General features: G+C 43.0%; 3 protein-coding genes and 1 gene segment (V, D, J or C); 3 read left to right on the forward strand and 1 right to left on the reverse strand.

Annotated features, from left to right (window-relative positions):
• Positions 1-2,398: 2,398 nt before the first annotated feature.
• Positions 2,399-3,385, forward strand: LOC122919873 (olfactory receptor 8D4-like). Its single transcript, XM_044269057.1, has one exon. It carries the CDS (start codon positions 2,399-2,401, stop codon positions 3,383-3,385), a length of 987 nt encoding a protein of 328 aa, XP_044124992.1.
• Positions 3,386-29,537: 26,152 nt separating this feature from the next.
• LOC122919403 (lysozyme C-1-like) lies at positions 29,538-45,528 on the reverse strand. 2 transcript variants are annotated; one of them, XM_044268409.1, is made up of 5 exons: positions 45,502-45,528; positions 31,852-32,081; positions 31,035-31,193; positions 29,944-30,022; positions 29,538-29,693 (listed from the first exon to the last, which is right to left on the reverse strand). In XM_044268409.1, exons 2-5 carry the CDS (start codon positions 31,985-31,987, stop codon positions 29,627-29,629), a joined length of 441 nt encoding a protein of 146 aa, XP_044124344.1. In that variant the 5' UTR covers positions 31,988-32,081; positions 45,502-45,528; the 3' UTR covers positions 29,538-29,626. The 2 variants fall into 2 exon arrangements, with proteins under 2 accessions (XP_044124344.1, XP_044124345.1); XM_044268410.1 differs by lacking the exon at positions 45,502-45,528 and having other exon boundaries at positions 31,852-32,222.
• A 1,215-nt stretch (positions 45,529-46,743) lies between these two features.
• On the forward strand, positions 46,744-50,734 carry LOC122945982. The segment is given in 2 exon segments: positions 46,744-46,955; positions 49,933-50,734. Coding segments are annotated over 2 exon segments (537 nt in total).
• A 2,519-nt stretch (positions 50,735-53,253) lies between these two features.
• Positions 53,254-56,247, forward strand: LOC122919874 (endonuclease domain-containing 1 protein-like). Its single transcript, XM_044269058.1, has 2 exons — positions 53,254-53,547; positions 55,684-56,247. Exons 1-2 carry the CDS (start codon positions 53,254-53,256, stop codon positions 56,245-56,247), a joined length of 858 nt encoding a protein of 285 aa, XP_044124993.1.
• Positions 56,248-65,580: the final 9,333 nt, after the last annotated feature.

A 65,580-nucleotide genomic window follows, 5' to 3' on the forward strand; every position in this document is an offset into this window, starting at 1 on the left:
GATAATTGTCATTGTATCCTAATTATAAAACCACTGAACGGTTATTCAGTCAATCACACTCCGTGTGTGAGTGTAATCCTCCGTTCTGGACCTCCAGGACTGCACGGCATTAGGGCTCATGCCCACGTGCTCAGTGCCAGTGCCCGTGCAAGGGCACGACCGCGGGGCAGCCGTATGCTGATCGTGGACCTGTTCACTTAAATGGGGTCCGCGATCCGCATCCGACGGGCAAAAAAGTAGCGCATGCACTACTTTTTTCTGGAACGGAAGCACGGGACTGAACCCCACGGAAGCACTCCGGATTTGCCAACCTATTCAAGTGAAATATATACATATATTGTTGCCCATATAGGCAAAACACATATATATAGGTTAAACACATTGATATAGTAATACTTACACTTTGTGAAATATTGGGATGTGTAGAGTTACTGAATTGTATTTGGTTTCTGTACATCAGGGACATTGTAGTCTATGGGGAGCCTGTTCCTTGCATTATGTGTGATGGTACTGTGTATATAAGGAGGCTCTACAGGCTTATTGAGGGCCTGCTGTGAATGGGGCTTACAGGTAAGACGCTGAACACCCTACTATTGCATTAATTCATATAATATCCTTCCTGACAAGTCAATAAGGTTGTGTGCTGATGAAATCTTGTCCTGCAGGGTCTATGAAGAGCACTGATTCCATACTCACAGCCTGACACATAAATAAGCAGAGGAAATAGGATATACTGGTAATTGTTGTACATTATTGCAAAATGACATTAGAAACATTTATTAACCCCTTGCCGAGCAGTCTCTGACTGTGTAGGTCCAGGTGGTTGGCACATATCTCTGCACGGATGTTTTAAATTTTCTGTGCAGATACCGCAGCTGCAGGAACGGGAAGCCCAGAGTCTGTGACAGCAGAGTTTCCCATAGAGAAGACAAGGATGGTTTTTCACTGTCCATTCATTCCTGATCACAGTGTACACAGTGCTGAACGTGCAATGTTGCGTCCTCCTCTAGTCCCAGTGGTCATGTTATTACCAGGGCCCTGAAGTTTACACGAGCTGCTGGGTCTTAGCAGACCCAAATTAGCTCTGCAGTGAGGTTTCACAGCCCTGTACAACTTCCTCCCTGTACCTGGGTCTACTATGTCTTCCCCAGTTAAGGGAGAAATCAACGCAATGTTAAATGTTAAAGTTCTTGTGTGACCTTATGGGGGGCACAACGAGTAAATTAAAAAAATAAGAAAATAAAACAAAAAAGCCACCACATGCTGCCCCGCAGTTTGTAGCCCCGTCTCTGGCAACCATAAACATAATTGCAGTTCTCTCAGACATGGTGGGTGGAGATTAGCTGCCATACACCGCACACACAGAAAGTAGAGGAGATTCTGCTCCATAACCTTCTCTAATGCACTCAGAAGCGGTCCTTGGATGATGGAGGACAATTAGACATTTTTAATTGACAAGACATATTACAAAGCTTCTTTTGGTCACCTGCACTGTTGATTTATGCAAACTTGGGTGAAAAGTGAGTCACCATTTAAAGGGAACCTGTCACCAGGATTTTGTGTATAGAGCTGAGGACATGGGCTGCTAGATGGTCGCTAGCACATCCACAATATCCAGTCCCCATAGCTCTGTGTGCTTTTATTGTGTAAAAAAAAACGATTTAATACATATGCAAATTCACCTGAGATGAGTCAGTGCTTGAAAATATGACTCTTCTCTGGTCACACAAGTGAGATATGACTCTTTTATGTTAATTTGCATAAAAGGCGGGAAGTACAAAAATGCATAATACTTATTGAATCCGTCTGCAAATAAAATTAAAAGTGTAATTTATATGTTTAGGGTAACACAATGAATATTTAGAAACGCTCAGTGAGGGTAGCATAGTAGAGGTGACAGGTTTCCTTTAAGCAAAAGTTTCAAAGGATATATTCCAACCAAAATTAACAAATGCTCCTAAATTTTGAAAAAGAAAAGGGCCTGCCTCAGACTGGTCTTACAGTTTATTGAACAAGTGCAGAATTTTTGCCATATATTATTGTAGCATGTACTCTAGTCATTCATTGGTGAAGGTATATTTAAGATGGACTGAGGAAGAAAAGCCTAGAGGGGGGAAGGAAATTGTAGTAGTTGTCGAGTTTAGCATAAAAAGATGCAAGAGGAAAAGTCTCAAAGGACAACTTCAATGTATTGTGATAGAAGCTTCCAACAAGATGTGCTTTCAAGAAGAAGAACATTCCAGAGTTGAGGTGCAGCACAGGAGAAGGCTTAGGAACATCAGTGGGATATTTTGGTGTGATAGAATGAGCAAGCCACAGGTTCTCTACATAAACTAATTTTAAAGCTATGACATGGTGTCAAATCTACCCTCTAACATGTCCACTTTATCGCCTCAGCATGGTCCACATCCAACATGGTAAGTCTATGAATGTGAAAAATGAATCCCAGGTTATGGAATTTACCCTCAGTGGGATTGCCTATTCCTCTCATTGGAAGTCGCTCATTTTCACAGTCTTTCTGACCATCTTCGTCATGACTATCCTAGGAAACAGTCTCATTGTTTTGGTGGTTAGACAGAATATTTCTCTTCATACCCCCATGTATTTTTTCCTATCGAACCTATCCTTTGTGGAACTTTGCTATACATCCATTACAATACCAAACATCTTGTCCGGGATCATAAGGGGAAGTGGTAGTATATCGTTCTCAGGTTGCATTGTTCAAGTTTATCTGTTTACTTTATGTGCCACCGCCGAATGCATCCTTCTAGTGGCCATGGCTTTTGACCGCTACGTGGCAATCTGTCGACCTTTACGCTATACAGTAATAATAAATAGGATGGTGTGTGCATATTTTGCCATATTTGCCTGGTTGAGTGGGGTGCTGAACTCAACCATCAATACGGTGGTCATCTCTAATCTAAATTTTTGTGGGTCGAAATTTATAGACCGTCTCTACTGTGAAGGCCAGCCTCTTGTACGTCTCTCCTGCTCCGATACCCACCTCAGCGATATACTTGCCACACTTTCGGCAGCAGTATTTGGAGTCATTTGTCTCCTCTTCATCCTCATGTCCTATTTCTTTATCTTACTGACCATTGTGAAGATGCCAAGTAGAAGCAGCAGACATAAAACCTTCTCCACCTGCACCTCACACATCACTGTTGTCGTCCTCTACTTCGGGGCACTCATTTTCATGTACCTTTTGCCCAGTGATAGTTCGTCTCAACAGCTGGACTTGGCTGTTTCTATGATCTACTCTACGGTGACTCCTATGCTGAACCCTATCATTTACAGTCTGAGGAACCATCAGGTTATAGGAGCTCTGAATAACATGATGAGATGCAATTCTTCACTAAAGCCATCCTGTGTACAAAGGGTTTAGGATCTAATTTCTTCTTCAGACTGGCCACCGATAATAATGTATCCAGAATTTTTGGCCAAAATTCTAATTATTTAGGGTTAGTTATGCACTGAAAATTCTATTTTTATTAGATTTGATGACAGTTTTTTAACCCCTTAAGGACCCTGCGTTTTCCTTTTTCACTCCCCGCCTTTCCATAGTCCTAACTTTTTTATATTTCCATTCACATAGCCTTATGAGGGCATATTTTTTGCGGGACAAGTTGTATTTTCTAATGGCACTATTTACGGTTGCATACCATGTAGTAGGAAGCATGTAGTACTCCAAATGGAGTAGAATTGGAAAAATTCTGATAAAGTTTTTTTTTTTTTTTTATACTGTACACTATGCGGTACAATTGACCTGTTATCTTCATTATCCAGGTAAGGGTCCATTCACACGTCCGTTGTTTCTTTCCTGATCTGTTCCGTTTTTTGCTGAACAGATCTGGACCAGATCTGGACCCATTCATTTTCAATGGGTCCTGAAAAAAAATCTGACATTGTGCTGTCCGTTTTTTTTCAGGACCCATTGAAAATGAATGGGTCCAGATCTGGTCCAGATCTGTTCAGCAAAAAACGGAACAGATCAGGAAAGAAACAACGGACGTGTGAATGGACCCTAAGTCTGATTCCAATGATACCACACTTGTATAATTTTTCTTGCATTTTAATACTGACATTTTTTTTTTAAACCTTTGAGGATTTTTTTTTTTCATAACCATATTCTGATCCCTATAACTTTTTTGTAGCTATGTGTACAGGGCTGTGTGAGGGCTCATTTCTTGCGAGACGATCTGTTCTTTTCAGTGATACTAATTTTAAGTGTGTGCGACTTTTGATCACTTTTTATAAAAAAATGATTGGGTAGTTGAAGTGACAAAAAATTGCAAATTGGCTGTTTTTATTTATTTTTTCCACTATGCCATTTGCAGTATGCCATTAATATTGGTATATTTTAATAGTATGGGCATTTTTGCACGCAGCGATCCCCATGATGTTAAATTTTTTATTGGTTAAGTATTTTTATTTTAAGGAAAGGGGGGGTGATTTGAAATTTTAGGCTTATTTTATATTTGTAAAAACTTTTTTAAACTTTTTTTTTAAACTTTTTTACTGTTTTACTGTGACAATAACTGCCAATCATTCAATTGCCCATAGTATTTAGTGATGGCTAAAGAGCCATCATTGAAGACTTCATTTGCACTATAGCTATACAAGGCTGCCACCTAATGGTCTATATTGATATATACATCTAATTGACTCGGAAGCCTGCTTGAGGCTTCGGTCAATTAGCGCAAGGTAACAGGCTCCCCGATCTCAGCCGGGGAACGCTGTTACCGGACCGGAGGTGCGCAACTTCCGGCTCCAATCTGCACAGATGCCGTGGTCACATTTGACCACGGCATCTGAAGGGTAAGATGTATGCGATCAGCCTTATGTGCCGCGAGTCTCTGCTATTTAAAATAGCAGAAACCCCACGGCTAAGGCGCCCGCTGCACGTGCGAGCGGGCGCAATGTAGCGGGCGCAATGTTTAGGGATCAGACCCATGACATACAGCTACATCATGGGTCCTTAAAGGGTTAAATTAGAATTTATTCATTTTTTATCTCATGTCAAATAATAGAAAAAGGTTATTGAACTTTTTGTCAAGCTTTAATTCTAAATATGAACCTAAATATTCTATTATATATCAATTTATTATTATTTGTAATATTATGACTTTATTAATAACAGCAGCAACAATTTAAAAAATAATTCCCCAAATTTACAAATAATAATAATGATTATTATTATAAATACATTAATTAAATAATTTTTATTTATTATATAATTTTATTATGTTTATAAAAATAATATATTATTAATAAATAGTATTTATATTATTTATGTATTACAAATATTATAAATAATATTTATTTTACTATATATACACATATATATATATATATATATATAGTAAGATATATATATATATAGTTGGAGAAAACTCCTGATAGGGACTCCTGACTTTACATTGAAAGTCAATGGGGGACGGATGATAAATAATGAGATATTTTTTGTTTTCTATCTCCAGTTTCCTCTTCCAACCCTTGTGTGGTCTTTTGATCACGGTTCACTACCTGCAGAAAACTGTAATCCTGTATGTGGCCGTTTCCAGCTGCCAGAGTGTCTCCCCTCCCCCTCTCCAGAGATTATAAACTACAGCTTCAAACTTCCCCAAAATTAACTTATGTCTCATTCTCTCACTTTCTTGTTTTTTATATACTGACATGTTTTCTGTTTTTCAAATTAGAACAATAAATAAATAAAAAAAACATAAAATATATATCAATAATACGTGTGTATGTTAAAGTTTAGATGCAATTCACTATCAACCCAGTGTGTGCCACTATTATCTTATGGAAAATACACTAATAAAGTGATATATTTTATTGCATTTGAATATTGATGTATTTTACATACATTTTGTGTACAATCATGGCCAAACGTTTTGAGACAGACACAAATTATTGGTTTTCATAAAGTTTTCTGCTTCACTGTTTTTGAATCCTTTGTCAGATGTTTCTATGGTAATTAAGGTACAATTATAAGATTTTCAGAAGTTTTTTTTTAACTTTTATTGAGAAATCCATGAGTTTTATGTAAAGATTCAATATTTCTATTGTGGACTCTTCTTTTTCGGGACATTTGTAGTTCGCGCTGGCAAGCTGGATATCACCCTCTGGATCAAATCCTGACTGACCCAATCCAACCCATTCTTGCCTAGCCAGTATTTAGAATTCATCACAGTTTCTTTGTTTTTATTTGTCCTCTTAGTTTTTGAGGCTTGACCACCAGTTCTTAATGGGACTGAGATCTGGGGAGTTTCCTGGCTACAGACCCAAAATGTCAATGTTTTGTTCATCAAGCCACTTACCTCTGACTTTTGCTTTGTAATACGGTGTCCATCATGCTGGAAAACGCACTGTTTATCACCAAATTGCTCCTGGATGGTCAGAAGAAGTTGCTCTTGGAAGGTTGGGAGAAGTTGCTCCTGGATGGCTGGGAAAAGTTGCTCCTGGATGGTTGGGAGAAGTTGTTCTTGGAGGATGTGTTGATCCTGTTCTTTATTCATGGCAGTGTTCTTAGGGAAAATTGTGAGTGAGCCCACTAGCTTGAATAAAAAGTAACCCCATACATAAATGGTCTCAGGATGCTTTACTGCTGGCATGACACAGGACTCATGGTAGCGTTCACCTTTTCTTCTCTGGATGATCATTTTTCCAGATGTTCCCAACAGTCTGAAGGGGGCTTCATCTGATAAAATAACATTCCCCCCAGTCCTTTGCAGTCCAATCCCTGTACTTCCTGCAAAAGGTCAGTCTGTGCTTGATGTTTTTCTTGGAGAGAAGTGGCTTCTTTACTGCCCTTCTTGACACCAGGCCATCCTCCAAAAGTCTTTGCCTCACTGTACGTGCAGATTCCTCATACCTGCCTGCTGCCATTCCTGAGAAAGCTTCTCATCCAAGGGAGTGGGCTCACTCACAATTTTGCCTCTAATGGTGTACCATGCCACCAGCCAAAAGGGATAGCTAAATTGCTTGGTGAACAAAATACCCTGGGGACCTCCTCATGTCAGGGATGTGGTGTACCTATGTAATATCCATGAACAAAAGCAATATGCAGTCTGCATAGGCCGCCCAAAACCTAAAATTGTCCATAAATTGGTAAATTGGAGGTAGACCATGCAGCAACTATTTAGGTCTTGGAGAAAGGCAGCCAAGGCATGGTGGATCCCACTTCACTGTTGGGCGGCAAGAACCTGTGCAAGACTCCCCTGTACAGAGGAAATGTTATCTCACAATTGGTGGGGAATTGGCCCAAGGGTCATGGTTGGGACCTGGAGGGGAAAACAATTACCAGCCTTTCTGTTCTGGGCCACCTGTAGTGGAGGCTCATCTTAAGCTTTGCCATGTAGTCCCCCAGCATTGAATCAGAAGTAAGTTTACTGTTTTGACTGTTAACCACTTAAGGACCACAGGTTTATACCCCCCTAGTGACCAGGCCCTTTTTTACAAATCGGCACTTCACAACTTTAACGGTTTATTGCTCGGTCATGCAACTTGGCACCCAAATGAATTTTACCTCCTTTTCTTCTCACAAATACAGCTTTCTTTTGGTGGTATCTGATTGCTGCTGAGAGTTTTCGTTTTTCTGATATTAATCAAAATAGACCGCAATTTTCTCAAAAAAAGTGTATTTTTAACTTTCTCTGGTTAAATTGTTCAAATATAATTACATTTCTATACAAGTTTGTGTCAGAATTTATTGTTCTACATGTCTTTGATAAAAAAAATCTAATAAGTGTATATTTATTGGTTTGCGCAAAAGTTATAGCGTTTACAAACTATGGTACAAAAATGTGAATTTCCGCATTTTGAAGCAGCTCTGACTTTCTGAGCACCTGTCATGTTTCTTGAGGTGCTAGAATGCCAGGATAGTATAAATACCCCCCAAATGACCCCATTTTAGAAAGAAGCCACCCCAAAGTATTCGCGGAGGGGCAAGGTGAGTTCATGTATGATTTAATATTTTTTTCACAAGTTAGCGGAAAATGACACTTTCTGAGGAAAAAAATAAAATAATAAAGTTTCCATTTCTGGTAACTTCTGGCAAAAAAATAAAAAATCTCCCACAGACTCACTATGCCCCTCAGTGAATACCTTGGGGTGTCTACTTTCCGAAATTGGGTCATTTGTGGGGTGTGTTTACTGTTCTGGCATTTTGGGCGGGGCTAAATTGTGAGCAACCCTGTAAAGCCTAAAGGTACTCATTGGACTTGCGGCCCCTTTTTACGCACCTAGGCTGCAAAAAAGTGTCACACATCTGGTATCGCCGTACTCAGGAGAAGTAGGGCAATGTGTTTTGGGGTGTATTTTTACATATACCCATGCTGGGTGAGAGAAATATCTCTGTAAATTGACAACTTAAAATATATATTTTTTAAAGTTGTCATTTTACAGAGATATTTCTCTCACCCAGCATGGGAATATGTAAAAATACACCCCAAAACACATTGCCCAACTTCTCCTGAGTACTGGCGATACCACATGTGTGACACTTTTTTGCAGCCTAGGTGCACAAAGGGGCCCAAATTCTAATGAGCACCTTTCGGATTTCACAGGGCATTTTTAGGCATTTGGATTCCAAACTACTTCTCACACTTTAGGGCCCCTAAAATGCCAGGGCAGTATAAATACCCCACAAGTGACCCCATTTTGGAAAGTAGACACCCCAAGGTATTCCGTGAGGAGCATGGGGAGTTCATAGAAGGAATTTTTTTTTGGGCACAAGTTAGCGGAAATTGTTTTTTTTGTTTGTTTGTGTTTTCTTACCAAGTCTCATATTCCACTAACTTGTGACAAAAATTTTAATTTTACATGAACTCACCATACCCCTCACGGAATACCTTGGGGTGTCTTCTTTCTAAAATGGGGTCACTTGTGGGGTATTTATACTGCCCTGGCATTTTAGGGGCCCTAAAGCGTGAGAAGTAGTTTGGAATCCAAATGCGTAAAAACGCCCTGTGAAATCCTAAAGGTACTCATTGGAAAATGCGGTAGGAAATGCGGCCAATCAAGGTGTTTATGCCGTGAGACCATCTGCCTAAAAAACACGTTAAGGAACAAAAGAGATGAAGAATCCTTCCAAATTCAGAGCAATCTAGACTGTAACTCCACCCATGAGATCTACATTCTGGAATGCCCGTGCGGTTTACAATATGTGGGACGGACCCCACAGACACTAAATAAACACAGGTCCAATGTAAAGAAGCAATTCCAAAAACACAGCGTATCCAGACATGCGGCTAATTTTCATGGGGGGGACTATTTCCTCAGGGTTCAAAATAACACTGACTGAGCAAATTTCAATCCACCAGCGAAACAACCCACAATGCATAAAACGCTGCGAAATGTATTGGATATACAAATTGAATACATTCAATCCATACGACCTAAATGAGGCCTTCGAAATCAATCTATAAATTATCCTGTTTGAAATCCAAAACCCCGACTTGACTATGTATACGGACCTTATCACGTATATTTTGGTACCCTTATTACACATCCATCAATCTGGTCAAAAAGATGAAATACCTCCACGTAGCACCATTAATTAGTAAACCTCCTTTTTTTACTATAATGTAGTATATCCCAATGTGTTCATGCAGTACGCAGCCCTGAAGGGTGAGCGATGGTGAGGTCACATGGGTACTAACCGAGGGTGTCTTTGGTACTCACAGTTTTTCATATACCCTGGGCAGGCGTACAGCAGTGATGGAGAGGCTGGCACATGGATCCTCTGGGGCACTCTCTGTGTATAGGGACCAGGCCGGGTGGTAGGTGAGGTGCCCTGGATGTTGCAGGTTTTTAATGTGCCGGTGGCAAGATCCCTTTAAGTTTGTGACTGCCAGTGCCGGTAATGGTGGCACACCGATTAATTGCTGTAATAATTGAGGAACACAAGTTGCAGTAAACCAGAACTTCCTTTTACTGAAACAGTTCAACTATTTACAGTCTGTAGTTGGTTCCATATGTCAAAAGGTGGAATACAGGCAGGCTCGATACAAAACGGCAGGCAAAGTCTTTGCAAGATACTCAGAGGGCATAAACACTTACAGATCAGGCTGCACTTTTCCTCAGGTCCTGTCTGGGTTACTCCAAGGTCCGTATGCCCTATTGCTGGCTTTATCCTTGGGTTGGGAAAACCTTCCTCTGGTATATGTCTCCTTGCTATAGAATATCCTTCTGCCCTTCAGCTCTCTGTTTGGCTGGAATAAACCTTGTCTCTGCACTGAACCTTTATAGAACTTGGTTTCTCAGGATGCAAACTCTTCCCTTGGTGGCAAGCTAGGAGCCTGGGCTATCTAGCTGCATGTCAGAAGCTGCTCCTCAGCTCTCCTCTGGCTAAAGTGCTAGCTTAACTCCCTTGTCGACTCTCCCTTTCCTGTCCTGGCCTAACTATATATACTAGGGGTTCCCTAGCTCCCTCTACTGTCTAGGAGGAGGAACTACCCCTAACAGGCCTGATACAGGAGATACACAGGAAAAATCACATAAAACATCATGTAAAATACAATGACCCTGTTCCACAAAAGGTGGGAAACAATGTGGCCCAATTGACCCTTGTGTAGTGCCCGCATTTACCTAGTGGGACACTACATTCATCCATGTAATGGAACCATTCTCCTACATAATCCCACGCCTTCACATCTCGATATACTTTACCAGGCATTGAGAATACATTTTATAAATTCGTAATCTCATATGTTCCTACGCTAATTTTATTTCTTTTTATCTCCTTTTCAAATCTCCATGACTCTCTATATAGTCACAAGTGATTAGTAACCCTTTGCGTTCTACCCATACACCGTCATAGTGTAGAGTATTTATCCAGGCAATGGAATTCTCCTCCTATATAACCCCATGTGTAGCCTTACCAGCCATTATAATAAAATGTTATTTACCCATAATAATATTTTTATCCTCTTTTATGTATGGGTATTCTTATCTATATATTTATATATCCATCACCATGAGGGTCTTATTATTATCTCCATTTTTTAATTCATGCCATTGTATGCTATTTTCTATTAGTTTTCACCCAGGCGGTCCTTTTGTTTTGCATTAATGTCCATAAGGTCAAATGAGGAAACACCTGTGGACAGTAGCTCTCCCATTGGGCTGTCCAGAGGTGCCAGTTTTGGCGTTTTTTTATTATGTTAAATACCTGTGTACATTCCATACTTACTATTAAGCCATCTTAACCTGATGAAGGTGACCTGAGCATCCCCGAAACGCGTAGTTTTACTTGGCTAAAAGATTATTCAAATAAAGAAGAAGATTATTCATCCTACATCCAAGTGTCCTGGGCGGTGTGTTTGCGCCATCTTGCGGTCCTGCTACATTCACATTGCAACTCCTTTGGAGAGAATTGGGCCCCATCTCTTGAAGTTCCTGGACGCTACGGCTGCACACCCAACTGCCGGACATAGAATTCCTACAAGCCTACAGTAGAGTTGTGCCTATCTATAGCACAAGGTGAGCCTCCATTTTTCGCTTTTCCAACCAGTTCCGAAAATCTGGAACGTACTATACTATGGTGCGCTCTTTTTTGCTTTTCTAGCAAGCACACGCCTAAATACACGGATCGCTATACAGTGTACGGCGCTGTGCTTGGAAAGCTGAGAGAAGGCCACGGCGCTACCACGGGCACTGCTGCCTTCTCAAACAGCTGATTGGTGGGTGTCCCGGGCGTCAGACCCCAACCGATCAGATACTGATGACCTATCCAGAGGGTTGTTGTTCGGTCATCAGTTCAAAAATCTCAGAAAAGCGTTAGAAATTGTAGTTTTTGAATTGTTGGAATTATTAATACTATTGTATAACAAACTCAACGACACTCAATGAATTTAAAATCTTTTAATTTGCATTTGGGACCATTAGTAAATGAGAAAGTAAAATCTGAACAATATTATATTGTAATAAAATATTTAATTAGGTTTAAATAGTTAATTTGTAATTTTAATGTACTAATATGAATAAATATATAAAACATTCTGTTATAAAAATGATGATATAAATATTTAGAAATCATGCTAAGTCTTAAAATGAATTATTACAATTCCCAATCGATTTTCAAATGTTTTTTTCAGTATTATCTACGGTTGTGCTATTTTACGTTAATTATAATGTTGATAAAACATTCTTTTTATTCACAAGATCCCTGTTTTATTTTCTTTTAGCTGATTTTTCATCCCCGATTTAAGAGGAAACAAACACAGCAGTAGGTTCTAGAAAAGTTAAGATTCAATGCCAACTTTCCAGCGTGAAAAATGCAAATGGACATTTTCTCATGGCAGAACACACGGTATTATACACCTATAACCAAACACACTGCTGGGAGCCATCTGGGGGCAATCTGAATGTAATCTGTCTATAAAGCAGAAGGGATATTCATAAATAATATATTGTTTTTAAAAATATTTTTGAAATATTTTACAAAATTTAAATTAAATTTTTTATAATTGTCCACGTTGATTGTTAAGAAAAAATAAAAATGTCTTTCCTTAACAAAGTCAAGAAGACCAAGTGTCCTAAGGTGCAGTAGAAAATGAAAAATGAGCCTCCTCTACAGTCCAGGAGGATTTGCCTAGCTATGTTATGATAATCACATAGTTGACACAGAGGAAAACGAATTGGACATGCCAGGACAATAAGCCCCTAAACAAAAGAGAAGTGGCAAGAACCAAGACCATGGCCATTCTTGGTCTGGTGTATTTGAAAGCAATAGTCGCCAGGTTTGGCCAAGACACAGGAGATGCATAGAAAGTATGAAATTTAAATTCTGCCATGGAATCTGAGGAGCGTCAAGTAGCAGAGGACGCACAGTATCAAGGACAGAAGGTTATGAATTTTGGCTGTCAAAAACTTGCTAAGTACACAAAGAACCATCATAGGGGTGAGAGAGAAGATGATGGAAGATGAGGCTAGCGTCTCATCCGAGAGTTCCTTATAGGAGAGGAACTCAGTCATCTTAGGAAGACATTTGATAAAAAACATACACTGATTAAAACATTGGAGAAATCCACAGTAGGTAATCAGAATTCATGTAAAGGAACACACTCAGGGCAGACATACATATGAGATCAAACAGATTTAAAGGGGTATTCCCATCTCAGACAATGGGGGCAATACGCTAGGCTATTTTCAGAATCCCCATAGAAATTAATAGGAATGACCCACGCTTGAGCGACCACCGCTCGTATTCATTTCTGTTGTTCCGACGGAAATAGCCAAGCCTTTCGACGGCCCCATAGAAATTAACAGAGGTCACAGGTGCATGCGCAGTGCGCCTTCTGGGACTTTGCAGGCTCCGTTTACGAGAGGTGGGACCTGCACCTATCAGACAATGGGGGCATATCCTAGCAATATGCCCCGATTGTCTAAAATGACACAACCCTTTAATGTCCCACAAAAGGTTACACAGGACACTGGTATCAATAGGTCAAACAAAGCAACCCAGAAGATTGTAAACAATAAAAGTGCTAAGTGCATACAAAAGGACCCAGAAAATGAGTAAGACGTGAATATGTCTACCAAACAGATATATCAGTAGATCTCCTAGAGAAAAAAGACCAAAAATGGATCAACAATGGAAGGAAGAAGTCTGAGTGAGATGCCCTCACTCGCCCAACGCGTTTCGCAAACGTGCTTCATCAGGGGAATGATAATTCTAGACAAAGAGAACAAACTGAAGAACCTAGAAATAAATTAAAAGAATCATAAGGATAGACTTAATCTAGGAAGGAACCAAAAAGTCCACCGCCAGTGGTGTCGGTGTATGTGTAGATGACCTTTTGGATAATTGTCATTGTATCCTACATATAAAACCACTGAACGGTCATTGTTTAGGGCTGCTTCACACATGAGAGTCAATTGTGAGAATCACGCTCCGTGTGCGAGTGTAATCCTCCGTTCAGGACTTGCAGAACTGCACGGCATTAGGGCTCATGCCCACGAGCGAAAGTTCTCAGTGCCCGTGCTGCGGACCGCAAATTGCGGTCCGCAATGCACGGGCTTGACCGCGGGGCAGCCGCATGGGGTTCACGGACCTGTTCACTTGAATGGGGTCCGCGATCTGCATCCGACGGTCCGCACCGAACGGAAGCACGGAACGGAACCCCACGGAAGCACTCCGTAGTGCTTCCGTTCCGTGGTTCCGTTCCGTTCTGCACCACATCTCCAGATTTTCGGACCCATTCAAGTGAAATATATTTATATATATATATAGTTGCCCATATAGGCAGTAATATAATAGTTAAACACATTGATATAGTAATACTTACACTTGTGAAATATTGGGATGTGTAGAGTTACTGAAATGTATTTGGTTTCTGTACATCAGGGACATTGTAGTCTATGGGGAGCCTGTTCCTTGCATTATGTGTGATGGTACTGTGTATATAAGGAAGCTCTACAAGCTTATTGAGGGTCTGCTTGTGAATGGGGCTTACAGGTAAGACGCTGAACACCCTACTATTGCATTAATTCATATAATATCCTACCTGACAAGTCAATAAGGTTGTGTGCTGATCTTGTCCTGCAGGGTCTATGAAGAGCATTGAGTCCATACTCACAGCCTGACACATAAATAAGCAGAGGAAATGGGATATACTGGTAATTGTTGTACATTATTGCAAAATTACATTAGAAACATTTATTAACCCCTTGCCGACCAGTCTCTGACTGTGTAGGTCCAGGTGGTTGGCACATATCTCTGCACGGACGTTTTACATTTTCTGTGCAGATACCGCAGCTGCAGGAACGGGAAGCCCAGTGTCTGTGACAGCAGAGTTTCCCATAGAGAAGACAAGGATGGTTTTTCACTTTCCATTCATTCCTGATCACAGTGTACACAGTGCTGAACGTGCAATGTTGCGTCCTCCTCTAGTCCCAGTGGTCATGTTATTATCAGGGCCCTGGAGTTTCCACGAGCTGCTGGGTCTTAGCAGACCCAAATTTGCTCTACAGCCCTGTACAACTTCTCTGAGTGCTGTATTCCTCCCTGTAACTGGGTCTACAATGTCTGCCCTAGTTAGAAACATAGAACCATAAAATGTGTCGGCAGATAAGAACCATTTGGCCCATCTACTCTGCCCAATATACTAAATACTATGCATAGTCCCTGGCCCTATCTTATATGAAGGATGGCCTTATGCCTATCCCATGCATGCTTAAACTCCTCCACTGTATTTGCAGCTACCACTTCTGCAGGAAGGCTATTCCATGCATCCACCACTCTCTCAGTAAAGTAATACTTCCTGATATTACTGTTAAACCTTTGCCCCTCTAATTTAGGCCTCTTTCACACTTGCGTTGTCCGGATCCGGCGTGTACTCCACTTGCCGGAATTACACGCCGGATCCGGAAAAACGCAAGTGTACTGAAAGCATTTGAAGACGGATCCGTCTTCAAAATGCTTTCAGTGTTACTATGGCACCCAGGACGCTATTAAAGTCCTGGTTGCCATAGTAGTAGTGGGGAGCGGGGGAGCGGTATACTTACAGTCCGTGCGGCTCCCGGGGCGCTCCAGAATGACGTCAGAGCGCCCCATGCGCATGGATCATGTGATCCATGCGATCACGTCATCCATGCGCCTGGGGCGCCCTGACGTCACTCTGGAGCGCCCCGGGAGCCGCACGGATGGTAAGTATGCTGCTCCCCGCTCCCCACTACAGTTTACCATGGCTGCCAGGACTTTAGCGTCCCGGCAGCCATGGTAACCATTGAGAAAAAGCTAAACGTCGCATCCGGCAATGCGCCGAAACGACGTTTAGCTTAAGGCCGGATCCGGATCAATGCCTTTCAATGGGCATTCATTCCGGATCCGGCCTTGCGGCAAGTGTTCCGGATTTTTGGCCGGAGCAAAAAGCGCAGCATGCTGCGCTATTTGCTGCGGCCAAAAAACGTTCCGTTCCGGAACGGAAGACATCCTGATGCATCCTGAAGGACGGACTGTCCATTCAGAATGCATTAGGATAATCCTGATCAGTATTCTTCCGGCATAGAGCCCCGACGACGGAACTCTATGCCGGAAGACTATAACGCAGGTGTGAAAGAGCCCTTAGAACTATGTCCTCTTGTAGCAGTTTTTCTTCTTGTAAATATTCTTTCCTCTTTTACCTTGTTGATTCCCTTTATGTATTTAGCAGTTTCTCTCATATCCCCTCTGTCTCGTCTTTCTTCCAAGCTATACATGTTAAGGTCCTTTAATCTTTCCTGGTAAGTTTTATCCTGCAATCCATGGACCAGTTTAGTAGCTCTTCTCTGAACTCTCTCCAAAGTATCAATATCCTTCTGGAGATAAGGTCTCCAGTACTGCGCACAATACTCCAAATGAGGTCTCACTAGTGCTCTGTAGAGCGGCATGAGCGCCCCCCTCTGTCTACTGGTAATGCCTCTCCCTATACACCCCAGCATTCTGCTAGCATTTCCTGCTGCTCTATGACATTGTCTGCCTACCTTTAAGTCTTCTGAAATAATGATCCCTAAATCCCTTTCCTCAGATACTGAGGTTAGGACTGTATCACTGATTTTATATTCTGCTCTTGGGCTTTTTACGCCCCAGGTGCATTATCTTGCACTTATCAACATTAAATTTTAGTTCCCAGATTTTTGAATATACTCCATTGACTACAACCCTCTGTTGTCTGTCCCTCAGCCACTGCCTAATCCATTCAACAATATGGGAGTCCAAGCACAAGGACTGTAATTTATTTATAAGCCTTCTATGTGGGACAGTATCGAAAGCCTTACTGAAGTCTAGATAAGTGATGTCTACTGCACCTCCGCCATATATTATTTTAGTCACCCAATCAAAAAAATCAATAAGATTAGTTTGACATGATCTCCCTGAAGTAAACCCATGCTGTTTTTCATCTTTCAATCAATGGGATTTTAGATGTTCCACAATCCTCTCCTTAAGTATGGTTTCCATTAATTTCCCCACTATTGATGTCAGGCTTACTGGCCTATAGTTGCCCGATTCCTCCTTACTACCTTTCTTGTGAATGGGCACATTTGCTAATTTCCAATCTTCTGGGACGACTCCTGTTGCCAGTGATTGGTTAAATAAATCTGTTAATGGTTTTGCTAGTTCACCGCTGAGCTCTTTTAATAGCTTTGGGTGTATCCCATCAGGCCCCTGTGACTTATTTGTATTAATTTTAGACAGCTGACTTAGAACCTCTGTAAAGACACATGCATCAAAAGATTCATTAGTCTTCTTTCCTAACTGAGGTCCTTTTCCTTCATTTTCCTTTGCAAAAACTGAACAGAAGTATTCATTGAGGCAGTCAGCTAGTTCTTTATCTTCTTCCATATACCTTCCTTCTTTTGTTTTTAATTTGTTAATTCCTTGTTTTAGTTTCCTTTTTTCATTTATGTATCTGAAGAATGCCTTATTACCTTTTTTCACTGACTGGGCTAATTTCTCTTCTGCCTGTGCTTTAGAAGCTCTTATAAATTGTTTGGCCTCTCTCTGCCTAATCTTATAAATTTGCCTGTGATCCTCGTTTTTTTTTATAATGACTAAATGCTATCTTTTTGGTTTTAATGATTTTGGCCACTTCTGCTGAGTACCACAGTGGTCTCTTCCTTTTTTTGCTTTTACTGACAAGCCTAATGCAAGTATCAGTTGCCTTCAATAGTGCCTCTTTTAAGTTGTCCCATTTCTCCTGAACTCCATTAAAACTGTTCCAATCTGATAGGGACTCGTATACCACTAATCTAATTTTAGAAAAGTCAGTTTTTCTAAAATCTAAAACTTTTGTTTTTGTGTGGTGTGACTACATTGACTGGTGATTACTAGATCCCAAGCTTTCCCCTACAGTAATATCAGATACCAAATTCCCATTTGTGAATACTAAATCTAAAATGGCCTCCTTCCGGGTTGGCTCCTCCACTACTTGCTGTAGAGATAATCCCAGTAGGGAGTTTAGAATATCTGTACTCCTGGCAGAACTAGCTATTTTGGTTTTGCAGTTTACATTAAGAAGATTAAAGTCTCCCATAATGATAACTTCCCCCTTCAATGTCATTTTAGCTATTTCCTCAACTAGTAGATCATCTAATTCTTTGACTTGGCTAGGTGGTCTATATATCACACCTACACGAGTTACCTTATGATTATCAAGCTGCAACTTAACCCAAACTGACTCTAAATTGTTCTTGCTAACTTGTATTAAATTACATTTTATGCTATCTTTCACATACAGGGCCATTCCTCCCCCTTTCTTGCCTTCTCTGTCTTTCCTATATAGAGAGAACCCTGGTATTGTTATATCCCAGTCATTACTCCCATTGAACCATGTCTCAGTAACAGCCACTAAATCTATATTCTCAGATGCCATTATAGACTCAAGTTCATTGATCTTTTTCCCTAAACTGCAAGCATTTGTAGACAAGACTCTGAGCTTGTCATTTCTTAACCTATGTGCTACTGGCATCTTCTGGCATTGTTCCGGGGGGCATTTGGACTGCTAGATTATCACTCTTTTGCCCCCCTTTCCTAGTTTAAATGCTCTTTAGCAAATACTTTGAACTGTTCACCGAGGACATTCGTTCCCTTGAGAGAAAGATGCAAACCATCTTTCTTGTACAGTTTTTTTCCATTCCAACGAGAGCTAACATGAGACACAAAGCCAAACCCTTGGTTCAAACACCATTCATCAAGCCATACATTGAATTTCTTAATGCGCATCTTCCTGTCATGCTGAAGGTTATGCACAGGCAAAACTGCAGAGAATGAAACAGTCGATGCAACCTCCCGTATATCATTACCAAGTGCGTAAAAAGCTTCCTTCACCTTTGAAACCTCATTACAAGCCAGATCATTTGTCCCAAGATGGACAATAACATCCACCTCCCTTTCCTGCTTTGCTTGCCTAACAATATTAAGGATGTGTCATCTGTCCCTGCTAGCGGTAGCACCAGGGAGACATCTCACAAAACCATTTTCCTCAAAAGTTACAGGAGAAATCAGCGCAATGGTAAATGTTAAAGGTCTTGTGTGGCCTTATGGGGGGCACAATGAGTAAAACAAAAAAGTAAGAAAATAAAACAAAAAGGCCACCACATGCTACCCCGCAGTTTGTAGCTCCGTCTCTGGCAACCATAACCCATACATTCCATTTATTAAAACGACCATTATGAGAAGGAAACGGAAAAAAAAAAATAATGTTGTTGCACGTTGTGCTATTAAAAAAAAGAAATAAAAATTGTGACAAAAAACAATACCAAAAATAAAAACAACCTTAAAATAAAGCCCAATATATCACCGAAAAATGTGCAAAAATTATTCTGAATAGCATAACTGAATGGAAAAAAATATTTTTGGTCTTCAAAGACGTACAAAAAAATTGTCCTAGTCAGGAAAGGGTTTGAACTGGTGAAAGTGTCACTAACCTTTCAACAAACTTTGCATTAATTGATAGTGCAGTGTGTAAATATGAGGAATTCATATAACACTGTATGTATTTTTTATCAGTTTTCCTCAGTGTGTAGTAAATGTAAATGTCCAAATTGCAGTTCTCTCAGACATAGTGGGTGGAGATTAGCTGCCATACACCGCACACACAGAAAGTAGAGGAGATTCTGCTTCATAACCTTCTCTAATGCACTCAGAAGAAGTCCCGGGATGATGGAGAATATAACAGAGAGGTATTGACCTGTATGGTTGTGAATAAACCATGTAGGAAGTTTATCTCTCAGTTCATGTAGCTCCAGCAGTCTGCCTGTCTGCGTGTGCTCCTACTCACTCCTCCCCCTTCTCCTCTCCATAGACTTGCATTGACATATGTAATATGATCCTTCTGTGGAGATGATCTGTCTTGAATGGGATTAAGGTATTTTTGAAAGTGAAAAGCAATTAGCAAGGGTGGGGAGGTAAACAGCTGGTAACATGAGAATTAGACATTTCTAATTGACAAGACATATTCCAAAGTTTCTTGTGGTCACCTGTACTGTTGATCTATGGGGTAAACTAGGGTAAAAAATTAGTCACCATTTAAGCAAAAATTTCTAAGGATATATTCCAACCAAAATTAACAAATGTTCTTAAATTTTGAAAAAGAAGAAAAGGGCCTGCCTCAGACTGGTCTTGCAGTTTATCGAACAAGTGCAGAATTTTTGCCATATATTATTGTAGCATGTACTCTAGTCATTCATTGGTGAAGGTATATTTAAGATGGACTGAGGAAGAAAAGCTTAGAGGGGGAAGAAAATTGCAGTAGTTGTCGAGTTTGGCATAAAAAGATGCAAGAGGAAAAGTCTCAAAGGACAACTTCAAAGTATTGTGATAGAAGCTTTCAACAAGATGTGCTTTCAAGAAGAAGAACATTCCAGAGTTGAGGTGTAGCACAGTAGAAGGCTTAGGAACATCAGTGGGATATTTTGGTGTGGTAGGATGAACAGGCCACAGTTTCTCTACGTAAACAAATTTTAAAGCTATGACATGGTGTCAAATCTACCCTCTAACATGTCCACTTCATTGCCTCAGCATGGTCCACATCCAACATGGTAAGTCTATGAATGTGAAAAATGAATCCCAGGTTATGGAATTTACCCTCAGTGGGATTGCCTATTTCTCCCATTGGAAGTCGCTCATTTTCACAGTCTTTCTGACCATCTTCGTCATGACTATCCTAGGAAACAGTCTCATTGTTTTGGTGGTTAGACAGAATATTTCTCTTCATACCCCCATGTATTTTTTCCTATCGAACCTATCCTTTGTGGAACTTTGCTATACATCCATTACAATACCAAACATCTTGTCCGGGATCATAAGGGGAAGTGGTAGTATATCGTTCTCAGGTTGCATTGTCCAAGTTTATCTGTTTACTTTATGTGCCACCGCCGAATGCATCCTTCTAGTGGCCATGGCTTTTGACCGCTACGTGGCAATCTGTCGACCTTTACGCTATACAGTAATAATAAATAGGATGGTGTGTGCATATTTTGCCATATTTGCCTGGTTGAGTGGGGTGCTGAACTCAACCATCAATACGGTGGTCACCTCTAATCTAAATTTTTGTGGGTCAAAATTTATAGACCGTCTCTACTGTGAAGTCCAGCCTCTTGTACGTCTCTCCTGCTCCGATACCCACCTCAGCGATATACTTGCCACACTTTCGGCAGCAGTATTTGGAGTCAGTTGTCTCCTCTTCATCCTCATGTCTTATTTCTTTATATTACTGACCATTATGAAGATGCCAAGTAGAAGCAGCAGACATAAAACCTTCTCCACCTGCACCTCACACATCACTGTTGTCGTCCTCTACTTCGGGGCACTCATTTTCATGTACCTTTTTCCGAGTGATAGTTCTTCTCAACAGCTGGACTTGGCTGTTTCTATGATCTACTCTACGGTGACTCCTATGCTGAACCCTATCATTTACAGTCTGAGGAACCATCAGGTTATAGGAGCTCTGAATAACATGATGAGATGCAATTCTTCACTAAAGCCATCCTGTGTACAAAGGGTTTAGTATCTAATTTCTTCTTTAGACTGACTCAGATTTGATGACAGTTTTTGAACCCCTTAAGGACCGTGGGATTTTCCATTTTTGCATTTTCATTTTTCACTCCCTGCCTTCCCATAGTCCTAACGTTTTTATTTTTCCATTCACATAGCCTTAAGGCTTATTTTTTGTGGGACAAGTTGTACTTTCTAATGGCACCATTTACGGTTGCATACCATGTAGTAGGAAGCGGGAAAAAAATTCCAAATGGGGTAGAATTGGGACAAAACACAATTCTGATAAAGGTTTTTATTTTTTATTTTCCTACACTGTACACTTTGCAGTGAAATTGACCTGTTATCTTCATTCTCCAGGTCAGTACGGTTCCAACAATACCACACTTGTATAATTTTTCTTGCATTTTAATACTGAAAAAAAAAGAAAACCTTTGAGGAAAAAATTTTTTTTTTTTTTTTTTCCTGCTACGCCATTTGCCGTATGCCATTAATATTGTTAAATTTTAATAGTATGGGCATTTTCGCAGCGATGCCCATGATGTTTTTTTTTTTTTTATTGGTTAAGTGTTATTATTTTTATTTTAAGGAAAGGGGGGAGATTTGAACTTTTTTTATATATATATATTTGTAAAAACTTTTTTAACCTTTTTTAAGTCACTTTGGGTGACAATAACTGCGAATCATTCGATTGCCATAGCATTCATTCAGTGATGGCTAAAGAGCCATCATTGAAGACTTCATTTGCACTATATCAATAAAAGGCTGCCACCTAGTGGCCTGTATTGATATATACATCTAATTGACTCGGAAGCCTGCTTGAGGCTTCGGTCAATTAGCGCAAGGTAACAGGCTCCCCGATCTCAGCCGGGGAACGCTGTTGCAGGACCGGAAGAGCGCAACTTCCGGTTCCGGTCTGCGAAGATGCCGTGGTCATATTTGACCACGGCATCTGAAGGGTAAGATGTATGCGATCAGCCTCATGGCTGATCGCATACATGTGCTGCAGGTCTCTGCTTTTTAAAATAGCAGAAACCCCGCGGCTAAGGCGCCTGCTGCACGTGCGATAGGGCGCCATGTTTAGGGATCGGACCCATGATGTACAGCTACAGCATGGGTCCTTAAAGAGTTAAATTCGAATTTATTCATTTTTTCAATCTCATGTCAAATAATAGAATAGTTTCTAAATATGAACCCAAATATTCAATTATATATCAATTTATTATTATTTGTAATATTATGACTTTATTAATAACAGCAGGAACAATTTAAAAAAGAATTCCCGAAATTTACAAATAATAATAATGATTATAATTATATTTTATATTATTTTATTATGTTTAGAAAAATTAGATATTATTTATAAATAGTATTTATATTATTTATGTATTATAAATATTATAAATAATATTTATTTTACTATATATATATATATATTAGTTTATATTTTATATTACATTATTATATTAATTTAGTTAAACAATTATTATTTCTCTTACTACTATTATTATTTTTTATTTTTTTCCATTAAACCTTCATTTCCTAAAAAGGACACCTCTACATTATTATTTGAACTTATACTGTCATTAGTTCTATGATAATGAAAACAATGCTACTAAGACTGAAATGCTAACAATTATAGAAGAAATAAAATAATCAATTTACTACCTATATGATCCTACTAATATTACAAAATAATTGTACACATTATCAATATTCTGTACAAGATGGACGAGAAGCATAAATTCTTGTTAGCTTAAAGGGGTTGTGTCCTTTCAGCAAATTGCATTTATTATGTAGAGAAAGTTAAAGGGAACCTGTCACCGGGATTTTGTGTATAGAGCTGAGGACATGGGTTGCTAGATGGCCGCTAGCACATCCGCAATACCCAGTCCCCATAGCTCTGTGTGCTTTTATTGTGTAAAAAAAACAATTTGATACATATGCAAATTTTTAACCTGAGATGAGTCCTGTCTCTGACTCATCTCACGTACAGGACACATCTCAGGTTAATTTGCATATGTATCAAATCGTTGTTTTGACACAATAAAAGCACACAGAGCTATGGGGACTGGGTATTGCGGATGTGCTAGCGGCCATCTAGCAACCCATCTTCTCAGCTCTATGCACAAAATCCCAGTGACAAGTTGACTTTAATACAAGGCACTTACTAATGTATTGTGATTCTTCATATTGCTTCCTTTGCTGGCTGCATTCATTTTTCCATCACATTATACACTGCTTGTATCCATGGTTACGACCATCCTGTAATCCAGCAGTGGTGGCCGTGCTTGCAAACTATAGAAAAAAGCACCACCCTATGTGCGCTCCCACGGTCCTGGCCACCAGAGAGGATGGCACTTTTTCCTATAGTGCGCAAGCACGACCACCGCTGCTGCATTGCAGGGTGGTCATAACCATGGAAACGAGCAGTGTATAATATGATAAAAAAAAATCATCCAGCCAGCAAAGGAAGCAATATGGGCAATCACAATACATTAGTAAGTGTCTGGTATTAACTTTGTCTACATGATAAATGCTACTTGCTGAAGTGACACAACCCCTTTAAGTCATACAGCTAATTATAATAACCAAGAGGAATTCTGCTTCTGCGACCCGATCTCTTACTACCAGAACTATCGATACCAGATCTACAACTACTAATAAAAGTTATAAAAAGTAGTCATATAAGGCGACAAAAAGGACAAAATAAGGCCTCGTTCACATGGCAAAAAACAGATGCTCAAAATATGGATAGCTTCTGTACGCATTCCATGTATTTCTCACTCCCATCAACAGGAAGGGCTGAACTCTGCTGCAAATACGGACAAGAATAGAACCTGCGCTAAGACTTGCGGATCGGGTGCGCGTATGTGCACATGGCCCTACAGAAATGAATGGGTCAGGGTGCTGTCCGGAAAAAAAAGTTATAGAAATAATTACAAAAACAGTAATTCTGCGGCTGGTGCTGCTACAGGTAACAGTGATGATGATAATAATAAAAATCATAATATTTTATAAATATTATTACTATTACCTAAAAATTTGTATAACTATTAGGCAGCTAAAGGGGACCAAGTACTAATACTAAGGATGATGGAAATCTAAATAACAGAGATGTGCTAATAAATAAAAAGTAATAACAATACAAAAAAAAATAATAATAGTAGTATGGATAATAATTATAATAACAGGAACTGGAATAAAACAAAATATTAAAAACAACAACATTGATGATTAGTATTCAGCCAAGAAGAACGTATTCCAGTTACATTAATACAAATTAAAATACTAACACATTAATCTATAGTAATAATAAATAACTATTATATGTATTGCTTATTATTAATCAAAATAATATATTTTTTATTGTATTATTATTTTAATATTAAATTTTTTGCTTACTATTATCATTTTACTATTTATTATATTACTATTTATTGTTATTATTGTAATATTTTTGGCTACTATTATCTATACTTATTATCATTTTTCAATTTTATTATTTTACTATACTTTACTTATAATTATTATTTACTATTAGATTAATTTTCATATAACATAGGGACTTAGTTCATGTATTTACCTGTTGATGATGATGAAGACAGAACCGTCTTGATATTCTTCAGGGAATGAGATATTTTTTGTTTTCTATCTCCAGTTTCCTCCTCCAACCCTTGTGTGGTCTTTTGATCACGGTTCACTACCTGCAGAAAACTGTAATCCTGTATGTGGCCGTTTCCAGCTGCCAAAGTGTCTCCCCTCCCCCTCTCCAGAGATTATAAACTACAGCTTCAAACTTCCCCAAAATTAACTTATGTCTCATTCTCTCACTTTCTTGTTTTTTATATACTGACATTTTTTCTGTTTTTCAAATTCGAACAATAAATTACAAAAAAAAATCAAATATATATCAATAATAGGTGTGTATGTTAAAGTTTAGATGCAATTTACTATCAACCCAATGTGTGCCACTATTATCTTATGGAAAATACACTAATAAAGTGATATATTTTATTGCATTTGAATATTGATGTATTTTACATACATTTTGTGTACAATCATGGCCAAACGTTTTGAGACAGACACAAATTTTGGTTTTTATAAAGTTTTCTGCTTCAGTGTTTTTGAATTTTTTTGTCAGATGTTTCTATCGTAATTGAAATTATAAGCTTGTCAGAAGTTTTTTTAACTTTTATTCAGAAACCATCAGGTTTTTGTAAAGACTCAACATTTCTATTGTGGACTCTACTTTTTCGGGACTTCTGTAGTTCGCGCTGGCAAGCTGGATATCACCCTCTGGATCAAATCCTGACTGACCCAATCCAACCCATTCTTGCCTAGCCAGCATTTAGAATTCATCACAGTTTCTTTGTTTTTATTTGTCCTCTTAGTTTTTGAGGCTTGACCACCAGTTCTTAATGGGACTGAGATCTGGGGAGTTTCCTGGCTACAGACCCAAAATGTCAATGTTTTGTTCATCAAGCCACTTACCTCTGACTTTTGCTTTGTAATACGGTGTCCATCATGCTGGAAAACGCACTGTTTATCACCAAATTGCTCCTGGATGGTCAGAAGAAGTTGCTCTTGGAAGGTTGGGAGAAGTTGCTCCTGGATAGTTGGGAGAAGTTGCTCCTGGATGGTTGGGAGAAGTTGTTCTTGGAGGATGTATTGATCCTGCTCTTTATTCATGGTAGTGTTCTTAGGCAAAATTGTGAGTGAGCCCACTAGCTTGAATGAGAAGTAACCCCACACATAAATGGTCTCAGGATGCTTTACTGCTGGCATGACACAGGACTCATGGTAGCGTTCACCTTTTCTTCTCTGGATGATCATTGTTCCAGATGTTTCCAACAGTCTGAAGGGGGCTTCATCAGATAAAATAACATTCCCCCCAGTCCTTTGCAGTCCAATCCCTGTACTTCCTGCAAAAGGTCAGTCTGTGCTTGATGTTATTCTTGGAGAGAAGTGGCTTCTTTACTGCCCTTCTTGACACCAGGCCATCCTCCAAAAGTCTTTGCCTCACTGTACGTGCAGATTCCTCATACCTGCATGCTGCCATTCCTGAGAAAGCTTCTCATCCAAGGGAGTGGGCTCACTCACAATTTTGCCTCTTATGGAGCACCATGCCACCAGCCAAAAGGGATAGCTAAATTGCTTGGTGCACAAAATACCCTGGGGACCTCCTCATGTCAGGGATGTGGTGTACCTATGTAATATCCATGAACAAAAGCAATATGCAGTCTGCATAGGCCGCCCAAAACCTAAAATTGTCCATAAATTGGTAAATTGGAGGTAGACCATGCAGCATCTATTGAGGTCTTGGAGAAAGGAGCCAAGGCATGGTGGATCCCACTTTACTGTTGGGCGGCAAGAACCTGTGCAAGACTCCCCTGTACAGAGGAAATGTTATCTCACAATGGGTGGGGAATTGGCCCAAGGGTCATGGTTGGGACCTGGAGGGGAAAACAAACACCAGCCTTTCTGTTCTGGGCCACTGTAATGGAGGCTCATCTTAAGCTTTGCCATGTAGTCCCCCAGCATTGAATCAGAAGTTAGAGTAGTAGACAAAGTTTGGTAATGATGATTGTTTTACTGTTTTGCCTGTTAAGGAGGCCATTTTTTGTCAACAATGACAAGGGAAAGTGCAGCCAATTTGGTTGTCACCTTCTCAGGATCTGATAGTAAGATGTTCACATTGTCAGTAGATTTCACCAAGTGACATTACAATAGCACGTAGGATAGTTATAGGATTTTGTGAAGTAGTTCATAAGATGACCTAGTTTTGGTGACCTAAGTTTAGTCTTCTCCTAAAGGCTAGACTCTACTGACTATACTAGTAAGGCAGCTGGTTTAACACAAGTTAGCTTTAAAGGGTTTCCCCATCTGGACATTTAGGGCATATCAATAGGATATTCCAATAAATGTCAATCAGGTGCAGTTCCCTCTGAGGCCCATACTTATCACAAGACCTGGGCCCCACCATGAATGGAAAGTATACTGCATGAGTGGCTTTCTCCATTCATTGCTATGGTACTTGATGAAAGGAGAGCATACCACGCATGTGTAGCTTTCTCGTTTCACTGCCATGGAACTTCCAAAAATAGCCAAGAATTATTTCTTGAGATAAGAGCAAGTCCCAGAGGAGGCACCTGTGCCCATTAGACGTTCATGGCAAACCCTAAAGATATGTCATAGATTTCCAGTTTGAACAAAACCTTTGTGTTTGAAAACCTCCCTGATATGAAGCTGATCATAAGGTATCCTGGCTGCTGCTGGAATCTCCTCAAGCTGTAATCTAGGGGGGTGAACGCATCAGCAAGTTTCTAATTCTCCTGCACCACCTCAACTGGATAAAAGAGGCATTACACAATTCTCTATGAAATCAATAGGGTGTCCATGTAATATATCAATACGCCAGGTCCTCCAGAGCAAGAGACACTCTTTGGTGCCACTGTCCACTCTGACTAATAGAGAAAAGTCCCATATGGCAGAACACTTTCTCTGGTACTGTAGAAGGGGTGTCTGAACTGTGTGGTCTTGCAGGACACCTCAACTGCCTCTGCTGAAGGGGCATCACACATGGCCTGGCATCTAAGACCTGTGGTCACCAGAAGTCTTGTATAGCAATTAGTGTTGAGCTGAATTTAGGAAAAATTAGATTTGCAAGTAATCTGATTTTTCTCGAGTTTCGTGGTAACAAATCAGGTTTTCCTAAAATTGCAGCTGCACATGTTACAAAGCGAGTAAGTGTAGAGCACACAGGCTCTGGAACGCAAGATCACCCATGAAGCCAGCCAACCCCTGTGATGTCACAGCCCCTCATCCCGCGTGGTCTCCGCCATTGTCAAGTGAGCTGAGCATAGGGAGAGATGTGGCAAGTGCTTATGTGCTAGGGACAATGTTGCTGAAAATGATTAATAGAAGACTATTGCAGAGGGAGACTGCAGGGAGAGTGCAGGGAGACTGCAGGGAGAGTGCAGGGAGACTGCAGGGAGACTTATGCTGCATCAGTTTAATTTACTCATTCCTACATCAGCCATAAAGTGACATATGTAATTCAATACCAATAAGATGAAAGCCTTTTTTATTCTGGTGCCAGCAAGCCAACCAATACCATCCAGTCTCAACCTCTTACGGGGGCCAGTTCTTAATAATGATAATCCTCTTCTTTTGCTGGCATCCTTCTTGGTCTCCATGTCCTAGAAAAGTTATCACGATGAAGAGAGAGAGGAGCTGGATGTTCCTGATGACATATTCTCATCGATATTAGATGATGTGGACAAGGAGGAAAAACAGTTGGCAGAAGAAGAGATCCCACTTGTAGGGCAGGAGAGCGCTGGGGTTGGAGAAGTGGGTATGACAGAGATGATTAATATTCTGTGTTAACTGTCAATTAACCTGCAGGAGATTGCCGGCCAGAACAGCAATAAATTGCATATTGTGCCTCCAACCTAACCAGCCAAACCCCATACCAGCAACAGCCCCTGTTTAAAGGTGCGTTAAAGGTGCCGCATGGCCATTAACAATGAGGACTGACTATACAGTGCGGTCTTCATTACTACATGAAAAGCAGCTGCGGGCTAACTGGCAAATTGCGGATCTGCAAAACACGGATACCGGCTGTGTGCGTTCTGCATTTTTCGGACCGCACATGGCCGGCCCCATGATATAAATGCCTGTTTGGTCGCGGTGGCTTGAGTATGATATGGTGGCAAACAGCTATTGTGGGGTACGGCTGCTTAGGCACTGTACATTATATTACTTGGGAAATATATGGTTGGTACATTATATGACCATACATCTAATAGAGGGGCAAGAAAAAAAGGCACTGCATAGGGAAGCCCCCAAAATAATACCAGCTTTGGGCAGTAATAGCAAAGATGATGGTCATATACATACAGTTTATAGCCATAGGATCCATCAAGACCAGTCTTGTTCTGAACTTTAGCCAGCCCACATTCAATAAAGACTTTGGTATCGCCGGCCACGAAGAAAGTAAAAAAAAAATGAACCAGGAGAAAATGCATGTCTTTCCTTCAAGATCTTTATTTCCATCAATTAATGTTAAAATACAAGTCATCCATAATCTGAAAGACTTTCTGGGTGATTTGAAGGTACCGCCATGGGGTCTACTTCTACACCTCACAGAACACATCCACTGACAAAGCTGCTCACATCCTTGTTCTTGCAGTTATTGTTCCAAGCCACCCTTTAAAAAGTTAAGAACAGTTATTAAACAGTCACCTGCCATCTAGAGGTCTTATATTAACCCTTTCATAACTTCAATATGCTTCCCATGTCATTCATTTGTATGGGTCATTCTAGTGAATGGGGTTGAGTTGCAATTCCAGTTGCAGCCCCTAGAAAAGAGTGGATTTTTTTTCTGGAAGAGGAGCAGAACTTTTATTTTATTTTCTGGACAACCCCTTTAAGTGAAATCACACAACAAAGTTACTTACCAGGCCCCCATGCCATTGGGATCTCTGACAACCCTCTTGGCACATGTAATGTCATCACTGATGTCGTCATTCATCAAATCTTTAAGAAAAATGACATAAAAAGTTGTATACTCTGCATATCATATAGTTCTTCACCTAAAAATTCTAGAAAGAATAATAGCCTGCCTTTGGACAAAGTCAATATAACAAAAGAACCGATACATACCTGTAAGATCCCCTGCCGATCCAGTGCTGCCTCACTGCCAGTCTTTGTTCCTAACATGCCTGTCTACACACATTTTTGGGGGGTACTTTCTCTCCTTGGGGAGAGTGCACCTTAATCGGCATGAGGAGACTTACAGACCATACAAGCTCCTCTGGAATTCAGGGAAGAAAGGATTCATTTGCATCCCTTGCTGTCTACACACGTAACCGCTACATGCCAAACATTCGGCTATTTCATGCTGTGCACCACTGAGGGCAAATTTTTATATTATCTCGGACAACTACTTTAAAACTCCATCTCCTTTAATCAGATATTGGAAGAAGCAACTCTGTCCACAAGCATTGTCTTCAGGGTGGGACAACAGGTAGCTCCCAAGAAGTTAAGGTTCCCACAGATAAATCGTATATAATAACATTCTGGAGCAAATTGAACCCAGTTATCAGTGCAATTACATTTCTTTAGGATTGTCCTTTATTTCATATAGATTGAAAGGGTAGTTCCAGCTAGATGGGTGATTGGGAGGTCCAGTTGCCTAGACAATTTTACAACACCGGAAACCTCTCCTGTAAAGAAGCTTCCGGTGTCATGTGGTTGCATACATACCCAAACCACCAGTTGCAGAAACTTCTAGTTGGGGGTGGTCCTACTTTTTGGAGACAATTATGGAACACATTTTAAAAGGGTTTTTTAAAACATGATTAGTCTTCAAAAGCAGCACCACACCTGTCCAAAGGTTCAGTAGAGTATTGGAGCTCATCCACCTTTAAATTGATGCAGCTGAGTTGTAATACCCATGGTCAGGTATGGAGCTGTTTCTAGGGGGGGAAAAAGCTATGTTTTCCTCAGCAACCTCTTTAATGACCAAATCATTTCCATCTTTACTCACTGCTACAGCTGATGCTACAAGCACCCACGGCTCCGGATGTCTTTCCATCATTACACCACCAGTAGCTGTTGATCTGGAAGACTCCATAATCTCGGCTCCAGCCATTGTCGTACATGGCGTTGGTGGTGTAGCGACTTTCATAGTAGGCCATACACATCCCTTTAAAAGAGAAGCACACGGTAAGACCATACAAGAAGATCCACTTTTCCATTTCAACATGGCTTTTGTTATGGTGACCTTAACCACCTCATGATTAGGAAGGAGGATGGTGTGAACTAGAGCTTCAAATCTATCTACAGTGCCAACCTGGGCTTTGGGCTGTCTCTGCGTGGTCAACTGGAGCTTAGAGCTGTCTTATTTGCTTTGGGTTGAGCTTTTGAGTTTGGCTGTAGTGCTGACCTAATCTTTGAGTTGTCTCAACCAACTTGAACTTTGACTGTATCTATAGTGCCAACCTGAGCTTTGTCTAGGTCTATAGTGTCAATCTGAGCGTTGGCAGACATTATAGTGCTAACCTGAGCTTTGGCTATTTTTATGGTGTCAAGCTGAGCTTTGGCTTTCTCTATGGTGCCAGCCAAAACTTTGAGATGTCTTTATTGTGCCAACCTGAACTTTGGACTGTTTCTATGATGTCAAACAGAGATTTAGCTGGCTGCCATTCTGAGCTTCGGCTGCCTCTATGATGCCAACCAGAAAGGTGGGTTGTCCCTATGGTGCCAAGCTGAGCATTTGGCTGTCTCTATGGCATATACTTCATTGAACCTTTATAGGATAGACATGAGTGGGGTTACAAAGATAAAGAAGGTCATATACTTACAGTTTGCCAGACTGTAGCCATAGTATCCATCAAGACCAGCGGTTTTCAGGGCTTTGGCCAGCTCACATTTGGTGAAGACTTTGGCATGGCTGGCCACGAACAAAGTGAGGAAAATGAGGCAGAAGGCAGCCTTCATTGTGCTGGGTGTTGGCTTAGTTGAGTAATAGGCTTGACGAGGAGCAGCACTGACGGGACTGGGCAGACTTTATATATAGAGAGGATGTTTGCACCTTTAAGAAATCGTTAACCTGTATTACATAAAGTATAGATAACTCGTAGCACTATGATAAATGTTCCAGCTGTTCTATAGGTAGTCACACCCTTTCGTGGACCACTAGCGCCCTCTGCTGGAAATAGTGGCAAATCTGCACAGTTTATTAGTATCTCCTTGTGGTAAAGCTGAGGGACAACCAATATGGCCTCCACTACGACTGATTACCCAAATTTCTCTAGATTCCAAAATGGTAAATCTACATGGAAAATCCTGAATGGAAAATCAGTCAAGAGCACAACGAACTCCCCCCCCCCTCACGGGACAATCGCAGTAACAATTGGCTGCCAGATATCCCAGGCCTTGGGGGTACAATTATCCTATGCTCCAAATCCCTTTCCTTTCCCATAGGGAGAATGCCCTGAGTTGGGAAAGTTCTGGTAAGACAGGGTTGTTCCATATGGGAGACATATATAGAAGTCCTGAGACCCCCAGGAAGCACTTTAGCCTTAGCCCACACTTTCCTCATTAGCACCAAAGTTGGGGCAGATCCTAATCTTGGATCCACTCCCCCTGCCAAGGCCATCGGGGTGGAGCGTGTCCCAATGCCCATTCAACTAATCTGAAAATTTCTTCCCGCTCCTCCAACCGTGTTCCATCCTTTAAAGGATAACTGTCATTTTTTAAAATATTTGCTAGTCTATTAGAGCTCGGCATGTATACCTGAGTTAGTCTGTCAATGATTGCCAAAATATCTGTAATTACTTCATAATAACAGCTTTCGTTAATGTCCTCTGTCCCTTTCCACTGCTCCCTTAAAAGACCGTTGCTATGGCTCCTCTGTCTCCGGCTAAGAAGACAGGGGGGCGGTCCTTCACACTGCATGGCTGCATTAGGCTTCAGAGTGAGGAGGCGTGTCTCTCAGTAATCCAATCTGATTGGCTGGCAGGACCTGCTGGCCACAGAAAGTAGCAGTTTTGGCCTCAGAGAACTGGCAGAGGAGCCACCTTGAGAAGATCCTCATAATGTAGGATTCAAAATAGGGGAAAACTCAAGGAAAACAGTGGTAAGAGAAGCTTTATGCATAATGCTGCAGTAACATATGCCAAAATAGATTTATTGATGAAAATATGAGAAAATACAATAAAGGTTTGGGCACAGAGCTGTAGCTAGAACTGACTGGGCCCCACAGCACATTTTTGTATGGGGCCCCCCACACACACTTACACACTTCTTCACAAACCCCTCTCATATGGCTATTTGGTGACTTTTTATTTTACTGTATTTATTTATTTGCCTCTCATTTTTAGCACAACTTTGTTGTTTTTTAACATTTCCAGTTGCTGACGGAGATTATATTCAACTCAACCCGTTTAAAACCTGCGCTGCAATTGTAATAGACCCGTCTGATTAACCTCTACATATCCACAAGTATTTCAGCCTCTGTACCTTTCATACTGCAGCCAAGGATGCAGTCATACACATACATGGACGCACTCATACACGCACTCTCCACGTACATGGACGCACTCATACACGCACTCTCCACATACATGGACGCACTCATACACGCACTCTCCACATACATGGACGCACTCATACACGCACTCTCCACGTACATGGACGCACTCATACACGCACTCTCCACATACATGGACGCACTCATACACGCACTCTCCACATACATGGACGCACTCATACACGCACTCTCCACATACATGGACGCACTCATACACGCACTCTCCACATACATGGACACACTCATACACCCACTCTCCACATACATGGACGCACTCATACACGCACTCTCCACATATATGGACGCAGTCATACCCGCACTCTCCACATACATGGTCGCACTCATACATGCACTCTCCACATACATGGACGCACTCATACACGCACTCTCCACATACATGGACGCACTCATACACGCACTCTCCACATACATGGACGCACTCATACACGCACTCTCCACATACATGGACGCACTCATACACGCACTCTCCACATACATGGACGCACTCATACACGCACTCTCCACATACATGGACGCAGTCATACACGCATTCTCCACATACATGGACGCAGTCATGCACGCACTCTCCACATACATGGACGCACTCATACACGCACTCTCCACATACATGGACGCACTCATACACGCACTCTCCACATACATGGACGCACTCATACACGCACTCTCCACATACATGGACGCACTCATACACGCACTCTCCACATACATGGACTCACTCATACACGCACTCTCCACATACATGGACGCACTCATACACGCACTCTCCACATACATGGACGCAGTCATACACGCACTCTCCACATACATGGACGCAGTCATACCCGCACTCTCCACATACATGGACGCACTCATACACGCACTCTACACATACATGGACGCAGTCATACCCGCACTCTCCACATACATGGACGCAGTCATACCCGCACTCTCCACATACATGGACGCACTCATACACGCACTCTACACATACATGGACGCACTCATACACGCACTCTACACATACATGGACACACTCTAACACGCACTCTACACATACATGGACGCACTCATACACGCACTCTCCACATACATAGATGCACTCATACACGCACTCTCCACATACATGGACGCACTCATACACGCACTCTCCACATACATGGACGCACTCATACACGCACTCTCCACATACATGGACGCACTCATACACGCACTCTCCACATACATGGACGCACTCATATACGCACTCTCCACATACATGGACGCAGTCATACACGCACTCTCCACATACATGGACGCAGTCATACCCGCACTCTCCACATACATGGACGCACTCATACACGCACTCTACACATACATGGACGCAGTCATACCCGCACTCTCCACATACATGGACGCAGTCATACCCGCACTCTCCACATACATGGACGCACTCATACACGCACTCTACACATACATGGACGCACTCATACACGCACTCTACACATACATGGACACACTCTAACACGCACTCTACACATACATGGACGCACTCATACACGCACTCTCCACATACATAGATGCACTCATACACGCACTCTCCACATACATGGATGCAGTCATACACGCACTCTCCACATACATAGATGCACTCATACACGCACTCTCCACATACAGTACAGACCAAAAGTTTGGACACACCTTCTCATTCAAAGAGTTTTCTTTATTTTCATGACTATGAAAATTGTAGATTCACACTGAAGGCATCAAAACTATGAATTAACACATGTGGAATTATATACATAACAAACAAGTGTGAAACGACTGAAAATATGTCATATTCTAGGTTCTTCAAAGTAGCCACCTTTTGCTTTGATTACTGCTTTGCACACTCTTGACATTCTCATGATGAGCTTCAAGAGGTAGTCACCTGAAATGGTCTTCACTTCACAGGTGTGCCCTGTCAGGTTTAATAAGTGGGATTTCTTGCCTTATAAATGGGGTTGGGACCATCAGTTGCGTTCTGGAGAAGTCAGGTGGATACACAGCTGATAGTCCTACTGAATAGACTGTTAGGATTTGTATTATGGCAAGAAAAAAGCAGCTAAGTAAAGAAAAACGAGTGGCCAATGAAGGTCAATAAGTCCGAAAAATTGGGAAAACTTTGAAAGTGTCCCCAAGTGCAGTCACAAAAACCATCAAGCGCTACAAAGAAACTGGCTCACATGCGGACCGCCCCAGGAAAGGAAGACCAAGAGTCACCTCTGCTGCGGAGGAGAAGTTCATCCGAGTCACCAGCCTCAGAAATCGCAGGTTAACAGCAGCTCAGATCAGAGACCAGGTCAATGCCACCCAGAGTTCTAGCAGCAGACACATCTCTAGAACAACTGTTAAGAGGAGACTGTGTGAATCAGGCCTTCATGGTAGAATATCTGCTAGGAAACCACTGCTAAGGACAGGCAACAAGCAGAAGAGACTTGTTTGGGCTAAAGAACACAAGGAATGGACATTAGACCAGTGGAAATCTGCGCTTTGGTCTGATGAGTCCAAATTTGAGATCTTTGGTTCCAACCACCGTGTCTTTGTGCGACGCAGAAAAGGTGAACGGATGGACTCTACATGCCTGGTTCCCACCGTGAAGCATGGAGGAGGAGGTGTGATGGTGTGGGGGGGCTTTGCTGGTGACACTGTTGGGGATTTATTCAAAATTGAAGGCATACTGAACCAGCATGGCTACCACAGCATCTTGCAGCGGCATGCTACTCCATCCGGTTTGCGTTTAGTTGGACCATCATTTATTTTTCAACAGGACAATGACCCCAAACACACCTCCAGGCTGTGTAAGGGCTATTTGACCATGAAGGAGAGTGATGGGGTGCTGCGCCAGATGACCTGGCCTCCACAGTCACCGGACCCGAACCCAATCGAGATGGTTTGGGGTGAGCTGGACCGTAGAGTGAAGGCAAAAGGGCCAACAAGTCCTAAGCATCTCTGGGAACTCCTTCAAGACTGTTGGAAGACCATTTCAGGTGACTACCTCTTGAAGCTCATCAAGAGAATGCCAAGAGCGTGCAAAGCAGTAATCAAAGCAAAAGGTGGCTACTTTGAAGAACCTAGAATATGACATATTTTCAGTTGTTTCACACTTTTTTGTTATGTATATAATTCCACATGTGTTAATTCATAGTTTTGATGCCTTCAGTGTGAATCTACAATTTTCATAGTCATGAAAATAAAGAAAACTCTTTGAATGAAAAACTTTTGGTCTGTACTGTACATAGATGCACTCATACACGCACTCTCCACATTCATGGACACCCTCATAGATGTGCTTACTATATACATGGACGCACTCATACACGCACTCTCCACATACATGGACACAGTCATACACGCACTCTCCACATACATGGACACACTCATACACGCACTCTCCACATACATGGACGCCCGCATATACAATACACATATATAGACACCCAGCTCTCCTGCTGTGCCTCTGCACTTGTGCCATGCAGGATAGCAGGGAAGCTGGATGACATTTCATGATACAATTCACCCAGCTTTCCTACTGTACTGCAGGTCACATGTGCACAGTCTGGGAAAGCTGAATATAACCCCAGTTCCCCTGCCACTCACTGGTGCAGTTGCGGTAATCCAAATGATGTTCAGCATGCTGGGCATGAAAGGTTCAGGCTGCAGGAATAGCGGGTAGGAAAAGAGGCGGGGATATGCTACCTCCGCCCATATTGGACCGTCCTGATGCTGGTCCCTGTCCATCATCAGAACTGAGGAGGGGGAGAGACGGAGCAATGTCACTGATGTCAGGTCAGTGACAGAGGTGCAAGTGCAGGACGCCGGGGACAACGGCAGTATCACCCACTTGCTCCAATTAATAAGCAACCCAGACTGCTTGCCAAATTCAGAAATCAGAGATATGATAGGGTCTATTGATGAGGCCAGATCTCCTACATACATATCCTCTATACCTCCCCTTCTAAAGCCATTTATTAGTGGTGTAGGCTCTATGGCAATGGCAAACAGAAGAGGGGACAAAGGACAGCCTTGCCTTGTCCCTCTCTCTAAGGCCAACGCCGGGGACATGACCCCATTGACCCAGACTTTATCCCTGGGCTCATTATAAAACCGTTTCACCCACTTTAGGAAAAATAGGCCAAACCCTAGTTTTGTCATAACTGCCCAAAGGTACTCCCACTCGACACTATCAACAGCCTTGGCCGCGTCAAGTGAGAGCACGGCACTACATCCATCCCCTTCACCCCCCACCAACTGAAGGTTAAGGAACAGGCGTCTGAGATTTAAGGATGTGGATTTCCCAGGCAAAAAGACAGATTGATCCTTGTGAATAACAGTATTAATGACGCTCAATAACCTATCAGCTAAGACCTTGGCTAGTACTTTAATGTCTACTGTCAACAGGGAAATAGGCTGGTAAGAATCCACCTGTGTAGGGTCCTTACCTGGCTTTGGTATCACCACCACAATCACCTCTCTCATCGAGCTGGGAAGAATGCCAGTCCAATGAGAGTCATTGAAGACATTAAGGAGATGTGGGAGTAAGATCTCTTGGTGTTTCTTGTAAAATTCTCCTGGCAAGCCATCCCCACCGTGCGCCTTCGTATTAGGAAAGACCTCAACGCCTCAAGTTCCTCCAGCGAGATTCCATCAAGCAGCTGTCTAGGCTCCACAGAGAGAGAGTAGGCATGGATATGGCTGATAAATAATCATCTCTGTCTGTCGAGTCAACCATCAGCTTATGCAACCGCACGGGAGCACTACCGTTCATCCGTAAGCAATTTTCCAGCTTTGTCTTGGTCACCAGCAGGCTTTGGCATTAAATCTAGCACATCAGTTTCTCTCTGGCTCTGCTATGCTATCAGGATTAAATAGGAATCTTTTCCTTTCTGCTGTACTTAACTTTCTGTAGTCTGGTCTGTCTTTAGCTTTATCCAGGGAACCTAAACCTCCTGGCTTCAGAAGCTTCACGCTTTGGCTTCAATATCCTACAGAGCTGAAGGTGCTCTGCTGGCTCGAACACAGCCTTCCCCTAGAAGGAGGTACTCTAGACTCGACCTCTCCCCTAGAAGGGGTAGGCTAGACTAACTCCTAACTAGGTAAATTCCTCCCTCTCTAAGAGAGAGCTAGAATGGAAAGAAGGGTTCCATTCTAGGTAAAATAGCTCTGCCTTTGTTGCCGCCATCTGCTGTTAACAAGGCACATTACACTTTAACAGTTGCATAACAAGAAATACTAATACACATTGTGCAGAACCTGGAAATTAATACATAGGATGACATTAGGTAACCCTATGGAGACAGTAGCAAGGCGCGGAGGTGGTAACGGCACTCTGGGGCATTGCATACACCCTTACTTTAGAGGCAAGCCGCCCTCGGCTTGTGCTTAGGGTATATAAATATATGTGCTCTAAGGGTACCAGGGAAAAAAATTTTTGCTGCATGAAAATACATACACATATAAAGACTAACAAAGAAGATGGCTACCTATGGGTTCCTGCCTGGGTAGGGTGTCTTACCACGGTTTTCCCTCTCGCAGCGAACCGACCAACCAAATGAATATACTCATTTACTGCACTAAGCGCTCAATACTCCATGACGTGGCCATAGTCGTTTATGGAGCATGGGGATGTCATATACTGTAATCCCTCCAACATGTCATGATATGCCTGCAAACAGAAGGGTGGCTTCATCCTGTAATCCCTTCCTAGCATCAAGGTCTAGTAATGCTTTACACTTCGTCACCTTGATGACTGACCAGGTAGCTACACACATATTCCTCCTAGGCTTGGCTAAGCACAAGACCTGGGGATAAATAACCGTGGATAAGCACAAGGCCTTAAAACATATAACAATTGGGAGGATGAGGCAACGCACTCCAATCTCTCCGGACACGTATTAGCAGCGGGTTACCCTTGACGATGACAGATCTGCTTGTGACTTACAACTGGGTTCCTCCTGTGTAGCAACACAATAAGGTACAATACCTAGCTAACCAACACAAGGTCAAAATGAAAACCATTAGTATTAACGTCCTCAGAGGCAGTCCATAATAAGCAAAAAAGTAAGGTGCTGACTATCTGGCTAACAATATTATTCCACCAAAGTCCATACAAAAAGTGCATATAAACACATTGTGGCACCTGAGAGAGAATACACATAATGGGCACGTTGCTGAACCTGCAAAAGATTATTGTAAATCACAGTGCAAAATAGGTAAGGCAAACATTTAGGGACATATTCAATGTGATAAAATAGTGCAATGAGGCAATAAAATCACATTAGAGTCCATTTCCTTATTAGAGTCCATTTCCTTAATGTTGGTGGATAAAGTGCACCTGACAGGAACAAAAGTGCAAAAGAGTCTCTTGTAATCCATGGGAAATAAGGCAACGTCATTATTTGTAATCCAAACGAAGTAACATTTGTAATCTACATGGGTAATAACGGTATAGCAGCACAGGTAATGAGAACCTTTTGGTAAAGGGGCTCCCAAATAACCTGAAAAGGGGAGAAAAAGAAATTTTGGTGCTGTTAGGCCAAACAGGGAAATATTTTGGGTAACTCGGGGGAGTCCTAACCAGCATGGCCATTTAGGTGAGGGCTAAAAACAAGGGCAAACACAACAATAGGACACTGCCAACAGGCCCTTACCCTTCAGGTTCAGTCCACGAAGTGGCTCCCAGAAGTCACTGTTCTTTCAACTGTAGATGGTGAGGAAGAGCAGCTCTTTAGAGGAGGGACCTCAGGTCCTCCTCACCACTGGAGCTATTAAACTGGATCAAAGGTTTGTCCTGCCTTTTACAATACATTTGGGCTTCCACAGTGATGTTCAGACGACACCTGCTGTCACCCCTGGGTTGTAACACTCCGCATTGCTGCTGTGACTTTCTGTCTCACAGGGGCAGATGCTCCTGCCATTCTGAGGGGTCCAGAATCTCCGGCTGTATAGGGGCCAGCAAGTAGTCCTCCTCTCTAGGTCGTCTTATGGACAGCTCCAGGTTGATCTTTCTCAGCTGGGACTGTGCTTTCCAGGGTAATTGGTACGCCACCACCGTCGGGCTGAAGACTAAGGCTGCCTGGACCATACTTCCCATTTGCTGGCCAATGGTTGGGGGTGCGGGCAGTCCCGGTATAAGGGGCTCTGGCTCCGGTTTGAGTTGTTCCCTGTAACGCAGCACCCCTCCCTCGTTTTCTGTTAAGCGTCCGACACGTCCCCATCCTCCTGCCAGTACTCTGGTTTGGACACTGAGACCAGCGGCTTTTGTAGCAGGCTCACCCTCATGGCAAAGGTGCCTTTAGGGGACTGCATGGGAGTAAATTCTACCTGCTCCCCTTTATACAGGCTATGGGCTTGTTCACATGACCGTGCTGTGTTTTGCAGTCCGCAAATTGCGGATACTGCGGAAAGGAACAGGAAAACAGGACAAGAATAGGACACGTCTCAGAATTTTTGCGGGGTCACGGAATGGGGCAACGGATGTGGACGGCACATGGAGTGCTGTCCGCATCTTTTGCTGACCCATTGAAATGAATGTTTCCGTATACGGAATGCAAAAACGGCCCGTATACGGAACACAAAAAACATTCATGTGAACGAGCCCTATGTCGGACCTGTGGCAGGTACGGCCTCTTAACTGAACACCGATTAACAAATAGTTCGGTCCCAGACTTGTCATCTTGCACAAACCCCGTACTTCTCTCGACGTTAAACCAGATTACTGTTCCGGTCCTCCGTTCCAGTAAAGGGTCATGGGGTAGTGGTCGGTCGAGCAGGCGGACAACCCAATCTTTGATGGCCTTTCTGTAGTCCCAGGCGTTCGTGGCGTAGGCCGTCACTTTCCAAGGCACCACGGGACTGAGGGAATCGTAGGCCTCGTTCTTTCTGGGCTGCTCACTCTCGCTGGGTGACTCGCTCTTTCTGGGTGGCGATAGAGGATAGGTCATCAGTAAAAAAAAACACTTGGAAAACCCCTCTAAGCACAGGTTCGGATTCCTCGCCAGATACATACAGTGGATATAAAAAGTCTACACACCCCTGTTAAAATGTCAGGTTTCTGTGATGTAAAAAAATGAGACAAAGATAAATCATTTCAGATTTCCCACCTTTAATGTGACCTACAAAGTGTACAACTCAATGGAAAAACAAACTGAAATCTTTTAGGTGGAGGGAAGAAAAAATATAAAAATAAACACACACACCCTTACACTAATACTTTGTTGAAGCAGCCTTTTGATTTTATTACAGCACTCCGTCTTTTTGGGTATGAGTCTACAGCATGGCACATTTTGACTTGGCAAGATTTGCCCACTTTTCTTTGCAAAAACCCTCCAAATCTGTCAGACTGCGAGGGCATCTCCTGGGCACAGCCCTCTTCAGATCACCCCACAGATTTTCAATCGGATTCGGGTCTGGGCTCTGGCTGGGCCATTCCAAAACTGTAATCTTCTTCTGGTGAAGCCATTCCTTGGTTGATGTGGATGTATGCTTTGGGTCGTAGTCAGGCTGAAAGATGAAGTTCCTCTTCATGTCCAGCTTTCTAGCAGAAGCCTGAAAGTTTTGGGCCAATATTGACTGGTATTTGGAACTGTTCATAATTCCCTCTAGCTTAAGTAAGGTCCCAGTTCCAGCTGAAGAAGAACAGCCCCTTGGCATGATGCTGCCACCACCATGCTTCACTGTGGGGATGGGGTTCTTCTGGTGATGTGCAGTGTTGTTTTTGGGCCAAACATATCTTTTGGAATTATGGCCAAAACGTTCCACCTTGGTTTCATCAGACCATAACACCTTTTCCCACATGCTTTTGGGAGACTTCAGATGTGTTTTTGCAAAATGTAGCCTGGCTTGGATGTTTTTCTTGGTAAGAAAAGGCTTTCGTCTTGCCCCTCTACCCCATAGCCCAGACATATGAAGAATACGGGAGATTGTTGTCACATGGACCACACGGCCAGTACTTGCCAGATATTCCTGCAGCTCCTGTAATGTTGCTGTAGGCCTCTTGGTCGCCTCCCAGACCAGTTTTCTTCTCGTCTTTTCATCAGTTTTGGAGGGACGTCCAGTTCTTGGTAAGGTCACTGTTGGGCCATATCTTCTCCACTTGATGATGACGGTCTCTTCACTGTGTTCCATGGTATATCTAATGCCTTGGACATTGTTTTGTCCCCTTCTCCTGACTGATACCTTCTAACAATGAGATCCCTCTGATGCTTGGGAAGCTCTCTGTGGACCATGGCTTCTGCTGTGGGATGCGACTAAGAAAATTTCAGGAAAGACCAACTAGAGCAGCTGAGACTTTATTTGGGGTTAATCAGAGGCACTTTACATGATGGCCGGTGTATGCTGACTCCTATCTAACAGGATTGTGAATGTGATTGCTTAATTCTGAACACAGCTACATCCCCAGTTATAAGAGGGTGTGCACACTTATGCAACCACATTATTTTAGTTTTTTTTGGGTTTTCTTCCCTCCACCTAAAAGATTTCAGTTTGTTTTTCCATTGAGTTGTACAGTTTTTAGGTCACATTAAAGGTGGGAAAAGTTCTGAAATGATTTATCTTTGTCTCGTTTTTTACAGCACAGAAACCTGACATTATAACAGGGGCGTGTAGACTTTTTATATCCACTGTATGTCACACACATCCCTTCCTATTTGAAAATATCAACTTGGTTCCAAGATGGCAGCTTTCAAATTGGCCGCCGTGTTGGGTGTCACCCCTCACAGATTGGCCCCCTCCCCCTTAGGACGTGCCACACACTTTCCGTTTATTCGGGTGTCTCCATACTTTCGGAGCGCCCACGTAGATTACGTTATATTACACGATTAGATGACACTACGTCATATAAGAGGCTCCGCCAGGCAGCGGGTGATGGTGGTCTCCATGCGGTGCTGCACCCAGTAGTGTAGGGACCCAGCTGAAGGTGGTCGCCATGAATTGCTAGGTGGGATTCTACGCTTTATTGGTGACAGTGAACCATTTAACCCTTTCATAGCCGGCTGTGATCTTCTCTCTGGATATAAACATCCATCATAACAAGAAAACAAGTAACTGCCGAGCCTCGGCAGCTGCAGACTACCACTCCCTCCCTCCGCCTCCCAGCTGCATGGGAAAGAGACATTTGTCTACCAAGGACGCAGCCTTGACTCCATCTATTAATGCGAAGGTGACCAGACACGAGGAGCTCAGGTGAGCGATCAGGACCCAACATTAACTCTTACACTGCCAACTACTAGAGGCACTACAACCCCCAATCATCAGAGAGTTCTATTATACTACTACACCTCCCAACATGACCATAATACATTTCTATTATACTACTACATCTCCCAAAATGACCATAATGCAATTATATTATACAACTACAACTCCCAACATGTCTGTAATACATTTCTATTATACTAATACAACTCCCAACATGACCATAATACAATTTTATTATACTACTACAACTCCCAACATTACCATAATACATTTCTCATATACTACTACAACTCCCAACATGACCATAATACAGTTCTATTATACTACTACACCACCCAACATCACCTGGTACATTATACTTCTTAGACAGAAGACTACAACTCTCAACAAGACCTGACAACTGGACATAATCATAGTGCTGTTCTCTTGTATTCTAGCTACAGAACACTACACCTCCCAACATACACCAAGACTGTATCACACATGATGGACTTAGATACAATATCACCCATTATGGCTTTAGGCACTTTAACACAGCAGAGAGTATCACACATAGTAGGCTTAGATACACAAGTTTAGCAGATAGTATTCTGCAGGATCAACTTAGATACACTATGTTAGAGTCAGTATCACTCAGCGATAGTTTTAGATACACAGCTCAGCAGGCAGTATTATGGATAACTGGCTTAGATACACTGGTTTAGTAGATAGTATCCCACATCATATGGTTAGATACAGCAGCTCAGCAGACAGTATCACACAGGATAGGATTAGATACACAGCTCAGCAGACAGTATCACACAGGATAGGATTAGATACACAGCTCAGCAGACAGTATCACACAGGAGAGGATTAGATACACGGCTCAGCAGACAGTATCACACAGGATAGGATTAGATACACAGCTCAGCAGAAAGTATCACACAGGATAGGATTAGATACATCAGCTCAGCAGACAGTATCACACAGGATAGGATTAGATACACAGCTCAGCAGACAGTATCACACAGGACAGGATTAGATACACAGCTCAGCAGACAGTATCACACAGGATAGGATTAGATACACAGCTCGGCAGACAGTATCACACAGGATAGCATTAGATACACAGCTCAGCAGACAGTATCACACAGGATAGGATTAGATACATCAGCTCAGCAGACAGTATCACACAGGATAGGATTAGATACACAGCTCAGCAGACAGTATCACACGGATAGGATTAGATACACAGCTCAGCAGACAGTATCACACAGGATAGGATTAGATACATAGCTCAGCAGACAGTATCTCACATGATTGTCTTAGATACACAGCTCAGCAGACAGTATCACACAGGATAGGATTAGATACATAGCTCAGCAGACAGTATCTCACATGATTGTCTTAGATACACAGCTCAGCAGACAGTATCACACATGCAGGGCTTAGGTACAGCGGATCAGCAGGCAGTATCACACAAGATAGGATTAGATACACAGCTCAGCAGACGGTATCACACAGGATAGGATTAGATACACAGCTCAGCAGACGGTATCACACAGGATAGGATTAGATACACAGCTCAGCAGACTGTATCACACATGCAGGGCTTAGGTACAGCGGATCAGCAGGCAGTATCACACAGGATAGGATTAGATACACAGCTCAGCAGACAGTATCACACATGCAGGGCTTAGGTACAGCGGATCAGCAGGCAGTATCTCACATGGTCTTGTTATTTCCTGCGGGGTGCTATCAGTTTTCCCGCTCTTGTGTTTGTGATTGTCTTGTGGTTCAGGACCGGTCACGCTCTGCAGCTGCTGACTGCTCCCCCTTAGAGGGATCTCATACCTGGCGCTTGTGTCTAGTGCCCCCTGCTGGGCAGCTTGGAACAGTCACATATTCTTTTTCCCATTTCCCTTGTCTTTAGGGACATTTCTACTTGTGTTTCACAATCCAGCTTTTTCGAACGAGGGGTCCCCTAGTCTACCCAGTGAAGTGCTGCGGCCGGGGGTCTGCTATATAAATGCAGCCCAAAAAATCTGTGGTGGGCAAAGGGGGGCGCACGCAAAATGGGCCCCTGCTGTTGGTGTTTTATAATTTCCTACCCAACCATCACAGGACAAGGGGGCACTGGCTTAGTTTTCCTCCTCTCCAACACTTCCCACCCCCCTTAGGGCATCAGGACCCTCTGGGTATTTTACCCCATCACTTTGTACTGTGTGTGGTCCAACCTGTGGCTCTCCAACTATTGCAAAACTACAACTCCCAGCATGCCCCAGGGAGGTGTAATTCTGCAGAAGCTAGAGAGCCACAGGTTAGAGACCACTGTACTAGAACCTGAAGGGGAGATAGTATATAGTCTGTATGACAGGAGTGTGCCCCCTGCTGGACATACCTTCGAGAAAAACTGTCTCCCGATCCGGGAGTGATAATATCTGTCATCATTTAATATAGTTATTAAAGATTTTGTATTGTTTTTACAGGTTTCCACGCACTTGATTTAAAGAGAAGCAACCAAAACACTGCTAGATCCACCCGCCGGCCATGAGGTCCACTGCCGTCACCTGTCTTCTGACGTCCCTGTTGTTTGCCAGTAAGTACCATATAAGAGTCTCTGTCATTGCTATAATCATTAGGAGCCTATCTACTGCTCTATCCCATGATAATATGTTAGGCCACTGCTACATGGCATGATTGGCTAACATCGCAAGGAAATGGCTCTGCTGGTTCTATCCCAGTCTACACAGTAAAGCTGTGGTCTTTGGTATGTGAAAACTGGGATATTTCAGCTTTATTTTATTACTGTCGCTTACTGTATTGCAGGCACCACCCCGGTGGAGGTTCACCAGTACAAGCAAGTCTCTGTGCCTGAAGGTGGCACGGCTATACTGGGATGTCTGATGGACGGCGGGGATATTCAGGATTTCAACATTCAATGGTTTAAGCAATTGGCGAGTGCGGCCCCCATATTTATTCTCTTCCATGGAAATGACTCCGTCATCCACTGGTCGGATGCAGCTCTGGGACGCTACCGGCCAATCAGGAACAGCAGCCATGCCCATTTCTTGCAGGTCACAGATGTCACGGTGGAGGACAGTGCCCGATACTGGTGTCTGCTTACAAGGAATGGCTCCTATCCAGTCTGGGGGGACGGAACGCAGCTCAGTGTGTATGGTGGTAAGTCTCACACAGGACTGTCTTACATACACCGCCTCATCAGACAGCATCACACATGGTAGGCTGAGATATGCTGGATCGGCAGACAGTATCACACGTGGTAGGCTGAGATATGCTGGATCGGCAGACAGTATCACACGTGGTAGGCTGAGATATGCTGGATCGGCAGACAGTATCACACATGATAGGCTGAGATATGCTGGATCGGCAGACAGTATCACACGTGGTAGGCTGAGATATGCTGGATCGGCAGACAGTATCACACGTGGTAGGCTGAGATATGCTGGATCGGCAGACAGTATCACACGTGGTAGGCTGAGATATGCTGGATCGGCAGACAGTATCACACGTGGTAGGCTGAGATATGCTAGATCGGCAGACAGTATCACACGTGGTAGGCTGAGATATGCTGGATCGGCAGACAGTATCACACGTGGTAGGCTGAGATATGCTGGATCGGCAGACAGTATCACACGTGGTAGGCTGAGATATGCTGGATCGGCAGACAGTATCACACGTGGTAGGCTGAGATATGCTGCATCGGCGGACAGTATCACACGTGGTAGGCCTAGATACACCAGCTCCGCCAACAGTATCACACAGGAAAGAGGTAGATACAGCAGCTCAGCAGACAGTATCACACATGGCAGTTTTTCCGACATAAAAGTGTAACAAAGTAGTAAAAACCAAAGGCAACCTTTTTTATTATAAATTGTATTAATTAAAAAAAAAATCTAATTTGATAAAAAAAAGTTAAAAAATCTTCAGAAATCTGGAGCGTTGCGTGTGTCCTGCATTGTCTGGGAGTGATTGACACACATACACTGGAAAACTAGGTGCAGGGGGCCAATACCAAGTTTTGCTATGGGGCCCTATTAGATCTGTGTACAGTCGTGGCCAAAAGTTTTGAGAATGACACAAATATTAGTTTTTACAAAGTTTGCTGCTAAACTGCTTTTAGATCTTTGTCTCAGTTGTTTCTGTGATGTAGTGAAATATAATTACTCGCACTTCATACGTTTCAGAGGCTTTTATCGAGAATTACATGACATTTATGCAGAGTCAGTATTTGCAGTGTTGGCCCTTCGTTTTCAGGACCTCTGCAATCCGACTGCGCATGCTCTCAATCAACTTCTGGGCCAATTCCTGACTGACAACCCATTCTTTCATAATCACTTCTTGGAGTTTGTCAGAATTAGTGGGTTTTTGTTTGTCCACCCGCCTCTTGAGGATTGACCACAAGTTCTCAATGGGATTAAGATCTGGGGAGTTTACAGGCCATGGACCCAAAATGTCAATGTTTTGGTCCCCGAGCCACTTAGTTATCACTTTTGCCTTATGGCGCGGTGCTCCATCCTGCTGGAAAATGCATTGTTCTTCACCAAACTGTTGTTGGATTGTTGGAAGAAGTTGCTGCTGGAGGGTGTTTTGGTGCCATTCTTTATTCATGGCTGTGTTTTTGGGCAGAATTGTGAGTGAGCCCACTCCCTTGGATGAGAAGCAACCCCACACATGAATGGTCTCAGGATGCTTTACTGTTGGCATGACACAGGACTGATGGTAGCGCTCATCTTTTCTTCTCCGGACAAGCCTTTTTTCTGATGCCCCAAACAATCGGAAAGAGGCTTCATCGGAGAATATGACTTTGCCCCAGTCCTCAGCCGTCCATTCACCATATTTTCTGCAGAAGATCAATCTGTCCCTGATGTTTTTTTTGGAGAGAAGTGGCTTCTTTGCTGCCCTTCTTGACACCAGGCCATCTTCCAAAAGTCTTGGCCTCACTGTGCGTGCAGATGCCTGCTGCCATTCCTGAGCAAGCTCTGCCCTGGTGGCACTCCGATCCCGCAGCTGAATCCTCTTTAGGAGACGATCCTGGCGCTTGCTGGACTTTCTTGGACGCCTCCTGAAGCCTTCTTAACAAGAATTGCACCTCTTTCCTTGAAGTTCTTGATGATCCTATAAATTGTTGATTGAGGTGCAATCTTAGTAGCCACAATATCCTTGCCTGTGAAGCCATTTTTATGCAACGCAATGATGGCTGCACGCATTTCTTTGCAGGTCACCATGGTTAACAATGGTAGAACAATGATTTCAAGCATCACCCTCCTTTCAACAGGTCAAGTCTGCCATTTTATCCCAATCAGCCTGACATAATGATCTCCAGCCTTGTGCTCGTCAACATTCTCACCTGAGTTAACAAGACGATTACTGAAATGATCTCAGCAGGTCCTTTAGTGACAGCAATGAAATGCAGTGGAAAGGTTTTTTGGGATTAAGTTAATTTTCATGGCAAAGAAGGACGATGCAATTCATCTGATCCCTCTTCATAACATTCTGGAGTATACGGAAATTGCTATTAGAAAAACTTAAGCAGCAACTTTTCCAATTTCCAATATTTATGTAATTCTCAAAACTTTTGGCCACGACTGTACAACACCCAACAGACGGTATCACGTATGATAGACTTAGATACACCAGCTCAGAAGACACTGTCACCCATGGTAGACTTGGAAACACCAGCTCTGCAGACCGTATCACACATGAAAGACTTAGAAGCAACAGCTCAGAAGACTGTATCACACATGACAGACTTAGATACAGCAGCTCAGCAGACAGTATCACACATGACAGACTTAGATACAGCAGCTCAGCAGACAGTATCACACATGACAGACTTAGATACAGCAGCTTAGCAGACAGTATCATATTTGACATCTTCAGAGATAGGCAGTGTCTCAGTAGCTGTATGTTCTTCGTGATCATCTTGCAATGTTAGTGCTTGTTAAAGCTGAATATAAGGATCTCCTGATGTCCCTGTGGTTTCTGATTGAACTGCAGTTGATCCTTATTTGCCACAAGGGGGCGCTCAAAAACAACAAAGCTCTACCATGTGTCAGATATAATAATATAATCTCACGTATAATGGATGTCACATTGCACTCATAGACAATTTATTCTCATCTCCCATATTCCGCAGGTAAAGGTGTCCAGGGCACCGACCGTGTCTCTCTTGAGCAGTCAAGACTCTGCGGATTCCTCTGGTGTTCTCCATGCGGTGTGTTTGGCCACTGGATTTTACCCTTCGGTGATAGAGATCACGTGGAAGTTTGAAGGTGAACCTTTCCAAGGGAACATTATTTCAGGATCCTTTCTAGAAGAAGGAGACAACGTCTATGCTATAATAAGTATCCTAGAGCTCACATCACAAAGTAGAAGAAATCTCTCAGCTTTTTCTTGTGAAGTGCGTCATGATTCCTCAAGGACTTTCATCCACAAGGATCTACACCACTGTTACAGAGACACATCTAGTACTGATTGAAGCTTCACCTAAGCTTCACATTAGACCTTTATTTCCAACCTTTGATTATTATGTGAGGTGACTAACACCAGTCTAAAGACATGGGTTTAATAACTTGTAAGAGTGGACTGACTAAGTACATGGACTTTAAAGAGAAAACATACATTTAGGGTATGGCTATGGGCTCTACCAACACCCCTGGGTTCACATCGGTGCTTTTCATTCCAGCAGTGGGTTCCGACAGAGCAACATACTGCCAGAATTCACTATATCCGACGTACTTGCAGCTTTTAGCCAGACAAAAATACTACACACATCATTTATACTGGAAAGCAGACAGAACCCCGCTGGACCCCATAGTGCATGGTAGTATCCGGCTGTCTGTCTGCCAGAGTTTAAAAGTACATATGTGAACCCAGCCTAAGTAAAGTACCATTACAGATGGGTTTTTTCTTATCTCAATGATGTGAGTCAATTGATTGTTTCCATCTAAGAACTAATTTCAGGCAAGTTAAATATAGTGTTCTTTAGTTAGGTGCATGATATAATGTCTTCACCTAAATGTTTTATGTCAAATACCTCCATAGTTTGACACAAGTGAACAGCAATCTAAAGATCTAACACCGATAGCTTATAAGTGAATACTGATTAATAAGATGTTCCTGCCATATAAACCTAGGGTCAGGGCCCTGCTATGGGTCCAACAATAACCCCTGAAAAGAACTATGTCACCATGTCTTATAGTAGTAATCTGAGCCCCAAAAAAATTATCTCAAATTTCAGATGAATGTAATGTATTATTTCCAATCCTATGATTATTACTTTAATTGCTTTAAATATCTCACAAGTTTTGACCTATAGCTTAAAGCTCATGGCCCCAGGTAATATCCCACATAATATATCCCATACTAGTTTTTTCTTACGTAACAGACGAGCCTTTGTGTTCTTTGAGGCCAAAGTGTAACTAATACCTCCATACCCCATATAGCTACACCCCGCTAAGTCTACCATTGCATTTAATAGTGTATAACAGAAGATTGATTAATCACATGGACGATGAAGGAACAATATAAATTTAGGGTACGGCTATGGGTTCTAACACAACTCCTAAAAGAAACAGTGGCTTAGTAGATTGAATAGATCGGTAAACTATCAGTTAATTGTGTTATCCGGTAAGCAGAACAATAATCATGAATGCAATTTACTTTACTACTGTACCCCGATTGACAATGTGTAGCACTGAAGATAACACAGACTGAGTGGACTTCTACCTAATCACTAAACTTACATTTACTTTGTACCATGTACTATGTATTTTAAAGTTGAACGGAACAATCTGCTTATTTGTAACTAGCATTGTACTGATGTAAGTGATATGGACATGCATTTCAGAGCAAATAAAGGGATTGATTCGCCAAATGGATGTTGTTTTAAATAACCTGCCATAATGGCCTCCAAGATTCTTGGCAAATACATTTTGTACAAAATTATTTGGGCCCGTCTGCCAAACGTCAAGGCGATGTCTGTAAGACGGGAACCTAACACTAAATACTACCTGTTATGTGCCATAATGGCCACCATAAAATTCAGGGAGTGCAGGTACCAACATTGATGCTGAGCCCACTCTATACCTCTCCTGGTGCCAGACGGCTGGCTCCTGTTGGTGGTGCACTCCTGACCCGCCTGTCTGCCCCATAGACTTATTTTGATTAGTGTAAGTACAAAGCTGTAGCCTGCTCTCATTGCATTCATTGGAAGTCATCCGGCACCAGGAGAGGTATAGCGTAGATTCAGCATGCATGTTGGTACCTGCATTCCCTGGATTTAATGGAGGCCATTATGGCACCAAAAATGGGAAAAAAAAGCAGCATGCATGTGGAACCTGCACTCCCTGAATTTTATGGTGGTCATTATGGCACATAACAGGTAGTATTTAGTGTTAGGTTCCCGTCTTATAGACATCGCCTTGACGTTTGGCAGACAGGCCCAAATGATTTGTCAAGAATCTTACATTTACAAAATAAGCATAGCATTAGCACCAGAATATTTTTTATAACTATAGCATTATTGTACGTTATTTGTGTTTGCAGTGCTGTTACATTGTAGTTTTTTTTTCTTCTTGTGAAGTATGCCATGATTCCTTGAAGACTTTCACCAATTTTGCTTTTATCTTGCACATGTCAACTTTAAAATCATGTTATAAGATTTGACCCAATTTTATATTTATATATCTACCGCATTATATTCATTGATGGTATGGCTATGGGTACTACAATAACCCCTTACAACAACAAATGAGGTTTCATAAAAAAAATTTTGGATCAGAGGAGTTTATTGCTTCATCCAAGAAGTAATGAAGTATATTCAGGCTTGTAAGAAGTTGAATGTAGCTATTCTTCAACAGTGTGCAAGACAGGACTATTTTGACATAATGCCTTCACCTATGATTACTACTTATTGATACTAGATATGGCCAGTCTTTTGAGGCTTTGATATAAATTAACACCAATTAACACATCCACTACTGTGTGTATTAGCTTGCAACAGGGAACTGATTACATGGAATAAATTCATTTAGGGTACAGCTATGGGTTCTACCAGAACCCCAAGCAAAAACTCATTCAACTCTAAGATTTCTCAGTCAACTAAATGCAATCTATTGTCATCTCTAGCTATTTCAGGCCCAGGAGAAGTTAAATGTAGTGTTTTTAACATGCATTAGCCTTGGTTGGTTTAAACCATGGTGTCATTGGGATTGTTTTGAATCTTATTTTTAAAACTTGAATGTTATTCAGAATGATGAGAATTCTCCAGGTGTCCACAGATTCATGACCTTCGAGAGTCCAGTTTTACTCAGCTGATTATAGTCCTCGTATGTTCTATATGAAATACAGAGTACAAACATTTAAAAAGGTGGCTGTGTAAATCATTACAAAGTCCTACTCTAAAGGCTTGGGCATCAGGTTTGGTGAATTCACAGAAGACCTGGATCCTACCACCATGGTCTCCCATATTGTGGCATTTTTGGCCTTGACTCATGCAGTCTTGGCCAAAGTGAGTCCAAATTTCAGCGATTGTCGTGGCCAGTTCTATGCTAGCACACCTCCTGTAGGGTTTAATGGCTTATCCAGTTCCCTCACCCCCCTCTGCCAGATGTATGAGACCTACAACAATCCTTTTTTTGCATCACTTTATCACAAGGGCAACAGATATGCTCTGTATTCAGCCTACATCCTGGACACCCGGCCTGGTGATGTTACAGGAGCTGACCAGACGTTCCGATTGGAGCCACAGGTGAGATAGGCTTTGCTTCAATCCTGTATATGGCAAGACTATTGTGTTATCTGGGACTAAATAACTTTACACATCTAATGGTAAACTTTGAGCAAGTCAACTAACTTTGTATGTAATATTCCCTGAAGACTACATTTTTTCTTATAAAAAGTTGAAAAGGTTACCCCAATTGGTAATTAAATGCATAATTTAGAAACTGAGAGACACAAGTCATGGGGAGGTTTTCTAAATGTTTTATACTTTGGATAATGATTTTTATATTTGGATAATCAGTAATAAATTACTTTATCTAATCCATAAAAATATCTTCAGCATTGGTATAAATTCCCATGCTGAAAATTTGACTTATGTCCTCAGCAGTAACATTTCACAATTGAGAAACGCATAAGCATTCCTCTTTGTATTTATTGAATGTATAAATAAATGAGAGTTTTATATAGAGACTTGTATATTCAGTGTCAATATCCAGGCTTTTCCCTGCAGATGGATGACTTTGTGGATCTGCATTATTTGTTTCAGCTGAAACACAAAAATGTACACCATCTATTTTGGGTACTGCTGTGGGCATGGATATTACCCCTACAATGAACCATATTCTTATATGATAAAATAAGGGTACCGCTATGGGCACAAATGATATGCCTATATGCCTATGATCATTAAAACTAAAGTCTGCATATGACTACAATTTACTGTTCCATGTTCTCATCCATTTCAAGTGGAGGGAAATATCTAGGGGAATGAATTGTGTGACCCACAATCACTAATTGATCAAAAGTATCTCCTATTTTGACAAGGTTTAAAAATATTTAAAATCATATGTGTTATGGCAGCCAATGGATTTGATTAAACCTAAGGGCGTTATTCTAGCGGGTCCCTAGTATTTACCCGTTAATTCCTATATTGGGATCTGAACTTCGCTGCTGGGAATGCACCAGGCTATTACATCTTGAAGTATTCTTAGTGTGGTTGGCTGCTGTCAGAAACACTAATGCATAGCACCAGCGGGACGGGCAAAAATTATGGTCAGTGACGAGCCAGGGTCAGGGCTGGGAGAGAACATGCAAATCTGTGAAACAGGTTGAAGGTCAGTGTTAGGACAGCTGCCCATAATTTCAGTTCTGTTTGTGTTTAAGTTTAACCCTGTACATCTGCTTTGTTCGTACTTTACCCAACCTGCCTGCCTTGCCTGTGTCTCCATTCACCTACTCTACCAGTGTACAGCCTAGTAACCTGAATATAAGCCTCAGTGACTGTCAAGACCTGCAGTTTTTCTTCAGTTTTGGTGTGTTTTCTGTATCCTGAGATCCTAGTGCCTGTATCAAAGTCCCTGACCCCAGTCGGCCAGCTGCCAACTACACTGGGACAGTCCCGGGACTAAGTGGTCTGGTGGTTTCCATGCAGCGAAGGACAGATCCCTGTTCAGTGGTTAAAGAGTGAATACCAGGGGAGCACCAGAAGTTGGCACAGTGGGTCCACACTTGCTGATCTGTAACAGTCAGGTCAATATCAAGCACAGGTCAGGCAGCGGATGGTCAGAATCAGGAAACAGGCAGAAGTTGGTACAAAGTTAGACAAATGGAGCAGAATACCTTACAAAGGAACTAGCAAGCTAGAACACCTATTGTTAAAGCACCCTCCCACAGGGAAGGTGCCTCAAGTATCCCATGTTAACCAGCCATTGACTGGTGAAGATTAGGGTGCACATGCATAGGCCCTTTGAGAGGCGGAAGTGTGGTGTGCACATGCCCTACAGGCATAGGAGGAGAGGACTTGCCGGGAAGAAAGCCACAACCTGCGAAGGTGAACAGTATGGCCGGGTCTACTGTAACTGTGTGTCTCAACTTAGATTTTCTTTTCTGCACTTTAAGTATGCTACAGGTCTTTTCCACTTGGGGGGGGGGCATTCATGGTAAATGTTCGAAATGTAGATTTTTAGTAAATTTTTATGAATATATTTCTATGTAGCAACAATACATGAATTATTTAGGAGGAAACTTTCGAGAAAAGCATGTGTGGATTGTGAAGGAAGCCGAACAATGTCAACCACTTTCTATCCTGAGCCAATAGGACACATTTGATAATTACAGATTAATGCATATTGTGAAATTATTGGATATTCTGCTTCTCTTCCAGTTGGTGGACACCAGACTGCCCAAAGAAATGAACCTCCAGCCTGCCACTGAAACGGCAATCCGAAACCTTGGCCTCTCAAGTGCCCCTACCGACCTCATTAAACAGGTTCAAGCCACTAACTCTGACTACACCGGAAGCAACTACCACAAGGGACACCTCAACCCTAATGCTGACCATCCTGATGGACCAGGACAGAAGGCCACCTACACCCTCAGCAACGTGGCTCCCATGTATGGCTCTTTGAACAGCGGCGCTTGGAGGAACAATGAGATGAAAGTGAGAAACATTGCCGCCACTTGTGGAAAGATGTATGTAATTACCGGCGTCGTCCCTGGAAACAACTGGATTTCGGTAAACGGGGTGCAAAGAATTAATATTCCCAGTCACATCTGGAGCGCTTTCTGCTGCCTGAACAACAACAACCAGCCAATTAGAGCTGAAGGAACCTTGGCACCAAATAATGCCAACACGGTCCAGGCTGGTCTCAGCATTGCGAGCCTTCAAAGTCAGCTGAAGTCCTTGATGGGAGTCACTGTCACACTTTTCGCCAACAACTGCACTTAGATGGGGCATTGAAGGGTTAATAAATAATGTGAACTTCAGTATAGTCATTGTGGAATTATTGCCAAGGAATGATTGACGATCACGCAGGTCAGGCCCAGTTCACAGATCAGTTATTTGATCCGTTATTTTCACCAGTAGTGAAGCCTCCTCAGAGATAGGGTATAATGGAAAGATCTGCACCTGTCCTGTGCGTTTGACCCGCAACCGGGTTTGGCTCATAATAACTGATGGAAATAACTGAAGTGTGAACTAGGCCTTACTGTTTACAACCCAGTGTACTGTAGTATGGGTGAGACTAACCATACTCAGTGCAGCTCAGCATGGACAGTATACTTCCACAGACCTTAACTCACCATCTTACTGGTAGTCAAACACCATATCACTCTTCCACCACCACCATATCGCCAGGATAAGCGTATAAATGACCAAATACCCAGTATAAAACCATTAAACATACACACCACCACCATACAGTCATGTGAAAAAATTAGGACACCCTTTGAAAGCATGTGGTTTTTTGTAACATTTTTAATAAAAGGTTATTTCATCTCCGTTTCAACAATACAGAGAGATTAAAGTAATCCAACTAAACAAAGAAAACTGAAGAAAAGTCTTTTCAAGATCTTCTGTAAATGTCATTCTACAAAAATGCCTATTCTAACTGAGGAAAAAGATAGGACACCCTCACATGTATTCCCTCTTAAATTGGCTCAGATCTCACACAGGTATATCACACCAGGTGCACATAATTAGTAGATCGTTACTCTGCATGTTGAATGAGGCTTGCCCTATTTAAACCTCAGACATTTAGTTTGGTGTGCTCCTGACTGTTGAAGTGAGAGTGAGCACCATGGTGAGAGCAAAAGAGCTGTCAGAGGACTTCAGAAAAAAGATTGTAGCAGCCTATGAGTCTGGGAAGGGATTTAAAAAGATCTCAAAAGATTTTGAAATCAGCCATTCCACTGTCCGGAAGATAGTCTACAAGTGGAGGGCTTTCAAAACAACTGCCAACATGCCCAGGACTGGTCGCCCCAGCAAGTTCACCCCAAGAGCAGACCGCAAGATGCTAAAAGAGGTCTCCAAAAACCCTAAAGTGTCATTTCGAGAACTACAGCAGGCTCTGGCTACTGTTGATGTAGAAGTACATGCCTCTACAATCAGAAAGAGACTGTACAAGTTTAACTTGCATGGGAGGTGTGCAAGGAGGAAACCTTTGCTTTCCAAGAGAAACATCAAGGCCAGACTGACATTTGCCAGAGATAAAGTTGACAAAGACCAGGACTTCTGGAATAATGTTCTTTGGACAGATGAGTCCAAAATTGAATTATTTGGACACAACAGCAGAGGACATGTTTGGCGTAAACCAAACACAGCATTCCAAGAAAAGAACCTCATACCAACTGTGAAGCATGGAGGTGGAAGTGTCATGGTTTGGGGCTGCTTTGCTGCAGCAGGACCTGGTCAGCTCACCATCATAGAATCCACGATGAATTCTACTGTGTATCAGAAGGTGCTTGAAGAACATGTGAGACCATCAGTTAGAAAATTAAAGCTGAAGCGGAACTGTACCATGCAACATGACAATGACCCAAAACATACTAGTAAATCAACCAAAGATTGGCTGAAAAAGAAGAAATGGAGAGTCCTGGAATGGCCAAGTCAAAGTCCAGATTTGAATCCCATTGAGATGCTGTGGGGTGACTTGAAAAGGGCTGTACGTGCAAGAAACCCCTCAAACATCTCACAGCTGAAAAAGTTCTGCATTGAGGAGTGGGGTAAAATTTCCTCAGACCGATGTCGAAGACTGGTAGATGGCTACAAGAACCGTCTCACTGCAGTTATTTCAGCCAAAGGAGGTAACACTCGCTATTAGGGGCAAGGGTGTCCTATCTTTTTCCTCAGTTAGAATAGGCATTTTTGTAGAATGACATTTACAGAAGATCTTGAAAAGACTTTTCTTCAGTTTTCTTTGTTTAGTCGGATTACTTTAATCTCTCTGTATTGTTGAAACGGAGATGAAATAACCTTTTATTAAAAATGTTACAAAAAACCACATGCTTTCAAAGGGTGTCCTAATTTTTTCACATGACTGTATAGTCGGTATAAGCATATATATGACCAACTAATCAATATACCGCTATGTAACATACATACAACCACCATATAGCCAGTATAAACATATGAATGACCAGATAACCAGTATAATATTAATAATACCCATACAACATACACACTACCACCATATAACAAGTATAAACATATATATGACCAAATAACCAGTATAAAACCATATAACATACATACCATCATATAGTCAGTATAAGCATATATACCACTATATAACATACATACAGCCACTAGTGTTGATCGAGCAGCAAAGTGCTCTGGTGCTCGGGTAGAACACCTTGGGGTGCTCGGGTGCTCTACAATGGAAGTCAATGGGAGAACCCGAGCATTAAACCAGGCACCACCTGCTCTGAAGAGGGGAGGGCGTCTGGTTCATAGGAAAAGGTCAGAAATTGATGGAAACACCACTGAAATGGTTCGGGGACATCATGGGGAGGATGTCTGGATGCATCTTGGGCTCCCAGGTCGCTGCTGGGAATGATGTTGTCTGAGTAGTGCGGCACTCTTACAGACTGACAATAAATGCGCACAAAACCTTAGTAAATTTTAGAGGAACAATTGTTAGGAAACATTCTTTCCTGTATATTTACTTGTATAAAAAGTGCAAGAGGCGCTCCGATACAACCTGTATATCACATAAAGGAGGGCCTCATTCACATTGTGGTACAATTATTCAGGTAGTGGGACTCCTACACTCATAAAGCCTATGCACTAAGGGAAAGGGCTGCCAAAAATTACAAGGCACCGGCACTCCGATACACCCTTTATTACACATAAAGGAGGGCATCATACACAGCCTTGAAAAATTATGATTGATGGCCTGCTGGTGACCCTCAAAAACATTAGGAGCAAGGGCCTGCTGCTGACCCTCTAAAACATTACAGCCAAGGGCCTGCTGATGATCTGAGCACCGAAAAACAATTATGGGCGAGGGCCTTCTGCTGAGCTGACCATTGAAAAGATTATGGGCAAGGGCCTGCTGGTGAGCTGACCCTGTAAAACATTATATGCGATGGCCTGCAGGTGAGCTGACCCTCTAAAACATTAGGAGCGAGGGCAGACTAATAAGCATGTTGATATAATGGAAGAGGAGGACAATAAAAGGAAGATTGAACCATATACCCTTTTTTGTGGTGGAAGGGGTGCATGGGAATACAGTACATTATAAAAAACACATTTAGAGTGCCTTTATGTTCAGCCGCTTTCCTCTGGTGGAGTAGAGAAGTCAGGGGGCAATCCAGGCCTTGTTCATTTTGATAAGAGTCAACCTGTCAGCATGTTCAGTTGACAGGCGGATCCGCTTATCAGTTATTATGCCCCCAGCAGCACTAAATACCCGCTCAGACAAAGCGCTGGCGGCAGGGCAGGCCTGTCACGGCCATGCCCATGACCGTGACTCCTTGACCGCATGCGGTTGCCTGCGGTTTAGTATGGGTGTTCAACCACAGGTGAGGGCCGCTGGTGTGTGGTCTCACTTGTGGTTGCCGCAGGCAACTAGTTGTGTAGTTAGCAGCAGAGCAGCCTGAGCGGTGCTGGGCAGCTTGCTGCATGGCATGCGGTTGCACCTAACTACCTTTCGGTTAGGTGTGTGTGTATGTATGCACTGTTGTCTGTCTGTGTGCACTCTGTGTATTGTGTGGTGTGCACTGACACCTTTCCTGCACTGTGGTTGCCCGTGGCAACGTTTGGTGATGTGTACATGTGGTGGCAGTGTCCCGGCCTTTGGGCTGACTCCCAGGACACGGTTGCCACCCATGTCGTTGCCAGCGGCAACAGCCACAGTGTGTTCTAGTGTTGGACACTTCCCCTTTAAGTTGTGTTTTCCCTTCCCGGTGCTGGAAGGGTTAACTCCCTTCCCAGTGTGTGTGTGAGTGTCACTGGGTGTGTCTGACTGTGGGGTGGGGTTACCTGGGCTATATAGTCTCAGTCCAGATCAGTTGTCTGGAGGGGTACTCCAGGCATGTTGCTGGAGTCGTCCTCCTGGTATCCGTTTACCATCCTTCTTGTAAGGGCCACCCTTCCGGTCATAAGTTTATTTCCTTTATTGTGTTGTTGATGTCCCATCTTTCCTTGTGTTTTTAGTGCAGCTATGGATCTGGGTCCCTGTGTGTGGATGCGTGGTGATCTTCAGCATGCCAGCACAGGGATCCAGTCAGCTAGGCTGAGACAGGTAGGTGTGGAACTGTGTGGGTTCACCTGTCTTATCCATAGACCTGTTTATGTTCCCTTTCTTCATGCTGCTTGGCCAGTGAGACTCCTGGTTGTCTTACTCTGTCTCTAGTTCAGGGCCGACTTGAGGGCTTGTAGGGACTATAAGGTTCCAGCGTATGAGCCCTCCTACCATCAAGGTCGGCTCATGCAGACAGGAGACAGGGTCAGCGTTAGGGACGCAGTAGGAGGTGACCTGCTCCCCAATTCTGTGGTCCTGGCCTAGTAGCGACCGGACATCTTACATCATCGCACGGCTGAGGATTTCCCCCATCCTCAGCCGTGACAAGGCCAGCACCTCCAAGGCATAGAGCGCCAGTTCGTGCCACGTGTCCAGCTTGGACACCAAATACTGTAGTTGTAAGGCACAGAGGGATCATTGAGGACGCTGACACGGTCTTCTACGTACTCCTTCACCATCTTTCAAAATGTTTCTCTCTTTGTGACACTAGGCCGCGCATCAGGGTGAGGGTGCTGGCGGGGTGCCATGAAACTGCCCCAGGCCTTGGAGAGTGTTGCCCTGCCTCTGTTGGAACTGCTGTGTGTTCCCCTCATCTCCCCTCTTTTGGTTGCCCAAGGAACTACAGACTCTACCGCCAGCCTTGTCAGCTGGAAATTTTTGGAGCAATTTTTCCACGAGGATCTTCTGGTATTGCACCATTTTGCTTGTCCCACAGGAATGAGATATGAGAAGTGTTGTCCAAAATGCTTAAAACGCGTGGGACACGGGAAAGGCAGCCTAACATAAAGTCAGCCATGTGTGCCAGAGTCCCAACAGGCAAGACTTTGCTGTCCTCATCAGGAGAATGACTCTCAGTCTCCTCATCCTCTTCCTCCTCTTCTGCCCATCCACGCTGAACAGATAGAATTAAACTTCCATGGGTACTACCCTCTGTAGCAGAGGCAACCATCTCCTGCTCCTCCTCCTCATCATCCAATTCGCGCTGAGAAGACGGACGGAGGGTGGTCTGGCTATCGCCCTGTGTAATGTCTTCCCCCATTTCCACCTCTTCCACATGCAAAGCGTCCGCCTTCATTGTGAGCAGCGAATGTTTCTGTAGACACAGAAGTGGGATGGTGACGCTGATAATAGCGGCATCGCCGCTCACCATCTGGGTTGATTCCTCAAAGTTTCTTAAAACCTCACAGAGGTCAGACATCCATGCCCACTCCTCGCTTGTGAAGAGCGGAAGCTGACTGGAAAGGCGACGACCATGTTGCAGCTGGTATTCCACTACTGCCCTTTGCTGTTCACAAAGCCTGGCCAACATGTGGAACGCCGAGTTCCAGCGCGTGCTCACGTCGCACAACAGTCGGTGAGCTGACAATTTCAAGCGCTGCTGCAGCGTTGACAGACCGGCGGAAGCTGTAGATGACTTTCGGAAATGGGCACACACACGGCGCACCTTCACCAGTAGCTCAGGCAAATTGGGGTAGGTTTGAGAAACCGCTGAACCACTAAGTTGAAGAGGTGGGGTAGGAATGGTATGTGTGTGAGCTTGCCGAGCTCCAAAGCTGCCACCAAGTTACGGCCATTATCAGACACAACCATGCCTGGTTCTAGGTTGAGTGGCGAGAGCCACAGCTCAGTCTGGTCCCTTATACCCTGCAATAGCTCTGCAGCGGTGTGCTGTTTGTCACCTAAGCAGATCAGTTTCAGCACGGCCTGTTGACGCTTCCCCACTGCAGTGCTACACTGCTTCCAGCTACTGACTGATGGCTGACTGGTGCTGCAAGGTGAGAATTCTGAGGTGGAAGTGGAGGAGGAGGCGGAGTAGGGGAAGTGGGGGTTGGAGCCACTAACGTAGGTGGTGGCGGAAACCCTGATGGAATTAGGGCCCGCAATCCTTGGCGTCGGTAGCACCTGTGCCATCCCAGGGTACGACTCGCTCCCGACCTCCACAATGTTCACCCAGTGTGCCGTCAGGGAAATGTAGCGTCCCTGGCCGAAAGCACTTGTCCATGTGTCAGTAATTAGGTGGACCTTCCCAATAACTGCCTTGGTCAGGGGACGTGTGATGTTACGGAACACATGCTGGTGTAAGGCAGGCACGGCACACCGCAAAAAATAGTGGCGGCTGGGGACTGCGTAACAAGGGACGGCGACCGCTATCAGGCTGCGGAAGGCCTCAGTATCCACAAGCATAAATGGCAACATTTCCAGGGCCAGTAATTTGGAAAGTTGCGCACTTAGTGCTATGGCCTGTGGATTGGTGGCTGGGTATTTGCGCTTGCGTTCAAGTGCCTGGGGTAAGGACATTTGTACGCTGCGCTGGGACACGGAAGTGGATGTGGTCACTGATGGTGCTTGCGAAGGTCCAGGTGCAGGGCGAGAGGCATTTGGGCCTGCGCTTTCGACAGGGGAATGGCCAGCACATAACACAGGGGAAGAGGAGGCAGTGGTGTGACCCGCAGACACAGATTGTGGACCCAGGCGTTCGGCCCACCTATTAGGGTGCTTTGATGCCATGTGGTGGTGAGGTTGCTAGTGTTCACGCCCCTGCTAATTTTTTTATGGCACAGGTTACAAATTACAATTCTTATGTCGTCCCTATTTTCCTCAAAAAAGCGCCAGACTGCGGAACACCTACCCCTTGGCAAGGGAGATTGTCGCAAGGGGTGCTGCGGAGAACAGTTGCAGGCCTGTTTGGTGTGGCCCACCTTCTCCCTTTTGCCACCCCACTGCCTCTTCCAGCCTGTTGCGGTGCTGCAGATCCCTCACCCTCTGTACTGCATCCTCCACCACCTCCTCTTCCACTTCCTCACTCTGCTCATCCTCCTGACTTGTTGACCTAATAACAACCTCACTTATTGACAACTGTGTCTCATCCTCATCATCAACCTCGTGAAACACTAATTGCCGTTCCCCACCGTCATCTTCTTGTGACTGTGGATGCCCAAGAGTTTGGGAATCAGGGCACAATATCTCCTCATGTCCCTCTTCAAGCGGGCTTGTCGGGAGGCCCAAATGAAGGAATGGTGCTGAAAAGAGCTCCTCGGAGTGTGGGATCACTTGTTTGGCAAGACTCTCCATGGTAGGAGGAAGGAGGAAGGAGGATCAGGGTGAGGATTCTGTTGACCAGACTCTTGGCTACTGAGACTGGACGTTGGGGAAGACAGGGTGGTGCTTAACCGACTGCAAGCATTATCTGCTGCAATCCAACCGACCACCTGGTCGCACTGGTGTGACTTAGAGAGTGGTGTCCTGCGCCGCCCTGCAAACTGGGACATGAAGCTAGGTGTCGTGGATGAGTGTGTTTCTTGTGCTCTGGCAGCAGGCACAGTTTCAGCGCGCCCAGGGGCACGGCCTCTGCATGCACCATCAGCAGCACGGCCACTTCCTTGTCCCTTACTGCTCGCCTTCAGCATATTAAATGGTAGATATGCTTGAAAGTATGTCACATGTACTGTAGCATAGGATTTGTAAGTGTATGCGCAAATAAATTAAAAAAGGTATTTGGGATGTGGAAACGTCACACAGGAGATATACTGCAAATAATGTCACTGATGTCAGGAGCGGCTAAGAAAAAATTACAGGGAATGTCACAGGTATTTGGGATGTGGAAACGTTACACAGGAGATGTACCCCAAGTAATGTCACTGTCTGCAGTGGACACCGTCTACGGAAAAAGTACACTGGATGTCACTGATATTTTTGGGATGCGCACACGTTACACAGGAGAAATACCACAGATAATGGCGCTGATGTCAGCAGCAGCTAATATAAAATTACAGGGAATGTCACAGGTATTTGGGATGTGGAAACGTTACACAGGAGATGTACCCCAGGTAATGTCACTGTCCACAGCGGACACCGTCTACGGAAAAAGTACACTGGATGTCACTGATATTTTTGGGATGCGCACACGTTACACAGGAGATGTAGTGCAGCAAATGTCACTGTCCGCAGCGGACACGGTCTACAGAAAAAGTACACTGGATGTCACTGATATTTTTGGGATGCGCACACGTTACACAGGAGAAATACCACAGATAATGTTGCTGATGTCAGCAGCAGCTAATATAAAATTACAGGGAATATCACAGGTATTTGGGATGTGGAAACGTTACACAGGAGATGTAGCGCAGGTAATGTCACTGTCTGCAGCGGGCACGTCTACAGAAAAAGTACACTGGATGTCACTGATATTTTTGGGATGTGCACACGCTACACAGGAGATGTAGCGGAGATAAAATGTAGGCAGCGTGAATCTAGCCCGGCCGCCTGAAGTGGCGCCAAATTCATCCCCGTGACTCAGGCTGCACAATGGATTTTGCTCCTTTTTGTTTAACTTTATACCACGTATTGGTTGGCTTGCTTTGCGCCAAAATTTTGGCGTACGGCACTGCATCATAACCCATCCTTAGTTCATGGTCATAAATGTCTAAAACTTCTACCCCAGAAATGCGCTAAAGTTTGGTGCGTTTGACAACAAGATCTAGGCCAGGGATCAGCAACCTTCGCCACTCCAGCTGTGGTGAAACTACGACTCCCAGCATGCAAACTTGCTATGGCTGTTCTCAGAACTCCCATAGAAGTGAATGGAGCATGCTGGGAGTTGTAGTGTCACAACAGCTAGAGTGCCGGAGGTTGCTTATTCCTGATCTAGGCGCAGTCACATCGGCAAATCCCCCCAATTGCCGACAGCGGATGACGTGATGTAGAAATTGCTACATTGTGTGAAGGTTTGATACATTGTATCCAGCTGATTCTATTGCAGGCCGGTTGTTATACGGTATAAGGCCCCATTCACAAGACCGAGTCCGGTTTGCAGACCACAAACCGTGGATATGCAAAATACGGACACTGGCCATGTGCACCATCACGCTTTGGACCTGCTGCCTTCAATGGGTCCGCGATCTACATGTTGCAGAGAAAGATGGGGCATGTTCTATCTTTCGCGGCAGCACGGACCCGGAAGCACATGAAATCGCTGTCTATGTTTTGCATAGACATGTGAATGGACCCTAAGGCCTCGTTCACATTTCCGTTTTTCG

Source organism: Bufo gargarizans, chromosome 9, assembly GCF_014858855.1.
Source record: "Bufo gargarizans isolate SCDJY-AF-19 chromosome 9, ASM1485885v1, whole genome shotgun sequence".
Classification (NCBI taxonomy): Eukaryota; Metazoa; Chordata; class Amphibia; order Anura; family Bufonidae; genus Bufo; species Bufo gargarizans.

What these genes read in the sequence shown, in the direction of transcription:
- LOC122919874 (XM_044269058.1), top strand. Translation starts at nt 53,254, where the DNA reads ATGGTCTCCCATATTGTGGCATTTTTGGCCTTGACTCATGCAGTCTTG. An exon ending in CGTTCCGATTGGAGCCACAG is followed by an intron (nt 53,548 to 55,683) that starts GTGAGATAGGCT and finishes CTTCTCTTCCAG; the next exon opens with TTGGTGGACACCAGACTGCC.
- LOC122919403 (XM_044268409.1), bottom strand. Translation starts at nt 31,987, where the DNA reads ATGAAGGCTGCCTTCTGCCTCATTTTCCTCACTTTGTTCGTGGCCAGC. An exon ending in TTGTAGCATCAGCTGTAGCA is followed by an intron (nt 30,023 to 31,034) that starts GTGAGTAAAGAT and finishes TTTTTCTTAAAG; the next exon opens with ATTTGATGAATGACGACATC. An exon ending in CCCAATGGCATGGGGGCCTG is followed by an intron (nt 29,694 to 29,943) that starts GTAAGTAACTTT and finishes AACTTTTTAAAG; the next exon opens with GGTGGCTTGGAACAATAACT.
- LOC122919873 (XM_044269057.1), top strand. Translation starts at nt 2,399, where the DNA reads ATGGTCCACATCCAACATGGTAAGTCTATGAATGTGAAAAATGAATCC.